General features: G+C 38.7%; 3 protein-coding genes and 1 pseudogene across 11 annotated transcripts; 1 reads left to right on the top strand and 3 right to left on the bottom strand.

Annotated features, from left to right (window-relative positions):
- Nucleotides 1-22,035: 22,035 nt before the first annotated feature.
- On the bottom strand, nucleotides 22,036-25,526 carry LOC306875960 (sialoadhesin-like). Its single transcript, XM_079426793.1, has 5 exons — nucleotides 25,285-25,526; nucleotides 24,733-24,779; nucleotides 24,096-24,422; nucleotides 23,389-23,537; nucleotides 22,036-22,733 (listed from the first exon to the last, which is right to left on the bottom strand). The coding sequence occupies exons 2-5, from the start codon at nucleotides 24,770-24,772 to the stop codon at nucleotides 22,695-22,697; spliced, it is 555 nt and encodes a 184-aa protein (XP_079282919.1). The 5' UTR covers nucleotides 24,773-24,779; nucleotides 25,285-25,526; the 3' UTR covers nucleotides 22,036-22,694.
- A 5,750-nt stretch (nucleotides 25,527-31,276) lies between these two features.
- On the top strand, nucleotides 31,277-52,504 carry LOC306876288 (amyloid-beta A4 protein-like). Of its 4 annotated transcripts, XM_079427346.1 has the most exons (18): nucleotides 31,321-31,497; nucleotides 35,496-35,549; nucleotides 35,899-36,066; nucleotides 37,383-37,512; nucleotides 37,775-37,887; nucleotides 38,207-38,397; nucleotides 38,796-39,040; nucleotides 39,255-39,425; nucleotides 41,879-42,012; nucleotides 46,154-46,228; nucleotides 46,509-46,667; nucleotides 46,853-46,981; nucleotides 47,063-47,162; nucleotides 48,374-48,577; nucleotides 48,850-48,903; nucleotides 48,990-49,060; nucleotides 49,167-49,313; nucleotides 50,672-52,504. In XM_079427346.1, exons 1-18 carry the CDS (start codon nucleotides 31,435-31,437, stop codon nucleotides 50,771-50,773), a joined length of 2,310 nt encoding a protein of 769 aa, XP_079283472.1. In that variant the 5' UTR covers nucleotides 31,321-31,434; the 3' UTR covers nucleotides 50,774-52,504. The 4 variants fall into 4 exon arrangements, with proteins under 4 accessions (XP_079283473.1, XP_079283472.1, XP_079283474.1 ...); XM_079427347.1 differs by lacking the exon at nucleotides 35,496-35,549 and having other exon boundaries at nucleotides 31,277-31,497; XM_079427348.1 differs by lacking the exon at nucleotides 39,255-39,425.
- Nucleotides 52,505-52,594: 90 nt separating this feature from the next.
- Nucleotides 52,595-60,217, bottom strand: LOC306876289 (GA-binding protein alpha chain-like). 5 transcript variants are annotated; one of them, XM_079427351.1, is made up of 10 exons: nucleotides 59,927-60,217; nucleotides 58,354-58,450; nucleotides 58,079-58,223; nucleotides 57,896-57,980; nucleotides 57,235-57,462; nucleotides 54,959-55,153; nucleotides 54,798-54,851; nucleotides 54,456-54,584; nucleotides 53,419-53,611; nucleotides 52,595-53,284 (listed from the first exon to the last, which is right to left on the bottom strand). In XM_079427351.1, the coding sequence occupies exons 2-10, from the start codon at nucleotides 58,428-58,430 to the stop codon at nucleotides 53,023-53,025; spliced, it is 1,368 nt and encodes a 455-aa protein (XP_079283477.1). In that variant the 5' UTR covers nucleotides 58,431-58,450; nucleotides 59,927-60,217; the 3' UTR covers nucleotides 52,595-53,022. The 5 variants fall into 5 exon arrangements, with proteins under 5 accessions (XP_079283477.1, XP_079283478.1, XP_079283479.1 ...); XM_079427352.1 differs by having other exon boundaries at nucleotides 59,737-60,051; XM_079427353.1 differs by having other exon boundaries at nucleotides 59,733-60,009.
- A 1,527-nt stretch (nucleotides 60,218-61,744) lies between these two features.
- On the bottom strand, nucleotides 61,745-64,672 carry LOC306875647 (junctional adhesion molecule 2A-like; annotated as a pseudogene). Its single transcript has 10 exons — nucleotides 64,666-64,672; nucleotides 64,405-64,470; nucleotides 64,194-64,304; nucleotides 63,622-63,771; nucleotides 63,297-63,484; nucleotides 63,008-63,116; nucleotides 62,181-62,297; nucleotides 62,084-62,108; nucleotides 61,956-61,986; nucleotides 61,745-61,854 (listed from the first exon to the last, which is right to left on the bottom strand). The product of its transcript is annotated as a junctional adhesion molecule 2A-like (transcript).
- Nucleotides 64,673-72,089: the final 7,417 nt, after the last annotated feature.

Here is a 72,089-nt window from a genome sequence, read left to right as displayed (position 1 = left end):
GATGTATTTAAGGATTGAGGTATGGAGCTATAACCTGACAGCACGGAGTCCTCGCTGCCCTGAGTGCTCTCAGTAGTGGAGTGACAGAGATGGATGTGGCTGCACTGCAGTGCTAACGTCCTCAGCCTCAGGGTCAGTGCAAAGCAGGGGAACAATCCCATCAACCTCTCCTGCAGGAATAACACTCCCTAAACTGACTGGCATTTGTGAAGCCAAGTGCCATACAAACTGGCCTTTAGCCTAGAAATAAAGAAAAACGAAATGAACAGAATTACAGTCTTCAGCATCATCTCTTTATGCTTTGACCACAGAGATCCTCTCAAAAATTGTAAAGGATTCTTTGGTTTGTTTCTTTAACATATCAGTGCACTTATAAGTGAGATTATAATGGCAATCCAAGTCATTTCCATTGTCCACTGTTTGCACAGGGGTTGTGCTAATGTACAAAAGCATAAACCAAAAACTTACACTATAACGGTTTACTTTTAGTTTGTCAGGTTACAAAAACAATAATCAAATTTAACAACACTTGATAAAGCTTAAAATGATATATGATTTTAACGACTTCAATGGTCAACCCCTGTCTTATTCTTCTAGTTCAGAACTCACACATACGTATTAAGTATAAAATTTACTAAAGTCATACAATACAGTATACATATTTAAAACATACATATATTAATATACAAAAATCTCTGGTAATATCCAGAAAAATATTTCATAATAAACTTTTACATTTGTGTCTCTAACAATAATTTTGGAATAACCAAGATTGAAGTTACTCTATTTGAGAGCTTGGTTATTCCAGAATTATTGTTAAATATTGAGCAAACTAGTGTTAGAGGCATTTTGTTAATTGTATAATAAATAAAAAGAAAACAAATACAAATACAAAAAGATTATAAAAGCTAGTGTTAGTTTTTTTTTTTTTTTTAAGAATAGAATTAGAATAAAGAGTGCTAGAGCTAGAGGGTCAAATAAAGATGGAAGAGATGTGTTTTTAGCCGTTTCTTGAAGATGGCTAAGGACTCAGCTGCTTGGATTGAGTTGGGCAGGTCATTCCACCAGGAGGGAACATTTAATTTAAAAGTCTGTGAAAGTGATTTTTTTTGTTCCTTTTTGGGATGGTACAATAAAGCGACATTCATTTGCAGAACGGAAGCTTCTAGAGGGTACATAAGTCTGAAGTAATTAATTTAGGTAAAGGGGTGCAGAGCCAGTGTTGGTTTTGTAGGCAAACATTAATGCTTTTAATTTTATTCAAGAATATTGGTAGTCAGTGCAAATTGATAAACAGAGGTGTGACGTGCATTCTTTTCAGCTCATTAAAAATTAATCTTGCTGCCACGTTATGGATTAATTGCAAAGGTGTGATAGAACTGGCTGGAAGACCTGCCAAGAAAGCATTGCAGTAGTCCAGCCTGGAAAGAACAAAAGCCTGAGCAAGGAGTTCCGAAAAGAAAGGGCCTGAGATATGAATTATGACAAGTATTATATTTTGTAGTTTTTTTATATATAATATAACCCTAACCTTAACGTATTCCATATATGAAAAATACATTCTGATAGGCTATAAGGTAACTCAATACATTTTTTAAATGACTGAAAAGCTTTCTGCCGTGATGTCTGTGGCAGGAACAATGCCAAATCACACTTCTAAGAAAAAGAGCTGAAAATTAAGGTTTCCAAAAGTATAGTGATCTAGGAAGAAAGATCAAAGACTGCTGCCGTGTTTCCTTAACCATTAAAACACCATTATAAAGCAGTATGCAGTCACAATACATCCTTCTTTTCTTTGCAACTGCAGTTATCTGCCTGGGCTTCACACTTTGGGCTCACAACATGGTAAATTGGTTTCTTATCTGGTATGTCATTGTGGATTCAAGAGTGCTGTTAAATCTAAAATTATGCATGTTGTCGGGGGGGTTGTCTGAGAGCATTTCAGGTACCCCTTTAAATCATGTCCTACTTTTTGTACTGATATACTATATTTTATCTAATGGTATATGATCATCATGCATTGTGGGGACTGTATGTTACAGTCGACAACATTTCCCAAGATTTGTCAAAGAGGATCCACCTATCATCTAAATTTTCATCAAGAGTGTCTCTGGAATAATAAAATATAAAGAAGAACAAGAAAAAAATTATTCACAGTCATTCTCATTTCTTTAGTTTTGTCTTACGTGATATGGAAAAACCCAGATGTACAAGGATATTCCAAATCACATTGTAGTCAGCAGTGGCCAACATCATGCTAGCATGCTTTTAATAACCAATTTGTTTCCCTGTATGCAAATCTATATTTTGCATATAAATAACATTAGAAAACAGTGCTCTTGATCTGTAGCTACATAAGCCAGGTTATCATATTGTAACTTAACAATCTAATTGAGATATGAGGCAAGATGATATACATTTTTTAAACCATGACAAATATTTAGTATCTTCATCCACATAAAAAAACAGCATCAATGAAAAAATAAAACAGTACAACTGGGCAGAACTGAGATTTTTTGAGTGATTCACCACGTGTGCATATAATCGACACTGTTGGATTTATTTCTGAAATAAAACTTGTCTGAACACATTCTGATGCACATGGTAACGTTCTGATGGAAAAAGTGAGATTGGGTTAAACAATTGAGTCACGTTCTTGAGATTCAGATCTCTTGGAGAGATCACAGTTGAGACGCCAATTATACATTATATAAAAAATAACTGTGGTTAAGCAGTTGCAATGATAGATATCTCGCTCCAAAATTCTTTGTCATCCTGACTAATTACCCTCTCAACACTGAAACATAATTAGTGCCTCAGTCATAAACAAACATTTGTGTTTTTAGCCAAAGAACTTCTAAACTTTTAATCTTTTTCTGAGTTTAAACCTCATCTGTCAAGCCTGAGGCATAAATCAATCACTTTTTTGTCATATCCAGTTAGCTCTTATAGTGTTGACACCCTGTGGCACAACACTGGTTTCAACCGGTTGTGTTGAAACCTTTATTGACTGATTTTATGTCGGATCCTTTGAAAATACTCTTTAAGTTCACCCTGTCAAAAATAAAAGGGGCTAAATTGCAGTTAAAGAACAAATCAAATACAAGTGCTGCAAATACAAGATAGAAGAAATAGTCTATAAATCCTAAATCTAGTCTCAAGGGATTATCAAGGGGTCATCTCAGTAATTGTGCTGAAAACTGATGCAAGGTTCATGTCTTATCACGCTTTTGAGGAAAATCACAGATATTAGCTCTGTTCCAAAGCCTTGAACTCCCCAAGTAGGCAGCATTAAAGTCTGTTACAAAAAAGATACCTTCTGTTCCCTATCGATACTCCACTCGTACTGCGTCTTGCTAAAGACGCTATGGGAAAAAGCCTTTTTTCTCCTTTACTGAAGCCTTATTCAATCACGCAGTGAAACTGCACGATCATTGGTTTGTGCAGTGTGATAAAACGAACCAATGTGTCGGCAGCGGAGCTGCACGAGCCTATGGCGACGGAGCCCGCCAGATCCCGCCAGAATGGGCGGGGTTATCTGGCTATATAATCAGCCGTCTCGCCATAGGATCCTCAGATTTCTTCTCCTTCAGCGACGACATCTCGCCTTCGCTGATCCCAAGAAGCCGCCTCGCCGTTGACACGCCTCGCAGCTGAGCCAGAGACCTCCTGCCAGCTGAGACGCCGCTTTCACCGCGCTCCAGCCCCGCAGAAGCCCCGGTCTGTTCGCTGCCGCCATCCGGTGAGTGCTATAAAAATGCATATTTATCGGCGTTGTTGCAAATGCCGCAACAGCGAGTGTGGCTCGTGCAGGGGATCCTGCACGATGCAAAAGAGCAGTGAGCGCGTGCCGCCTGTCTGGGTCTCGCCCACGCACTGACTGCGCGCTTACTGAGACAGCTCGTTCGAGTATGAGTCTCGCTCTTCCCGCTCGCTGTCCGTCTCTGTGGAGGCAGCTCCGCTCTCCCGTTTCCCCTCTCTCAGCAAAGCTCGGAGAATGAAACATCAGAGCCACGGAGCTTCCTGCAGCGCTCGGATCCGCCGGTGTTCACACGTGAGAATCAGAGCTCCTCCTTCATTGGGCGGCTCTATTCTCTTTGGCGGACCGGAGTGGAAAGTTATGTGTGTGCGTCACTGAGACTGCGCTCACACAGGCAGCCTGCTTTCACCGAAAGCCGGGCTTTACTCTGATTTGCTCGCGGTCCTCTATGTAGCAGGCCCCGCCTCCCCCCTTCTCTTCTCCCAGTCACCTCGGAGACAGGAACAGCGAGTGAGGCTGAGCAATCAGGTTGAGTGATTTTTCGCGCCGGCTTAGCCCCGTGTGTTTCACTCTGCATACAGCGCTTTGATCTGCCAGCGCGTGTGGATTAGCGCGCCTCATTACATTGAGTGGCTCAATCCTTCTGCGCGCATTGTAAAATGCTGCGCTGGGCGGCCACCCACTCACGTTTATTTTCTCCCAGTCACCTCGGAGAAAAAGACGGTAAAATCGCATGGCTGGGCGTTCAGGCTTGAGTGATTTTTCGCGCCGGCATAGCCCCGTGTGTTTCACTCTGCATACAGCGCTTTGATCTGCCAGCGCGTGTGGATTAGCGCGCCTCATTACATTGAGTGGCTCAATCCTTCTGTGCACATTGTAACATGCTGCACTGGGCGGCCCCGACTCTCGCGTTTCTCTTCTCCCAGTCACCTCGGAGAAGGAGACGGATAAAAAAAAAAAAAAAAAAAAGGCTTGAGTGATTTTTCGCGCCGGCATAGCCCCGCGTTTTTCACTCTGCATACAGTCTTTGATCTGCCAGTGTGTTTACACTAAGTATTAGCGCCTCTTGCAGCTCTTTGATCTGCCAGCGCTACTTTCATTATGAAAGCTTCAGTCTGTCCCTGCCGCGCTCACGGTCCCTTTCTTCAATGAAGGTGGCCACGCCTCCCCTGCTCTAGTGTTTCTACTCTCCCAGTTATCTCGGGGAAGAAACTGCAAGCTCCAGGGTTCGCGCGATCAAGCTTGAGTGAATTTACGCCAGGGCAGCCCCGCGTTTCACTCTTTGATCTCGGCTCGCCTTCTTCAGTGAAGATGGCCCCTCCCCTCGTCCGCTACGAGCGGATCTGAGAGGATGCGCGCGGCACTTTTGATCTGCTGGTGTGTTTACACAATGGTAATTAATACCCCTCTTCTAAGAGTGGTTGATCCTTTTAGGCAGATCGAAAGCAAGTTGTCACTATGATTATAACTGACAGCTTCAGACTCCTGACGCTTCTGGGCTGTGCCCACGGCCCAAATGGCCTCTGTCATGCCTCCAAACACCCCGTTTAGCTCCGGGTGCCGATGGCAATGAGTTTGTGGTAAATACTGTTGTGAACACTGGGCCCTTTCAAAAAGCGCCCACACAACTGATCGCTGTTATAGCAAGGAAATAAGACACAAACATTTTCAAAAGGGAGCACATTCCTCTCCCTCTTATCACGAGCTTCAGGTCCCCGCTTGGCGGCCTGCCACTCGAGTTTATCCAGCCCCTTGCCACGCGGGCCAAGGCCTGGAGGGCCATCCCCGGAGTGTCAGAATGGGTTATACGGATAATAGAACGAGGTTACTCACTCCAATTCGCTCGCAGACCCCCGCGCTTCAGCGGCGTGGTCTCCTCTTCTGTAGACGGCTAGAACGCTCACGTTCTACGTTCAGAAATGATGATGCTGTTGAAAAAAGGAGCCATAGAAATGGTTCCTCCAGCTCAGAGCGAATCAGGCTTTTACAGCCATTACTTCCTCGTTCCCAAGAAGGATGGCGGCCTCCGGCCCATCCTCGATCTCAGACGCCTGAATCGCGCCCTCGTGAGGAGGTCGTTCAGGATGATCACACTGAAGCAGATCCTCTCGCAAATTCGCTCAGAGGACTGGTTCTGTTCCCTGGACCTGAAAGACGCATACTTTCACGTCCAGATAGCCCCCCCATCACAGACGATTCTTGAGATTCGCCTTTGAGGGAGTGGCTTATCAGTACACGGTCCTTTCCTTTGGACTGTCCCTGGCCCCACGCACTTTTACGAAGTGCATGGACGCGGCTCTTTCCCCTCTCAGGCAGATGGGAATCCGCATTCTCAATTACCTCGACGACTGGCTCATTCTGGCCCAGTCAGAGATACAACTACTCTCACACAGAGCCCTCCTCCTCAGCCACCTAGAATGCCTGGGGCTCAGGGTCAATTTTGCCAAGAGCGCGCTGTTTCCCAGCCGACGGGTGTCGTTCCTACCAGCCTCCCAGAGCGAGTGCTAAATACCATTTCTGAGGCTAGAGCCCCGTCTACGAGACGCCTCTATGCCCTTAAATGGGCGGTTTTCTCCGAATGGTGTCTAAACCGCGGTGAGGACCCCCCTACATCTGAGTTGGCGGTGATTCTGTCCTTCCTGCAGGAACTGCTGGATAAAGGACGCTCTCCCTCCACACTCAGGGTGTTCGTATCGGCTATAGCGGCCTTCCACGCCCCTATCGCGGGCCAATCAGTGGGCAGGGACAATGTTATCGTCCACTTTCTAAGGGGTGCCAAGAGGCTGAATCCGCCTCGGCCCCTTACTGTCCCTACGTGGGACTTACCCACTGTGCTGAGGGCCCTGAGGGGCCCTCCTTTTGAGCCGCTCCAGTCTACGAACCTTCGGTCGCTGTCGCTGAAGACTGCTTTGCTACTAGCACTAGCGTCAGTCAAGCGAGTAGGAGACCTGCAGGCGCTCTCTGTGAGCCCTGCCTGCCTGGAATTTGGGCCAAACGACTCCAAGGTCGTCCTAAAACCAAGGCATGGATACGTACCTAAGGTACTTTCCACTCCGTTCAGAGCTCAGGTCATCACACTCTCCGCGCTTCCTCCCTCTGAGGAGGACCGGGAGTTCATTCTGTTATGCCCTGTTAGAGCCCTACGGATCTACTTTGAGCGTTCCGCCTCCTTCAGGCGCACGGAACAGCTCTTTGTTAGCTTCGGTAACCGCGCCAAGGGGCTTCCGGTCACGAAGCAGAGACTCTCTAAGTGGATAGTGGATGCCGTTACGCTGGCTTACTCTTCCTTGGGCCTTCAATGCCCCATTGGAGTACGAGCCCATTCGACTAGAGGCATTGCCTCGTCGTGGGCCTGGTCTAGCGGTGTGTCCATTACAGACATTTGTGTGGCGGCCGGCTGGGCCTCGCCGTCCACATTTGCAAAGTTTTATAAGTTGGATGTACCGACCTTACAGGCCAAGGTCCTATCTGCTTAGATGAGTATGACTTATGTTGTGGGAACATCCCTAACGGAGATCTCTTGACTGCATGGGCACTCAAGCTCTCTGATGGGTTCCTTACATATCTCAGCCCTGAAAGTGCTGAGTATGCGAGGAATACATGGAATGACCCGGGCCGAGCGTGACCTCTATGAGCTCAGCTCGCTTTAGCCCGAGTATACTATTATACTTCCCTCTGAGCATGTAATGCTTATGGAGATATTTTACACAGTCGTTCCTCTACCATAGCACGGCGTGATTGAATTGTGTTCCCATAGCGTCTTTAGCAAGACGCAGTACGAGTGGAGTATCGATAGGGAACGTACTCGGTTACTATCGTAACCTCGGTTCCCTGAGATACGGAACGAGTACTGCGTACTTTGCCGTGCCAGGTAGCTGCACGACTCAGTCGTCGCTTCAGTCGAAGTAAACCTGAGGATCCTATGGCGAGACGGCTGATTATATAGCCAGATAACCCCGCCCATTCTGGCGGGATCTGGCGGGCTCCGTCGCCATAGGCTCGTGCAGCTCCGCTGCCGACACATTGGTTCGTTTTATCACACTGCACAAACCAATGATCGTGCAGTTTCACTGCGTGATTGAATAAGGCTTCAGTAAAGGAGAAAAAAGGCTTTTTCCCATAGCGTCTTTAGCAAGACGCAGTACTCGTTCCGTATCTCAGGGAACCGAGGTTACGATAGTAACCGAGTACGTTCATCACATTTTAAAGCAGTATTGCATATACAACAGTTGCAGAATTACTTCTAGTTAGTATAATGTCTAAAGTGGACTATGAAAATAAAGTGTTATCTTATATTTACCCAACCTTTCTGAAGATTCTTCTATAATAATACATCAGTATTACGGTCCTTTGAGTTTTAACCTGAGATATTCAAAGCAAACAGTTCTCTGAAAGGCTCCTTTAAGGCCAAGCAGGTTACTATAATGAAAATAATTAGCAAAGAAAAACAAACATGTTAAAACTAGAAGGAATTACATGCTTTTATTATTGCGTTAGTGCAAGTTATTGAATGAAATCATGAAATAAACATTCAAGTTAGCCAAGCTTTGGAAATATTCTGATGCTATATCAGTTTTATCCCTTACAGTTTTACACAAGATGTTTAGATTTAAATAGCTGCAAAAGTTTAAAAATAAACACTATCAGGCCTGGGATATCATAAGTCATATTTAACTGTAAAATGAGAGAACATCAGGCCTAGGATTGAAATGGAAAGTGATGTGATTTCTATTGGTTGTATGCCATATGACGGATGATGTTGCCATGGTTCCTTGAACCTGCCTTTTTGGTTGATCCCCAAACACTAGTAATTACATTCCCATCTGTCCTTCCTCACCATCCACCATTCATCATCACTGCAACAATTTCATTAGTTCCCACTGCATTAGGAGAATGCTTGTGTAATTGGACAGAAGGAGAGAGATGTGAGCAGCCCTGCGCTCTAACTGTGTTTGACAGGGTTAATCTCTCAAAACTTGCAGTTTTTTCTCTTTTTTCCTACTTGTCCTGTTAGACTAGAATCACCACTGGTGATTTTTTTTTCTCCAGGGCTCGTCATCAGGAAACAGAGCTTCTTATTTTCAGTGAAGAGCTGATCCTTTTTCACATCTTTTTCACATACCCCTGCTGAGCAACCATCAGAAGGCCTATAATTACCTTGTGCTTTGACAAACTAAAGCTGGAGCTATGGGAAAAAGACAATGACCCCCCGCTGACAGTTTTGATCTGAAACAAAGGCAATCATTTTGAAGAACTTGACTGACTATGATTTGTAAAATCAATGTGTTGACATTTCAAACCATATCACACTGTGCTAAATTTCACTCTACAGCTGAAAATGTTGTTGAGACCCACATTTTACTGTAAATATAGATGGCGAAACTGAAATGTGTGGTCATATTTGATTGTATTGTGATGATTATAAGGCCTGTGAATGCTTCAGTTATGATGCACTCACTCACTGCAGAGACCAATAACAGGTTTCCACCAATGTTTGTGAACAATACGGTGTTTCACTTTATTCCTGCCCACCATAAACTTATTGCTCCTGTTTGTCCCCATACACACTCAAAAAATGATTTGTGGGCTAAGCTTAATTCAGTTGTGGACAGTGGCTCTATACACAGAAAATATATAGGTTTTCTTGACATTAAATTAACTTGTGAAGTACACTCACCTTCTAGGAGTGGAGTGGGAATCTAACTGAACTGAGTATAACACAATAAAATTAGACACGGCAGTGCAACTCGACTGAATACCTTGCATTTGCAGCTATTAGTGCACTGTATATTACCATGATAAATATGAAAAAAATATATAATTTTACATAACATATGGTGTTAGCAGCAAGAGCAAAGAAGAAAAAACAGATCGCTCAGCAAGGCCAATTCACATGTATCCACACCTTTGTATTGCAGTAAGTTTTGTAAGTGAACTTACAGCTATATACCATTAGCCCACTTTGTAGTTTATGAAAGTGCACTTTGAAATATACTCTAAACAACTACTTATATACATGTTTTTTTATACTGAAAATACATTACAAAAATAATCTCACCATGCAAGAACTGTCATGAAAATTAGCAAAAAAAATTATCTGTCTCTGTAAACTGCAAAAACTCTTCTAAATCCCAAAATAGCACTAACATCTCTCTTCTTTCTCAAGCATGCCGACTGGAAATGCCATGCTGGTTTTACCAATGCTGTACTAATACTAAAAGAAGTAACTCATTTAGTACCAACAAAAATGGATTAAGTAAACATCTATTTTACAAATTTAAATGGATTGCATGCAATAAAATCAAGCTGTGACAAAATGTTTAAGAACTGTGCTGCATTAGCTCATTTTAATTAAGTAAATTGCCTACAGTCTTTTCATTGGGGCTTTCATTCTGCTTTATCCTCTGGGAATGCACTGTGGAGTAATATGTTACATAAGCCATGCTCCAAAATTTAGTTTCAAAAGCTTGCAACATTTCATTAAAGCCAATTTCTAGAGTTCCGGGAGTTCAGTTCATCAAAGTTCATTTCTCAGTGTCACTAGAACTCTAGACAAACCTCCACATTCATTCCTAGACATACAATCATTCTTTCAAAACAGGATGAAACACGAGAAGGCTAATGTGGAAGTCAAATGATGACTTAACTTGTAATGCAATAACAAAAAATAAATCATACTGCCTGGATGCTGTAAACTTATAACAATATTCACTTTGTTTATGAACATGGTGAACTCTTTTCAGCTTGTTATTCTCTTTACATTCACAAGCAGGACTTTCCTCTGAAGTTATTGCTTGTGAGCAGCCGACCTCAGTTCCGAAACCTCAGGTCACATTTCCTATTGTGGACACTTTCGTTGCAATACAAGTCTTGTGAGCGTTGTACACAAAACTCTTACGCAGATCCATGCAGACCAAAGCCACGAGTGTTTCAGCTGACTTTCCATCCTGATTTTAACAATACACAGTGGTTTACATTAGAGAATGCTGTCTGTAGGGAAATGTCTGCTCATTTATAGCACTAACCTTCAGACAATCTGATTAAGTTTACAATAAACTGATATGAAAGTTACATAAGGTTGTCCATCCAAGGCCAAACAGGTGACTATAATGCAAAATAAATAAAACAAAAAAACAAGTTTGAAACACAGAAAGGAATAACGTGTTATGCAATTGAATCAATAGCATGAACAATAAAATAGCCACTGGCGACAGCTCCCTCAAGTTACTTTTTGATGTCTTAACAAAAGAGTGCAAGAGACCTATATCAGTGAAAACAGGTATCTATTCAAACAGTTGTGTGCACTGCTAAGTTTAAAATGGTCCCGACATATATGAAAAAGACCCAAAGATACCATAAAGCTGCTCCACACTTCCATGCTTAAGCCAATTAATATTAAATTATTAATAATTGTAATTTTTCATGGAAATAACCTAGTAGCTCAAATAAATCTTACAGAACTGGGTTATGTAATCAAAACATGATAGGACACATTGAATGGGTGTGGGAAGGTAACATGATGTTCTGTTAACAGTTCATAGAAATAGATGTCATTTAAGACCATTCTTCATTTACATCTATAAAACCAGAATCTTGCTTTTGCATGCAAATAACTTCCAGAGCAAGAAATGATAAACAGATCATGTATTTGTTCAGATCTAAACAGAATGAGACCGCTTGACAAAAAGAAATGCCTTACCCTCACACATAGTCTTTTGTATTCAAATAAAACCTGCTAGAGTGAACTGTGCAAATAAAATTAACTTTTAAAGGGGGATTAATTCGACTTCATTTAAGTTTTATTTGTTTGTTTATTGAGAAGAGTCATAATTTTTTCACATCTTCAATTGAGTTTGTATGAGACTAAGACTTTTATGGCTTAGGGATGAAATAGCAGAGGCCTAACCTAATAAAATATGAAATAAATTTTGTCCAATTTTATGTTTTATCCAGTCTCCAATTCAGATGGCAGGCCAGAGACTGCCCAAGGTTCATTCACTGAGTGTCTAATGCACACAAAACTGGCAGACATTGTCCAAAAACTGCCAGTTTCAATCTGGGGTGCACTACCTGTACAACGACGTAACTCGCTGATTGACCACCATAGTACAATGCATCGTTGTGGAAACGAACTAGCTAGTCACGACTGTTTCCCGAACACTGTTGCATCTCCGTTGTTTGAACCACATTGGGTCAACTATATAAGGCAGTTGTTAATGATGTCACAGGTGGAGGACTAATAACTTATGCTAATTCATTGATTTGAGATCTCCGAAATGCTGCTGTATTGAACATGGCACCTAGTGACTAATTTACCATTGTTCCCTGTCATTTTGCTTTATTTGATGTTTGATTCATCGTGGATTCCCTCTTGCATCATTGCCCATGGTTCCCTTAGGCATTTATGCACATGCGCACTCTTTAAAAATGGTGCTTATTGAGGACGTGCTAAAATATATAGAATAAAATGTAGAATAGAAGATATAGACTGTACTGAATGTTAGCTTGCTTACTGTGCCCAAGAGCCCAAGAGGAAACACCAAATCGTTGAACTAAGTTGGTAACAATGGTACTTGCGACCATAATTGGCTAATGATGCTTTTGGGAAACGCACCCCTGATTGGCTGGCTTCTACTCACCAAACCTTGCCAGCAGGCATATCATCCTGTAACCGGTTTTCCACTGAAGCTAAGCAAGGTTAAGCCTGGTTAGTACCTGGATGGGAGACCTCCTGGGAAATCTAGGTTGCTGCTGGAAGAAGTGTTAGTGAGGCCAGCAGGGGGTGCTCACCCTGTGTCTGTGTGGGTCCTAACACCCCAGTATAGTGACGGGGACACTATACTGTAAAAAGCACCGTCCGTCCGATGAGATGTTAAACCGAGGTCCTGACTCTCGGTGGTCTTTAAAAATCCCCGGCATCCTGGCCAAATTTGCCCATTGGCCTCTGACCATCATGGCCTCCTAATCATCCCCATACACTAATTGACTTCATCTGTCTCCTCTCCACCAGTAAGCTGGTGTGTGGTGGGCGTTCTGGTGCACTATGGCTGCCGTTGCATCATCCAGGTGGATGCTGCACACTGGTGGTGGTTGAGGAGATTCCCCCTTGTATGTAAAGTGCGTTGAGTGCCTTGAAAAGAGCTATATAAATGTAACATATTATTATTATTATTATTATTAAACGCACTACTTGTATAGGGTGAGCCAGTCCACCTGGAAACAAACTTGCTTTTACAAGGTACTCAGGCACAGTGTCTAATAGGAAAAACTACACACTGGGCATCAAAACTCGTCTGACTCTAACCATGAAATATTTTCATGCACTACATCTATACATGTGAAAATACAAACTACCAATATACACCTAGAACTGTTACCAAAAATACACCTGCACACACCTACAGATGGCATATTGCACAATTATCTTTGTGAGTATTAAAGGGATGGTGAGATCACAAAATGATGCAATTTACAGTGTAAGTTAAAAACGTTCCAGTTTCATTTATTTATTTTTTTTCCATTTTGGCAGATACTCTTATCCATTACAATGTCAACACTAAAGAACATAGATATCATAAATATATCAACACCAGCACACCTACTTAGATGGCAGTGATATACTGATTTTAAAAAATGAGGGCAAACTTTCTGAACTGTAACTTCTGATCAAAATCTTAAGTGCATTTTTTACAGATAAGCGCCCAAAAAATGTATTTAAATCATGGGAGCATGGCACAGAACCTGCCAAACACATATTTAGGTCACATTTAAATCCAAAATCAGAAAATAAAATAAAGCCTAAACATTTTATGAATATTTCTCAATCTCATGGTGATTCTCATTGGTTTCTGTATTGATCTCACTGATTACTCTATTACACTAATACAATTATTGTTTATTTAAACTACAATACACTGAAGGCAATATATTTTTTATATTTCAAATAAGGTTGCATTTTATTTTACAGTATGCGTACTTACAGTTTACTTACCTAAGCAAGTACTTGGTAATATAAGGTAATTGTGTGTTAAGGTTAGGTTTAAGTATAGGTTCAGGGTTAGTACCTAGTTTTTAACCCAGTTATTATAATTGTTATAGTATGTACATGTTGAACAGGACTGTAAAATAGAGTGCTGCCAGAAATAATACACTGCAAATTTTACATATTATAGTAATGAGGACAATATGTTTTTATTGTGGTAATGACAATGGGGAGAATGTGCTTAATACAGTTCTTACTACAAAACATAATTTGCAAATTTTATGGTGAAATGTGACCTGGAATTGTTAACGTGGTTTATCAGAGTCATCTAGACATATATTTAGTTTCACATTTGTACACCAACGTTTCATCCAACCTGATGCTTTCAACATGCCGTGCCAAGGACACAATCCTGAGGTCTCACATTTCTATGAAATTCTTCCATGCAAATCATTTACATGCCAACATAATAATAATAATAATACATTTTATTTGTAATGCGCCTTTCTTAAACTCAAAACACTGCAACATGTACAAACAAAATAACAAATCAATCAAAACTACATAATATCAAAATAAAATCACAGTAAATAATCACAAATTAAAAGCTTTACTAAAAAGATGCGTCTTAAGAAGTTTCTTAAAACAATCCAAGGAAGCAGCATTCCTAATGAACACAGGTAATGCGTACCATAGCTTACATCCACACTTGTCAATCATTGCAACTTAAAAAGTACCAGTATGTACCAGTATGTACACCACATGTAAAAAACTGCATAAACTGAAACTGTTTATGAAACTGTTAAAAAACTGTTAAGAAACTGTTAAACTGCATTTCTCAAAACATGTCACACTTAGAGAGGGTCGCTAGGATGTTATCAGTGTTATTATCATAATGATGTTATCAATTTCAAAACAAGCATTTTTACTCCAGTTGAGAGAACAGATCATTTACTCCCTTTTATGTTGACATAACATTTAATGGAAACCAGTTGTTTGAAGGATGATTTTCCATGCTGATGAAGTGTCTAACTTCACTGTAAAAAAAAAAAATTTAGAGAAGAGAACTCAAAAATCTGCTGAAGCTGGTTGCCTTAAAATTTTAAGTTAGCTCAACTTTTTTTTTTTTACAGTGTTGTATAGAAGTCTTTTGTGGCTTGTCATGTGATAATAGCCTAATAGCCTAATATGTAATAGCCTACTGACATACATTCAGTTTTCACCCACCTGTTTAAGCTCACTTAAACTATAACAGACTGTATTTCCGTGAGATACTCTACATGAGAGACATTTGGACTGCTGTGTGTGTATTTGAGCACTGAGAACTGATCGCGCGCTGTATGAGAACTGAAGAAGTGTGCGAGAGAGAGCACTTCTATCAGCGCGTTTCCGCCTAACGCACCTTCACTAACTTTAAGTTAATCGACAATGAATTGTGAATCCCGGGAAAATCGGGACGTCTGGTCATCCACTCCCTTACCCCTTCGGGTGCTGAGGCCATTGTTTCAGATCGCTAGTTCGCGTTTTGGTAGGCTATCCGTCCACTGCGGCTGCCGTACTGAGACTAGATATACAAACGCACCTTATCCAATGACAGAGACGCACATTTTGAAAGACAAGACAGTTAACTTAGCCTATAAGTTGTATTTTGAATGTCCGGTAGTCCTAAAATAACATTTTAGTCCTGTCTCTTCTTGTTAACGAAGACACGCATAAATTTAGTCATAGTTTTTATCATCAGATATTAGTTTTAGCTCGTCAACGTCTAGTCTTAGTCACAGAAAAAAGGTTCGTCAACGAATATTTTTCGTCGTCGTCAACGAAATTAACACTGCTTACCACAAGTATTTGCTGAAAGCAAACTCACAGATGACAGCAAAAGTGACAGAAATGACATTGATACATTGTGTACTCCACACTGACCTAACTGGTTTGCATTAGCACAGTTCCCATCAGGATGAGAAAGCAATTGTCTCTGAAATTTCGAATAGATAAATAAACCAACGCCACTGATTCACATGTTGTATGTCAAGTACTCGAGTAGTGTGGCAAACCAGAAGGTGTGACATGGGCAGCTGGCAGAGGTGCCGCCTCAGCAGACACAATCCAGCCCCTGGTGAGTTCAGTGTGACACAAGGGCAAGCCGGTGCCTGGCTGCTGTGCCAAAGGACGCCATATTCAAACATCCATGTGACACCTCTGCTAATGGGTTAATTTAATTTGCTTCAAACACTAGAAGCTAAAGAGAGAGACGCAATGCTGCTTTTCCAGTGTCTTCCAGGTTCACATTTGGAAGCTATACTCCATGTAATTTATGTTTGTCTTGTAGCTGAAGCATAAAACTACATGTTAACTTGCAGAGGAACATTATTCTGAGCTGTGTTTTGGCTCCGCTATTGTGCACGGATTAATCTGATGGCACCGCGGTGCACATGGATAAAGATCAGCTTATTAGTGCAAATGTCACAAGCCACATCAAAACTTCCAGAATAATTAAAGATATCTGCAAAATTGTCTTATGAACAGGTAGGGAGCTTATGTCATTGTTGTTTTGACTTGGTGAAACCAGTCGTTTGAAAAAAAAATGTTACAGGTTTTTACAATTGCTAGGATAGATTCTCAATACTTGTAGGTCACTTTTTCAAAACTCTACACGGTTCTCCTTATCAATTTTCAGCTTGGCACAGCAGTAAGTTTCACATCTAAAATGCTCTAATACTACACTTATTTGTCTCATATCAACACTAGCAAAGGTTGTCACTGTCACAGTTTGGTTTCTGTTTAGTTTCCTGTTCCTTATTTGGTTTTGTTCCGGTTTTCCTCATTAGTTCCTTGTTAGTTAATTAAGGCTAAGTCCTTTCACCTGTGTGTTTGTCATTATCTCGTTCATTCCTTTGTTTCCATTTGCTTCATAAGCACTCAGTTTGGTTTGAATCCTTGTCCTGCCTAAATGTTAATAAATGGAATAGTGAGTTGATTCATCGTCGGTGTCCTTATCTTTGTTTATCTTACCTACAACCACATATCCCATAACAGTCACCTAACAAACACACATTATCACTCATATCAACTCATAAAACACCTGTATAGGTTGTCAGGTTTTAATTGTTTTGATAGTAATGCACTTCGGGTTATTTAGATTTGGAATTTATATCACACTGTAATGTTGAATTGCAGCCAATTTGTGTCATATTTAGTATTGTATTATGTTAGTTTTTGCACTTAAGTTATGGTATGTAAAATGGTATGCAAACATCTAAGTTGGCCTGTAGGTACATAGAAGTTTGGTGATGGGTGTGTTTGAGTGAGAAAGGAATTTATGTAATTGAATGTATTTTGGGCCAAATCAGTGATAGATGATCCACCGTTTAGCCTGCATAGACTGCTGTTATGCTCACTGTGTAAAGAGTTTTGAAAGTGACCAAAGTATAAGAAAAGATGGGTCCTTGCGATTGTGAAAAACTGTAACTGCAAGGCTATTTTCAATGCTGACATTAGTCAAAACAATTGCTATTTATAGGCTACTGTATCACATCAAATTAAACGGTGTAGTATTACTTGATTAAGCTGTTCATATGCAAATATACAAAGCATTAACTGGTTTAGAGGTTGTTACCAAAATAAATATTGTTTTATTCACCTAGTCAATGCTCATTGTAAGTGATGCTGTGCAAACTATGTTATTATGGTTACTGTCGCTTTCCCTTTCTGCTTGCAAGCTCCTTTCGGTTTGAGATTATTTTGTTGTGGTTTCAAGCAACAACACCTTCCACTGCATATACTGGGATGACCTTTTTTCATTTATTTATGGATATGACGTAAACGCACACAGATGGAGTATGCAGTTTTCAAGTAAATCCATCCCAGCATTTCTACAATATAAATGTTGGGCCTGTCCCAATACCTACTTGAACACTTGAACACTTATACCAAATACAGGAAATAGCCTACGTAACGTAAGTAATCAAGTGCAAAGACAGAAAGTGTGGGCATTGGTACAGGCTGAACTATTACAGGCATACCATAGTGATTTAGAGTAGGTCAAAGTGTTTTAAAGTCGGGGAAGTCGTGGCCTAATGGTTAGAGAGTCGGACTCGTAATCCAAAGGTTGCGGTGCGGGTTCGAGTCTCGGGCCGGCAGGGATTGTAGGTGGGGGGAGTGAATGTCCAGCGCTCTCTCCACCCTCAATACCACGACTGAGGTGCCCTTGAGCAAGGCACCGAACCCCCAACTGCTCCCCGGGCGCTGCAGCATAAATGGCTGCCCACCATTTCATAATTTTGAACATTTTTGAATTAGAATTAGAATTTATTTTGCTTTTCTTTAGAATGAGATATTCATGTGTGTGAGATGATTTTATTGTAATGTATAGTATTCTAATGCTAATACAGTTCTATAGGCAGATGTCAATCAACTATATTGCCATTCCGATTAAAAGCTATTTCAGAGAAAGAATGACAACATCGTTGGATGACAACATCGACTTGGAAGTAGTGATTGCTGTTCAACATGTATAAACAGTCCTGTATCCCATCATACATTTTTTACAGGTGTATATTGAGGGAACATGACTCACATTAAAAAATCATACTACACCCCAACTTGTCAAAAATGACGCAGGAGGTACTTTAACTAACAGGGATCTTGCACAATGGGTTACGGATGGATGATTTTGAAGATCGTTTTTTTTTTTTTTTTTTTAAGACCAGAATACATTTGATGAGCCTTGATTTTGAAACAATTTTCATTTAAATAACTTCAATAAAGTATGATCTTGTTTCTTTGAAGGAAATGGTTAGGCATGTTCTTCTTATGTGGCAGTGAATCTAAACACAAATCAGAATAAGGTTTTTTTTTTTTTTATCAAAACGCATAGTGGCTTGATTTCCCACTTTGCTTCCTTTGAGTGGTGGGTTCAGCCAGACTATTTCAAGGTCTTAGAGAGACCCTTAGAGGCGGAGTGAGGAAGAGGAGAAAGAACATCTCTCACAACAATGATCGCTATATACTTAGGCCCTTTTAGATAACCTATACAGGAAACATAGGTATTGTAGCGAACTAGAAGAGTTGTGCTTATGTTCTGTGTATGTTTTTAAGTGTGAAAGGAGGTTCTGCACCCACAGAATTGTTTTGGAGAGTTTGTGCCAGCAAGTGTATGACAAGGACAGACGCCCACGTTAATGCTTTTTCTGAGCACAGCATGTAAGACACAATACATATGAAATATGAAGCTGGAACTTTATCTCTGTTGAATATTTAAACAAGGCCTGTGTTCAAATTAAAACAGGCCTTATCTGTTTCTTGGGTAAATCTGTATAAATATGCTGCAGTATTCTGAAAATCTGACCTTTCGGGGTGAGCTAACCACACTATGCAAGTGCAATGTTCTTCAGGCTAGATAATCTTGTTTTTGGAAGGCTTCACACTGGATAAACAAAAAGATACTCAAGGCACCATTTCTGTTCCTCGGATTGCTCAACTGACTGAGTTCTTGTTTGCATAAAATGGAACATAATGGTTCCATTTTGTTCTGCTTGTTAGGTTGTAAACGATAGTTTCAGTTAGTTTCAAGAAAAAGTGGCATCTTCATTCTTATTCCTTCACCATGATTTGAGGGATGCAAGTGCCTGTTTACCTAATATGTATCATGGGCATGTAACTTGTACGATCATAATCATGTATCTTAGATCTTGTGAGTCACTTTCAATGAAAATGTCTGATAAATGAATAAATGTAACACTACAATGTGCTGAAAATCAAAGATTCGTATTTGCAATTCAGTTTCATAAATGTTCGTTTTAAAGAGGGGAGGAAGTTTTGAGTTTTGGAATTTAGAGTATGTTTACCTTGTACATAATACTTGATCATTAAAGATTAAGGAAATATGATTCTTAATTCAATTGCTAATGCACTTTAAGTAACGGCACAACAATTATGTTGGTGCCAATATGCTTTGCTTAAAAGTTTCTATAAAATGTTACACAGCTTGTTTCACAGAAACTTCCAAGATCTCAATCTCTCCCACACACATTAACGTTTCTCAAACACAAAACAGGTTAAGTATTTCACTCTGTCCTGTTTTAGCCTTTCCTAACTGGTTCCTTTTCTTATACAGTTAACTTCCTGGAGACTTGGGTATTATGTAAGCTTATGAAAGAAGAAACATTGCCAACTTCTCATTGTTCACCTCACATCATGAAAAGATTGTTTTTCATTTCTTGAAAAAGATGAAACAGAATAGGAGTATCATGTGTTTGTGCACACTTAAGCTTTGAAATTGCAGTCACAGCCATGAAACAGAAAACTCTTTTTTTTCCAGAATATAGAATTCTCATGAGAAGATGGATTAATAACTCGAGCTGCTTTTGATCATTAAAAAAATTGCAACAGCATAAAAATAACCAGGAAGCAGACAGAATATTTACATCTGAAAACATAATAGGTATAATTATAAACTGATCTGGGCAAATATAAAACACATGGGTGAGTTATGTGTAAATAAAAAGCTTGTTGCATTTCACAGCATTTTAGTAATTACATCATCACATGACAATGTCCCATGTGCTGACATCACCGTGGGACTTTCCAAGGTGACAGAGAGGAGAGTGTTTTTCTTTGCTGACTGATTTTCAATTCAGTCGAGACATTCTTCATTCTGTTACTGTGTTCTGTAAACTTAACACAAAATATTTTTACAGCGGAGTCTTATGAAAAAGCTTGTGAAAAGTTTCATTTCACAAATGGTTTCACGTGATGTGCAAATTTCCCATCATCAAAAAAGAAGGGGGGGGGGAGACTTCTAGCGATTATTGCCACAATTTCACGAGGCAGAAATCCAGTGTTAATAATTTAGAGTACATGTACACTCAGCTTTAGCATTGTCAAATATTAACTATTGTTGAATCAAAAGGGCAATACCTTGGTATTTTATGGCTTAAACGAGGGCAAGATACTGAATGGCTTGTTTTTATGTGTGTTTAGATGTGTTTTGTTGTTGTTTCCAAATGCCGTGCCCTCATTTTAGTTTCTCAAAAACCTGCCTGTACTTCCTGGTGTGTGGGAATCTAAATTAAAAGCAAAGTTCACCCACAATTGCAAAACAATAATAAATAAATAAAATAAAATAAATCATTTATATGAGTCATTTATTCAACTTCATAGCATTACAGAATTTCAAGTCCGAAAATTTCAGTCTGATTGTCACACAAATCTAATCTACCAAATGATTTTAAAAGACATGGAATACAGCTCCTGTGGCAATATATGGTGCATTTGGTCATGTTTGGGCACCATTCAGAAATGCAAATCTATTTTTTTGTGGTCCACAGAAGCAAAAAGATCATACAGGTTTGAAATGTCTCTTTAATCTTACCGTCAAGCTTGTGGGAAAACAAGATCTTTTCGTGAAAGTTATCTTGAGGCTGAAAAAGTAACTTTGCACACATCTTCAACCACCTGGCAGCTACTTCCTCTACTAGAAGCTTTTCATCTAAAATCTGCACATTTTTTCAATCAAGCACACCTAGCATGACAAAAACAGTCATTACTCTCTATATAGGTTAGGTTTCTTAACGTGACTAATTTGCATAGTCTGAAAACAGCTTAGTTTGGCAAGAAAATTAAGGAAGAAGCCATTTACCGCAATGATACGGTCCAATAGAGAAAACAGGGTAAATTCTTGACCTCACTACAACCAGGAAGTGCCCATTGATGTCCAATTGTGAACTAGAACAGGTATGTATTTTATCTTTAACATCTCACAAATACTACATTTATTCATTTAGCTGACGCTTTTACTACTGCAGCAGAGTCTCTTACAGGTTGTAAAGCTTCAGTCATGTGAGTTATAAAGAATTGTTTTGAATGATCAGTTTACGACAGCAAAATATATCTAAATGTTTTTATATGTTTATGAATCTCTCAATAAAGATCATATGGTACTAGAAAAGTGTTTCTTCTAGTCGTTGCATTTAGTGCATTCTAACTACTTCATTCGAGACATGGAAATGTCTCAATTATAATAACAAAGTCATAGAGAAACTGAAAGCAAACCAGTGGAAAGAAACCAAAAATTCTGAGACAAGGAACAAAAGATCATTAATTCGTGCTGGCTGAGTTTGGAAATCTGGATGGAAAAAAAAAACCTCACCATTACACAACAGTTGGAAAATTTGACCTAAATCCTGTGTCAGCGAAATAATGCCCTGGTTTATGTTGGAATCCATTCAGAGTGAGCAGCATTATAGTACTAAAACTTAATTCAGTAACATATGAGGCCATACATACAAAGAAAAACTGTATATGTAAAAGGTTTATTGCATCGGCAGGTTTTAAGCACTTTACAGAATTCATTTAAAAGTAAATGAAATTTAGTACAGTAAAAAAAAGGAAACATATCCCATAGGGAGTGCCATATTATTTCTTCCACATAAATGAAATCAGCACAGGCTGAGTAAAACAACCCATTCAAGAGTAAATGTAAAAAAGCTTACATGATGTGTGCTTAGTAAATGATTGCTGTACACATATGAACAATAAAATAATCTGATTTGGAAAGCTTGTTTAGGATTAAGACCACCAATGTGTCTCAAATAGAGAGGAAAAGGCAAAATATAAACTGCACGTCCCCTACCTATTACATCTGTTCTTCAAAGAATGAATAAAAGATAGTTCCTACAAGGAGAATCTTTTCAATTTACAAAACTGAAATGCCTACTGAATATATATTCACAGTGTATTCACAATTCAGTGGTAATTACATGTTACAGCTGAAGACTGCACATTGATCTGTCTCGAAGCGAGACGGATCGGCACGCACCGCTGTGTAATGCCTATATATACGAACACATTGGTTTCAGGCTAAGGCCTCTTATTGTCCATTGATGTTGTGAAGGACCTTGCATTACAACATACTGTAGAAGTTAGTTCATCAAACTGTCAAGCAAGAGCACTTCACACAATCTGTAGCATAGGTTGCTCAGCCGGTAAATCCTATAGCAAAAAAGAAAAAGAATAAATCACAGTCAGGCTTTTTGGAAATGTTTCAGGTACTATGATTAAACATGTGTCAAACACAGGACATTGAGCCCTAAAGCTGTGCTCTGAAAGTGTGTGACTGCAACACACGGTGTAGGTTTAATTTTGCCATGAGCGCTATTCAAGGAATTGGGCCACAACAGGAAAAGGTTTTACTTTACAACTAAAAAAAAGCTTATATGAACAGAAATAATAATATAAAAAATATATATGAAGAGGTCATAAAATCGATTTCTTCAGTGCATCATGGCAAAACTCAAACGTCAGTAAGGGTAATATTCTTGATATTAAAAGACGGACGGAGTGCAACGGACTGAAACAAAAATGCCTGTCAGGTGTTTTGAAGCACATTTTTAAGTTCATCTGTTTGCAACTTAACATGACATCTCAAAAATGTGATGCTTATGCCATGAGATGCTGAATAAACGGTTCATGTTTGCATAGAAAATCAGTTTAAAAATAAAACAGGCATTCGGTGTGAACAACCTCTTAGACTAGTGTATTTTAGATATTTTTAATGTTTGTGGGGTTTTTTTTTTTTGCTATGATGTTTTGTGTCATTTAGTAAATAATAAAAGAAACATTGAAACATATTATATTGACTGTTTACCGTGTTTGTCCGATGTTGTCTTCTGATCAGTAGGATTTTAAGCAGGATAACAGCCAGTATAAGCACTATCACCACAATGGGAACACTAACAGAGACAGCTGTGACAGATTTTTCTTCAATTTGGCCGCCGTTTTCAGGCTCGTTCTCCACTGGTAAAAGAGATATGTTATGAGTTATGAATGTCATCATTATCTGTACACTACCACACATTACAGTTTACAATCCTAATTTGTAATACATAAAAAAAAAATTAAGAAATATAGGCAGAGTTTCTAGAAACTCTCAGCATTTGAAACCCCAGCTCAGTGCCTACATCATTATTTATACTTTAACACAACCCAAGTACTGTTTTTTTGTTCTTTAGTCTCTGATACCATTCAATAGATAAGCTATTTTATCAGATTACGACAGTGATGTTGATTATATTGTCGTAGGCTATTCTCTGGTGGCAATAACTTTCGGTTCTGCTGCAGTAGCAAAAATTCTACTTCCTTTGGTTGTCATGAAAGTTCTGCTTTTTAGAAGCTTTTTTCCAACCTGTGAGTCTCTTACACGTCATTAACTAACCAGTCCTAGTAGACTACAGCTAAGCAGACTTGCACTTTGAAAAGGGAAGCACACTGAAAGTGTGAAACAGGAAGAGGCTTGCTGTTTCCTTTCAAGATATTAACTATTGATCTGCTTAAATTCATAATTAGAAAACTCACCTGTTAAATTAACTTCCGTAGACTTTCTTGACCAGACATTGTTGTCAACACTGACTACGGCATGACAGGTGTACAGTCCTGCATCTGCTCTAGAGATGTTAAGGAGCAGCAGGGAACAGTTTCTCGTCTCCTTGTTTATGAAGAGTTGCGTCCTGTCCATGTAGGAATCATCTATGATGATTTTGTCTTGCGAATGAGCATTCACTACTCTCTCATCTTTCTGCCACACCAGTTCAGAGTCATTAGAACAGTTACATGATAAAAGTACATCCTTTCCAACATAGCCGGTCACATTAGATTTCAACGTTTGTCCCACTGCACAACCACCTACAAGAACAATTAGAGACAGTAATTATCATGACAAAATACTCAAATTCATTTACAAACACTGGAAAGTTTACAAACCTTCCAAGACAGGCAATATGTTTTTATTTGTTTTTGTTTTGTTTTTTAAAAAGGCACTATCAGATAGACCAAAAAGAAGAAAAATATATTGCTCTCTAAAGGAACACCAGAATTTTTTTTTTTTCATATATGGATAAAAAATGTACAAACTTTTTTTAATGTAAATAATATGTATAACAGAATGTGACCAATAAAATGTATGAAAAAGAGTATGTAAAAGAAAAAGACTCACTCATGATGAGCAGAAGTGTCAGCATTGCCAAGGTCTCCATGTTTGTCCTGGAGGAGAGAGGAGCAGGTTTTAAAGTATGCGGGAAATTCCCACGTTCTCAAACAAACCAATAGGCACAAACTAGGCTAAAGGTGCGTAGTTTCATGCGAGTGATACAGAAATACAAACATCTGCGCTTTGTCCTAAGACACACGCTATCATTCGTTAAAAGAATAACACTATCTCCAAGCCTAGCAACTCAATGCATCGATGAAAAGACAGCCTATTTCCCCCCCGGTCACATGAAGAAAGAAAAAAGAGCCAAATAGTTTTTTCCCCAAAGATTTAGTCATCCGATCATGACTATGGAATGTCCTGTAGCATATTAGATTGAAAACAAGAGCTCCGCGAAACAGTCGAAGCAATCGGAATCTCTAACAAGTAAGCTGCAGATGGCTAAAAACGCATTAAATTATTCAGAATACAGTGATACATCAATATCAACAAACAATGGATTCAAATTTGTTCAGTAAAGAAATGTAATAAAAACTAAAAGCGCAATATCCTGCTGACCTTTGGTTTAAATTCCGCTGCAGAGGAAGCACATGTATACGATCTCTAGAGGAAAGCGAAGTGAATGAATCACTCGTCAAGTTTGTGTCGTTGTGACGCGCCTACATTTTCATCCCACAATCCTACCGGCTGTGACTGAGTGCGCAGGGTTATAGGTAATTTAGGCTAGTTGTCAGTTACCTGAACGTGTCCTTAAACTTTATGGGTTTGTGATTGCACCTGGCACTACACACGACTAGTTTAACTTGTTTACTGTTTTGGGAGAAAACTATTCTGACTGAACAAGATGAGCAGCACTATGTGCCATATTACACATTATTGTGTTCTTCCATTAGATGTCGCTACAGTTGCATTTCTAGGACGTTTTTACTTTCACTTTTCACTATCCAGCAAAAAATATTTTATTGATCACGTTGTAACACTATATGAAGTAGCCTACGTTAACAGAAAGGTGTATCTTGCAGCTGCAGTTTCAGCCATATTTCACAAATGATACTGTAATCTGATAGTTTACGCATTTGCATTCATAATCAAACATGATGAGATGGCGCGCCACGCCGGATATTTGACGCCAGGGTTTCCTTTTTGTAGCAGGTGAGGGCTATGTGCCATTTGAAAATGTATGACATGAGTGTCATTATTTGGATTCAGAAGATAAGCCTAGCCTACTACTTTTATGGTCACCATAAACAATATTCAAAAATGTAGTATTTAAAAAGTTGGCCTACAAATAGCTAGGTTTGGATTGGAACTACATGAGTGTCAGTAAATAAGGCCTGAACTTTTAAGTTTCTAGTAAACTAGCATATATGGCATATAAATCCCAAAAGTAGGCTACCTACAGTTTGACTTAGTCAAACAAACTTTTGTTTTTCTTATGTCTTTTTTTTACGTTTTCATCTTTGTGTTGATCTGTGCCATAACAAAACGTGAATACAGAACATAAGAAATTAAATAAAATAAATAAAATGTAAATCTATATATATTATATATTTTTACATGCTGTGCCTTTTCTTTAATCTATAATAGATTCAAAACAAAATTACAGTTTAAATGGAAATGACACATAATAAAAAATATTCTGCTATAACTAGTAGGCCTAGTTACCTTTACACATCACCTGTGTCATATTTGTATATGCAGAATTGTATATGTTGTAAATGTATATGAAATATTACATTTGATGCAACATAAAAGCTAAATGTATCGTTTTATTTGACTGAACATATGTGGAGTCTGTGGACCTCCTTGTCCACTTCTGGAAAAAGTGTTCTGGGGACCCCCAAGCTGTCGAGCAGTGGGAACATACACTCACCTAAAGGATTATTAGGAACACCATACTAATACTGTGTTTGACCCCCTTTCGCCTTCAGAACTGCCTCAATTCTACATGGCATTGATTCAACAAGGTGCTGAAAGCATTCTTTAGAAATGTTGGCCCATATTGGTAGGATAGCATCTTGCAGTTGATGGAGATTTGTGGGACGCACATCCAGGGCACGAAGCTCCCGTTCCACCACATCCCAAAGATGCTCTATTGGGTTGAGATCTGGTGACTGTAGGGGCCATTTTAGTACAGTGAACTCATTGTCATGTTCAAGAAACCACTTTGAAATGATTCGAGCTTTGTGACATGGTGCATTATCCTGCTGGAAGTAGCCATCAGAGGATGGGTACATGGTGGTCATAAAGGGATGGACATGGTCAGAAACAATGCTCAGGTAGGCCGTGGCATTTAAACGATGCCCAATTGGCACTAAGGGGCCTAAAGTGTGCCAAGAAAACATCCCCCACACCATTACACCACCACCACCAGCCTGCACAGTGGTAACAAGGCATGATGGATCCATGTTCTCATTCTGTTTACGCCAAATTCTGACTCTACCATCTGAATGTCTCAACAGAAATCAAGACTCATCAGACCAGGCAACATTTTTCCAGTCTTCAACCGTCCAATTTTGGTGAGCTCGTGCAAATTGTAGCCTCTTTTTCCTATTTGTAGTGGAGATGAGTGGTACCCGGTGGGGTCTTCTGCTGTTGTAGCCCATCCGCCTCAAGGTTGTGCGTGTTGTGGCTTCACAAATGCTTTGCTGCATACCTCGGTTGTAACGAGTGGTTATTTCAGTCAAAGTTGCTCTTCTATCAGCTTGAACCAGTTGGCCCATTCTCCTCTGACCTCTAGCATCAACAAGGCATTTTCGCCCACAGGACTGCCGCATACTGGATGTTTTTCCCTTTTCACACCATTCTTTGTAAACCCTAGAAATGGTTGTGCGTGAAAATCCCAGTAACTGAGCAGATTGTGAAATACCGGCCCGTCTGGCACCAACAACCATGCCACGCTCAAAATTGCCTAAATAACCTTTCTTTCCCATTCTGACATTCAGTTTGGAGTTCAGGAGATTGTCTTGACCAGGACCACACCCCTAAATGCATTGAAGCAACTGCCATGTGATTGGTTGATTAGATAATTGCATTAATGAGAAATTGAACAGGTGTTCCTAATAATCCTTTAGGTGAGTGTAAGTAGACACTGTTGGAAGAAAAGAGCAATTTCATGACTATCTGTCAGCTATCAACAATGTACACTGCCACACATAACAGTTTAAAATGTGTGATATATATATAAAAATAAATAATAAACACAGGCAGCGTTTTAAGATCTAAATAATCTTATGAAGACTTGCATCCTGCCCACGTAGGAATCATCTATGATGATTTTGTCTTGCGAATGAGCATTCACTACTCTGTAATCTTTCTGCCATACCTGTTCTTTAGAGTCATTAGAACAAGAGCAAGGCAAAAGTACATTCTGTCCAATGAATCCAGTCTTCATTTGCACCACTGCAGAACCACCTGCAACTATACAATAAACAAAAGTTACAGAAATATATAAAACAATAGGCCTATTCATCATAACAAATAATACTCAATTTCACTTTGTCTGGAAAATCTTTAGCATATCAAAGATTTTTGTATAGATTTTTTACAAAATAGTTTTATTCAAACAAAATTTATCATAAAGACAGCCTGAGTAAACATATAGTTTTCATTCATTAATTATTGAAGCAACAAAAAAAAAACACCCATGTGAAAAAAATGTCACCACTGTGGAAGACTGCAGTTATCAGAAGTGTCCCCGTTCAGGGACTCCTTATTCCATGTCTGTTTGTGGGAAACTTGTTCAGTTTATGTAGCAATTAGTTTAATCTTTTTGTTCATACAAATATTTACACCTTAAGAAAATAAAAGCAGTTGAATGTGCGAGGATAGGCCTATAGGCTATAGCTTGCCCTGTTGGAGTTGGACTTTTAAAGCTACAAAATGTTTAGACAACTGTAACGTATAGTTTTACATTTTATCTTTCAATTTAAATTAAACGTGCATATATGTATAAAACGACTATTATTGTAAAATAATGTTCTTAATTTATTTCTTATCATATTTCCCATGTATGCAGAAAATAAAGACAGTGCCAAACAGTGAAAGGTCTGACGTTTCTTTATTGAGTGATATCAACACAACGCAGAGTGGATTCCCCTTACCTGGAACCCGTTACATAACGGAGAAGTTTACGGTTCTATGATTTTCAGTTACCTGAAAGAGACCTAGACCTTTATAAAGAACCTATAACTTTTACATAAAATGCATGGATTTGCACCTGACTAGCCTGACATGTTTACTGTTTTTAAGTAACTTTTGTAAAAACAAAATCTCCAGATTGGACAAATATCTAGGCTAAATCTAAAATCTTCAATGAATTGTTGCGTTAATTCCATAAGATGGCGCTGGAGGACTTTTAGTTCCCTTTCCATGCATTTTTTTTTTTTTTTTCTAGTCCTTTTGTCTGTAATTGAACAACGAGTTTTGACCCTGTTGTCATATGTTGTCACAGCCACAAGACCACACTTTGGAAGCCTGAAATGGCTCCGTCTTTACCTAGATATATGGGGCAAAGATACACTATTGCCAAAAGTATTGGGTCACCCCCTTCTACTGAACATGTTTGACTACTTAAGTAATTTCTATGAGTACAAATCTTAATGTTAAAGCATATAATGATATTCTAGGGAATTGTGTGCTTCTAATTTTATAGCAACAGTTTAGAAAGGACCCTTTTCTATTCGAACAGGACAGTGTCTCTATATAATGTATAAGGCATGGTTCAAAAAGACATGATATGACTTGTACATAAGGGTGCTGTCATTTTAGACACGTCCAAAACTGTTGCAACAGAGATGGAAATACAATTTATAAATACATGAATTATGTTTCCATCCTTGTTGCCACAGTTTTGTTAGTGCCTTTTTCTGTTCTAAAGAAGGGGGTGTCCCAACACTTTTTCCCTTATAGTGTCTATACAAGTCATTGGTGTTTGGTGATGAGTTTTTGGCTCAAGGTCTGCATTTAAAGTCACACCAGAGGAGTTCAGCTGGGATCAGGACTTGGCTTTCTGCAGACCAGTCAAGTTCTTTTCACATTTGGCTCCCAAACTCTGGAATAGCCTTCCTGATAACGTTCGGGGTTCAGACATACTCTCTCTGTTTAAATCTAGATTAAAGACACATCTCTTTAGCCAAGCATTCACATAATGCATATTATAATCTTGTACTGCAGTTATATCTGATCAAATGTACATTATTATTATTCTTTAGCTTGGGTTGAACAAATCATTTTTGCTTAGATGTAAACAGCAGCTACGCTAATTATGTCTCTATTTGTTTCTCTGTTTCTGCCACGGGATTAACATGATTAACATCCCGTGGTAACTAGGAATTACAGAAGCTTCAGTCTGGATCCAACCCTTAAATGATCTGAGATGACCGAACACCTGAGAAAGATAATGCCAACCCCTCAGAGGACCTTAGAGGATGCCAATGTTCAGACAACATACAGAATTACCAAATTTTGCCATAAGTTTTAAATATATTAAGGTTCTGCAATATATAAATATATTTTGGAAACTTATTTTCCTGTAGAGCTGCTTTGCAACGATTTGTATCGTAAAAAGCGCTATACAAATAAACTTGAACTTGAACTTCTTCCACACTGACTGAATCAATCATGTCTTTTTGAACCGTGCCTTATACACAGGGGCACTGTCCTGTTAGAATAGAAAAGGGTCCTTTCTAAACTGTTGCTATAAAATTAGAAGCACACAATTCCCTAGAATATCATTACATGCTTTAACATTAAGATTTGTACTCATAGAAATTACTAAAGTAGTCAAACATGATCATTAGAAGATGGTGACCCAATACTTTTGGCAATATAAAGTCTGAAATTTTCATCATGCAAATACTTTTAATAAGATTGAGAAAGGTTAATCGTGTATTAATAACCACTTGAGTGCGTACCATTTCCTATTGCTTCAATAATTCATGCATGTAGCCAATTTTTTTCCATTACAAAAATTAATCATGGTTTTACTGTAGTAAAAGTGTGGTAACCATGTTTTTTTTTTTTTTTGCGTATTGATTACCATTTTTTGTATAATCACAGTTTTACTATAAATTATCATGGTTAAACTATGGTTAGAGTAGCAAAACCATGGTTAATTTGTGGTACCATAGTAACCATGTTTTGTTTTGTTTTTGGTGGTGGTGGTGGGGTTGTAGTAAAACCATAGTTGATTTCCGTAAGAGTTGGATCTTGAGTTTTAGCTTGACAATTATTGCATATGAATTTCTGTAGTATTTGGAGTAATGTGGCCACTTTGACCTAATAGGAGAGAAGTTATTATGAAGCAACAAAAACTTAATAAACTCCCAATGGTCACATGGCTTTGGTTATTTCTGTGTAATTATTATTTCTATATCTATAAATAGGTGTTACAATAAAATAATGCTGTAGTTTAAATTGAACAGAGATTCAAAACTTTGCTTGCTTCTCATTCATTCCAGTGTTTTGATGTATCGGTTAAATTCTGCGGTTTCCTCACTGACCACCTTCGATCCACTCTCTTGCACACTCTCCAGACGTGTGGTCAGCTGACTTTCACTGGAGCAGCTGTGTGCAGTCGCGCATTCTCACAAAGCACAACCAGCACACAGACGATAGGGGAACACCGAGCTGAAAATCGCCACAGAAAAAAACTGATCCGCTCAGGACGTTCATCCATCAGGACGTGCTACATTTGGGAACACGGCCATGGGTATGGACCGTACGGTATTCCTGCTGTTAATGCTGACGACTCTGTCGCTCGCCATCGAGGTAAGAATAGTGATTGTGTAATGGAGAGGGAGCTTGATTCTCCTCCATATTTTAAAGGACGGACTGGGAGCGAAGGTGGAAAAACGCAAAGCGAGAGCATGACACGGATGCAGACAGACATTTTGAGCGCTGCGGGATTGTCAGTGGCGTATTCCAGCAGGATCATGGTTCTTTCTAATGCGATGGGTTTTCTTTGCCATCATTGTTTTAAATCAATTAAAAAGTGTAGGGTGGAGGCTACTGGTGCAGCGGGGTCGCTGGGTTTAACGTTCACAAATATTAGGCATAACGGGCGAACTGTAGCTTGAGAAAGTCATACATATCATTGAGAAAAGACGTGCATCATTCTGACAACTTTATAGGAAAGCATTAACTTGTTTTTATATTTGGGAGTCATCTGCTCACCTTCATAAGAATACATCAGATTCACATTCGAAGGACGTGCTGATACAGAATTGCACGGTGGAAAATGCTGATATGGCGGTTTTATCTTGCTGTACCCGTGATGTTTTTATGTTTGAGCAAAGAAATATGGATCAGAGGAACATGAACTCGTGCCATGCAGATGCGGCTGGTGAAATCTGACAGCTCTTTGTCAAGGAGGCATGTATTAAAGAACGCAGTCCCTCATCACTTGCAATATATAGGCTACACAAAATAAAGAACCATAAACCATACGGCTGGTTTGCAAGATTGCAGTGCTCCATTTTGGGTGAATAAATGCTGTGGCAGCAATCCGGCGGCCCTCCTTAACCACTCGCGCATCAGAGGAAAATCATTCCTCTGCGGCGCCTTTGTGCATCTAATATTCACGAGTGTTTTATGAAGGGATTTGTTTTGCTGTGTGGGGATGATTGTTCAAATGCGTAAATACTGTGGGACTGGTTCATGGTAGAGAGATCTTTTAAGGAATATTACAAAATGATGTTAGTTGACAGAAGCAAGATGGCGTCAGTGAACTGCGGCGTTTCATTTTTTTATCCAAACGGCGTAAAGATCTGCTCTGGACGGATTTAACCTGTTTCTCGCGCGGTTTATGCTTTGCATGGACAGATTATTTTATGTTGGTACTTGCGTGTTAAAGTCTTTATTGACACCTGGTACGTTTAAACACATAATAGAGATATTTAATTCTATGCTACATTTCCATAAAGGCCTACACCTATGGTGTTATTGTTCTCTTAATATATGGCATGATATCAGGGTGCAAATACGAATCAGGGCGTTTAGGTGTGCCACCCCCCATATTGAATGCCTTTAAGGAAAAAAGTGTGTGTGAAGGAGGGAATATATTTAAGTCTGTAAAATATAGATCAATATTAGAATCATTTCAACATTATTGTTTCAGTTATGAAAGTTCCAATGCCAATCTGTGTGTATTTTTTACATTGTATCAAACAGGCCCTCACAAAGAAAATGAGGTTACTATTTTGTTTTATGACGTTACCTGATCTTAGCATATGATTCCCCTCTGGCTATTTTGTGGGCAACCAATTTGTAACATTATAGGAAAGTTCTTCTTAGGTTTCATTTTTAACAACCATAAAATAATGTTCCCAGAACATTCTTGGGACAATTGGGACACTGCTCAAGCTTTGTATCCTCAGATCAGTATTAGATAATGTATCATTAAAAATAGGGTCACACTTTAGAATAGGTAACACTTGTTAACTATTAACTACGACTTTTCCCTCAATAAATTCTTAATTTGCTGCTTATTAATAGTTAGTAAGGTAGTTGTTAAGTTTAGGTATTGGGTAGGATTAGGGATGTAGAATAAGGCATTAATATGTGCTTAATTAGCACTAATACATGGCTAATGTTCTAATAATATGCATGCTAATAAGCAACTAATAGATGTAACCGTAAAATAAAGTGTGACCAAAAATAGGTACTGTCATTGTTTTTCACATTATTATTAACATGTCAATAATATAAAAACAACTGTATGAAATCATATACTGTATGTGGGTCTGTCCATGTGGGTTAGCTTTGAGGTCATCTGCTACTTAACTCCAACACATTGACTAAATTCATGTCAATTATACTGAAGGGATCATCAAAAGTGAGTAAAAAAGTGTGGCTTATTGTGGTAGGCAACATCTGAGTTTCCTAAAAATTGACCCTTTGTAAGTCACTGTAGAATTTTACACACTGACTGCTGCAAGAAAAAAGACCCTCAAGATTTTTGCAATAAAGGTGTCACTTGTATTTAGTGTGCCAAAACAAGCTTTGAGAGTTTGTGTTGTCACCTCTTTACTGATCACCATAACCATGAACAAGCTGTTTTGCCTGAAAGCTCCCTTGCTTAGTTTGCTTATAATTAGTAAATCTGTTTTCAGTCAGCCTCCATCTAAAAAAGGGCTTCCTTTGTTTGACTGGGAAATGTCAGTGGAACATGTAAACATGGTCGGTTTTAAATTATGTCTTCGAGTGCAAGTACAAAAACCAGCTCATTGATTTTGACAACCTTAAAGATGAAGCCAGAGCTGAATGGCTCTTGAAAGCTGCACATTTCATTTTGATAGATGCACTAATGTGGAGCTGCTATGAAAACCTGGCTGAGACACTATTTTGGGAGATTAATATTCACAGATGATTAGCTTTCACAAATGGTTCAGTGGTTGTGTCAATATTAAAGCATTTCATACATCACACATTGACAGCAAAATGGTAATAATCCCATCTAAACAGCACATGGAAACTGATCTATAGCTGATATGCATTGCAGAAGTTAAGACAATTTAGTGTCTGACACATGGTTTTCCTAAAGAGCTAACTACTGTACTGCGGCCAGCATAATTACAGTATTCTGTTTTAAATCGCCCTACAGCAGAGGGATGTTTTATTGCACTGTAACCACCAAAGCATTTGTTACAGTTTAAAAAGATAAAACATCCCTAGACAGAATCTATCTATCTATCTATCTATCTATCTATCTATCTATCTATCTATCTATCTATCTATCTATCTATCTATCTATCTATCTATCTATCTGTCTATCTGTCTGTCTGTCTGTCTGTCTGTCTGTCTATCAGTCTAATGGGACAGATGCATATTTTAGACAGCTGGCTGTAGCAGCACTTCCACTGTTTGTTATTCAGGACAAAAGGGGGAAAACGCAACAGTCCCATAATTCCTCACGCTCAGCTGAACAGACTGGGTGTGTCTGGTTGTAAGGAACCTTTGTGACACACTGGGTCGAGGCCAGGTCAAAGGCATACAAAAGAGGACAGCCATTATTCTTCCTGTCTCTCTCTCACTCTCTCTCTCTTTCTCACTGACTTAGTTTATGAATTGAATGTCTTCTAAATATGTTTTTCTTTAGTCTTCCACTAATTTTCAGGACCTCAAAAACTCTTTTACCCCCAAACTCGTATTTCTTTCTCATATATTTATCTCTTTCTTTCTTATATTTAAATATCTTCCATTCCACTTCAAGAGATTAGATTGTATTTAAGGCTTTTAATTCTGAAGTGAAGAGAGCTGGTGTTTTAAATTGTATGTTATGTAACTGGCACCGTGGCTCTAAAACAGATTAATATTTGTTTACAAGCATTTGTCAGATATAGAGTTTTTTACCAGTTGAGTTGTTTCCCATTTTATATTGAGGTCTCAGCATGTAGTTTTATATTTTAGTCAAAAAGAATGAAATTAGTTTGATAATTCGCTTTTTAGTAAGACCCTCACACTTAACACATAAACCTCAGTGATCAAATTATTGTGCAAGACCATTTCACATTGTGTGATACACTGGGGGTGTGGCTTAGTATGGAGGTAAACAAACCCTGCTTAGTTACCATAGTTATGTATTTCTGTGTGGGAAATGGAGAGAAATGGATAGCCTACCATTCAACATTTTGGGGTTAGTTTTTAAAGAAATTAATACTTTTATTCAGCAAACATGCATTAAATTGATCAAAAGTGACAGTAAAAATGTTTACATTGTTACAAAAAATGCCTATTCCAAATAAATGCTATACTTTTGATCTTTCTAGTTAACAAAGAATCCAGAAAAAATGTATCAAGGTTTCCACAACATTGTTCAATATGTAAGTGTTTATCTAATCGACTCTCTGTTTAGCTAGTTGGGACAACATTTGGTGCAAAATTGAATCATATTTGTTGAATCCCTGTTCTTCCAAACACAGTTGCTGTTTTTCCTCTTTATGTTGTCATCCTTTCTCTGTCTGCAAGTCAGACTGTAATTAGGACAGTCAATCAATAAAAAATGTGATCTGATTACTTCAATGATCAGCTGATGAACTAATCAAGTTAATGACAGTTGATCGTATATATCAATATTTGCTGAGAAAAGCTTCCCGCATGAAGACAGCTGAAGATCATATAGGCTTATGTGATAATGGTTCCTCATGTTACCGCTGATTGTGCTGTTGGCAGGTGCCATCGGATGACTCAGTGGGCTTGTTGGCGGAGCCCCAGGTGGCCATGTTCTGTGGGAAACTCAACATGTATATCAACATCCAGAGTGGCAAGTGGGAGCCAGATCCAACTGGCACCAAGAGCTGCATCGGCACCAAAGAGGGCATCCTTCAGTACTGCCAAGAGGTAATGAGAGAGAAAAGAGAATGAGTTCTTCTACAGTGTCTGTGTTACTTGTCACAAGTTACACAGATTGTAAAACATTATTGTATCGTGACTACTTTAGTAATTAAAGTCAATTATATAATGACAATCTAAGTAATTAATAGCCAAGGGCCTTCTGAGTATTACATAAGCACGTCAAGTGCTATTAAGTGGTTGACTCATATGAGTTTTTCAATGGCTGATTATGTTATTTAGATAGCAGTGTGGATGATAGCCAATACAATGCCAATATACTCTACCATTCAGGGGTTTGGGGTCAGTAAGAATTTTTTAAATAAATGAATACTTCTATTCAGCTATGGTATGATCAAAAGTGATAATAAAGACATTTATAATGTTACAAAAGATTTCTGTTTTTAAATAAATGCTGTTTTTTGAATGGAGAGTCTTGAAAATATTTCAACAGATATCATAAAAAATATTAAGTAAGGAACAAAATTGTTTTCCACAATAATAATAATAAAGAGGAAATGTTTCTTGAGCACCAAATCAGCAAATTAGTATGAATTCTGACAGAAATAAATTACATTTAAAAATGTATTTAAATCAAATTAGAAAACACTTCTGTAATAATATTTTTTAAAATGACTATTTTAGCTATATTGAATTCAGTCAAATTACACAGTCCTCCTCTTTATACATTCCTTGTCTTACTGTGCAAAGAGAAATGTACGGCCACAAAGTTGTGAGAGAAAACAGACTGAAAATGTTATTTTTAGGATTAATTGGAATTCATGGAATTTATAGGGATTCTCTATATTAACAATTCTCACTATTAACTTATTCACATGCCTATTATTAACATATTTGCTGTTTATTAGTACTTATAAAGCACATATTGTGCATGACCGTATTCTACATCGCAAATCCTACCCAATTCTCAGACTTAACAACTACCTTACTAACTATTAATAAGCAGCAAATTAGGAGTTTATTGAGGCAAAAGTCATAGTTGATGGTTTGTTAATGGGGAGAATTGGACCTTAAAATAAAGTGTGACCAAATTTATTAATGTTGACTGGTGATGGGGAAAAGAAGTAGCTTAAAAATTAGTTTTCAGCCACAAATTTTCATTTCAGCACATCACTGTTATTTATATTTTCCACATTCTGATATGTATTCTGACTTCCCAATGAATAAAAATAAAGGGATCTTTTTTCTCATCTTATATAACCTGTTTTACTTGTAAATAGGTCAGATTATGAAAGTAAAATTGTTTGCCAATGGCTTTTCTGTTCAACATCATCTGGTAATTTACCCCATCTTGACTACCACAGGTATACCCAGACCTCCAGATCACTAACGTAGTGGAGGCCAACCAGCCCGTCAGCGTCCAGAACTGGTGCAAAATGGGTCGTCACCAGTGCCGCAGTCACACGCGCATTGTGGTCCCCTACCGCTGCCTGGGTACGTATGCGTGTTTACATAAAGACTATCCTTCAACGTGACACTTATATCAGAGTTCTCTGCCACTCCTAGGGTATTAACCTGGATTTGTGGGACATTAAACTAATGCTTTTAACGTGGCTGTTGTGTGATTTCCTATCATCCTTCAGCATCAGATAAGATGAGATTCATCAAAACACAACCTTTGCTCAGGACAATTAACCCTCCGAGGTACATATCAGAAGAAATCTATCTGAGCAAATGTTTGCTTTTTTTTTATTAGTTGGGGAGTTTGTCAGCGATGCCCTCCTCGTCCCAGATAAATGCAAGTTCCTGCACCAGGAGCGAATGGACATGTGCGAGAGTCACCTACACTGGCACACAGTGGCCAAAGAGGTCAGAGGTCACACCACAAGCGTTTTAAATCCACACAGAGCTGTAATTTGTGCCAGAACAAGCCAGATCCAGCACCTATTTTAGTGGATACCCATCTTATATGCTTCTGATAAGACATTTATGTTAACCAGAAACATCCAAATATATCATTCTTATTTGCATGTTAAATAATGGCACTGGCAGATTATGATTGAATAGGATGTATAATTCATCTCTAGACACAAGAGTGTTCTACTTATAGCTGTATGATGACTCAGCACCTTATACCTCTCTCGCTTTCGTTCTCGCTCGCTCGTTCCCTGTGGCTGGCCCTCTGCAGTCCTGCGGTGATCGTTCCATGAATCTCCATGACTACGGCATGCTGCTGCCGTGCGGCATCGACCGTTTCCGTGGTGTAGAGTTTGTGTGCTGCCCTGTGGAGGAGCAGAAGGAGTTAGACAGTGAGGAGCAGGAGGAGGCCAACTCAGATGTGTGGTGGGGCGGCGCAGAGGCCGAGTATACTGACGGCAGGTACACAAACACAAGCAGTTCTTCAAAACTCTCTTACTGACACGGACTTTCACTGACTTTTTGTTACAAATGATATTATCAAGAGATATACAAATTATAAAAATAAATAAAACATTTAAAACATAACTTGTGCAATTTACTGTGTCCCCCCTTTGCTTTAATAACTGCAGCATTTGAGCTGCATGAACTCATTTACACTGATGATTATGTTCTCTAGCCTGATTTGGGATATGATGGTATGATGGGATATTTCACGTTCATATTTAATGTTTTTCACATTTAAAATTTATCACACTCCTATGAATCTATTCATTTTCTGGTTTAAATTATATTGTGAATCTTCAGTGTGTAGTTTTTGAATGTATTTGTCATCATCTTCATATATTTTTGCATCACAGCATACTGAGAGAACAGGCCCCAACCAAACCTGAGCCTGCTATGACTGAGGATGATGAGGATATCAACAATGAGGAAGAGGAAGTCTGGGATAACGATGAAGATGGTGATGGTGAAGATGATGACGATGAGGAAGATGACGATGAAGACACAACTGATGAACAAGACACCAGTGAGCAGACCTCCAATGTTGCCATGACAACCACCACCACTACCACAACAGAGTCTATAGAGGAGGTTGTGCGAGGTGAGATTTCTGTATGCATATATGTCCATATGTTGACATTATACATTTCAGTGGTACATTTCCAAACATTATAACTATGATTAATGAGCTCATATGGCATTTCAGGACATAAAGTTTGAATCATCATTGTGTAGTTCCTTAAATGGGCAAAACTTGAGCAAAACCTTACATATGAACACTTAAACAAATCCACTGAGTGTCTCTTCCCCATCAGCGGTATGCTGGGCCCCTCCTCGGTCAGGGCCGTGCCATGACAAGCTATCCCGCTGGTATTTTGTGGTGCAGACGGGCCGATGCTCCCCCTTCATGTTTGGGGGCTGCGGGGGTAACCGCAATAACTTTGAATCTGAGGAGTACTGCATGGCTGTCTGCAGCAGCAGCGAGTGTAAGTCCAGACGTCTACTGAGAAGAAGTTCATCTCTCCGCTAACCAGCACATCGTCTCTTTCTCGCTTTCTTTGCTTCATTCGTGCCAAACTGACAAGCTCAGCAGATGGCTGGATGCTTTAGCTCGCATGGATTACAGGTCTCTGTGAGGTGACTGTATAGGCAGAGCATCTTGTTCTTTTAGTTTAACCTCCTGTTGACTTTTCTGAGCTCACTGAGCACTCAAACTTTTCTTTAACTCTCCATCTGTGTCTCTTGAATCTACAGAGCCATGGTTAAAGAAAAATGATATTATTGTGATCTACAAATCAGGATTTAAAATAAGTTACAACACTGGTTATAGGGCTGAGTGGTGTGAGAGTAGTTAGTTTTAATGTTTTGATGCTGTTCTGACTTGTAACAAGTGTTAGATAATGGGGAAACTGTCTGGGCGCTGATGCTGGATTTAATATATTTTAATATATATATATTTGTGTGTGTGTGTATATACTGTATGTGTGTATATATATATATATATATATATATATATATATATACACACACACAGATGGATAGATTCCAAATTACATGACAAAAATTGTAGTCAGTACGTTATTAATTCATTACATTACACATTGTAGGTAATATAATCGGACTGCTATTTGATTACTTTTAGATTCATTTTGACCTGTTTAAATGTAAAAAAATATATATAAATAAATAATTTATAATAAATTAATAATTAAATATATTATATATTATAGAAATAATATATACATATATATATATATATATATATATATATAAACGTTCAAATGAGATTGAATTATAAAAAAACAGGCAAAAAAGCATAGTTATAATAATATGTAAATACACTATGAAACAAATTTTTATAAAGGGCTTGTTTCACTTTTATTTTTAATGTTTGTTTATAACGTTTTTTAAGAGTGCTCAAAACTAAAACATATGTTGACAGCTTATACAAGCTAATCTTATATTACTCATGCATGAAATTACATGGTACATAATACTGCATAATACTGAGCTAAGAACAGTTTAACATAAACAATTACCAAAAGTGAGTCATCCAAAACATGTCTTTTATTAATAGTCCCACAAAGGACAAGAATATTACAGAATGTTACAGAAACTTCTAGAATGATCCTATCCTTGCAAAAGCAGAATATCTTAGATGGATGGATGGATGGATGGACGGACGGACGGACGGACGGACGGACGGACAGACGGACAGACAGACAGATAGACAGATAGACAGATAGACAGATAGATAGATAGATAGATAGATAGATAGATAGATAGATAGATAGATAGATAGATAGATAGATAGATAGATAGATTCAAAAGTCTTTAACTACTAGTATTTTTATTTAGATTTTTTTATCTAGATGAAAATGCTCTCAATACTGTAGTTTAGAGTGCTTTTTTGTGTGTGTCAGCCTCCAGAGGTTTCAAGTAGATGTTTATAAATTTGATAGCGTGAATGTTTGTTTGTGCTTTTGTCTGCTTTGAGAACACCTGCATCTCAATGAGTGTATTTCTTAACCTGCTGAACGTTGCATTTCTGTACGTCCCTCCCCCATTCTCTCTCTCCGTTTGCATTTATCTCTGTGTGGGCCAGTGATGGAGCTGTATTCGGCCTCTGGTCAGACCAGTCTGTGGCAGCAGTTCAGTGGGGCGGTTTCCACTCGGTTAGGCACAATGCTGGACTCTGTGGGAAAGTGAGAGCGGAGCAGCCCTCATCCTGACAGGGCATATTCCTCTCAGCCGGTCTAGCTGTTCCCGCATGCTCGCTGTCAGAAAGTGTCACAGCAGCTTCACAGGAGCTGCTACAGAACACGCACATGAAATACAGCTCTCACATGCTCCACACACACACACACACACACAGCAGCACAAAAAAAGTATTTGGACACTTATGCAACACTTAAAATTGTCACCTTGCATTTATTTTGTCAGGTTTAAAATAGTAAAACAGTAAATATACTTTTTAAAATTAAGACATTTTACTTTTACTGGAACATACTTTTACTGCATGTCTTTTTAAAATAAAACTGAAAACTCCTTACTTTTTGAATACTTTTAAATTGTTGATGCACATTATTATAATTTAGGTTCCGCATATTTATATATTAAATGCAGTCATATTCATATATTATTAAGTGTCAAAACACTTTTTGTGGTCACTGTATGTACACAGATGTACCATACTGGATGATTTTCCTGCATTACAGCTCATTTAACTCTCTGAGCACACTTAAAATATGCAATATAGTAACCTTTGGCAAAAGCAATTTCACAAATGTTGTCTCTGCTAACCAATTTTAACCTGCACTTGAACTATCTGTTCTTTCCCAGGAGTCTTTGCTCTCTTTGCTGTAAGGAAGATTCTCTGGCTCATATATATCTGGGGGGGGTTTGGCTTTCACTGAACAAGACTTCTCACTTTCTCTAGTGCCAACCATGGCCCCGAGCCCTGCTGATGCTGTGGATCGTTACCTGGAAGCTCCAGGAGATGTGAATGAGCACACCCGCTTCCAGAAGGCAAAGGAGAGCCTGGAGGCCAAACACAGAGAGAAAATGTCAGAGGTGGGAACCTGAGTAGAGTGATATGTTTGCAGTGGAACAAAGTTATTTTACAAAAACAGGGTGGTGGTAGTAAAGCTGGACAATAGCGCTAAAAACATATATCGATATATAGCATTCGATATGTATGTTTATGTATATGAGTGTGTTTCAATGGTGACTTGTTTTCAATCATAGGAACCATCATTTCAGCCCAAAACTCAATCTTGAGATGGCGCCGCGTATGGCTGCTGTGGTGTGGAACGCTCCCGTTCTTTTAATGTTTTTGTTTGTTTGTTCTGTGTTTAGTCATTCTCTTACGGTCAGTTTTACCAGAGACTACTGGACATAAGGCAACACACTACGGACAATTTTTTTCCGGTTTTTGATTATTCAGTCGCTTTGTTGGATGTTTTGGTCGGAGGGGCAGCGGTCCTAGTCAAACGCGAGCTCAGACGGAAAAGAGGGAAGCGCGCCGGCGAGCTGGTTAAGCTCCGCGAACACGGCTTCCGAACTGCGCTCCCAAGCATTCATCTAGCGAATCTCCGATCCCTTCCTAACAAAATGGATGAACTACTTCTCCTCACCCGCACAAATAAGGACTTTTCAAACTCTGCTGCATTGTGCTTCACTGAAACCTGGCTGAGTGAAACCATCCCGGATAACATGCTTCATTTGCCGAGATATCAGCTGTTTAGAGCAGATCGCATCACGGAGCTAACGGGGAAAACGAGAGGTGGTGGACTATGTTTCTACATAAATGAAGGTTGGTGTTCAGATGTAACAACTCTGAAGAAGATGTGTTCTCCTAATTTGGAGGCCTTCTTCATAAACTGTAAACCGTTCTATTCGCCCCAAGAGTTTTCCTCCTTCATTCTCGTGAATGTGTATGTGTCTCCGGACGTGTGAGTGAGCGCCGTGATGCAACAGCTGGCTGAACAAATATCTGAAACAGAGCAAAGGTACCCGGACTCTCTTTTAATCATTCTTGTAGATTTTAATAAAGCAAATCTCTCCCACGAACTGCCAAAATACAGACAGCACGTTACATGTCCCACCAGAGACCATAATATATTGGATCATTGTTACACAATAATTAAAGATGCATATCACTCTGTCCCACGGGCAGCTCTGGGGCTCTCTGATCACTGTATGGTTCATCTCATACCGACCTATAGGCAAAAACTTAAATCTTCTAAACCTGTATTAAGAACTGTTAAAAGATGGACTAATGAAGCAGAGCAAGATTTAAAAGCTTGTTTTGACCTCACTGATTGGAGTGTTTTTGAAGCTGCTGCCACCGATCTGGACGAGCTCACAGAGACTGTAACATCATATATCAGTTTCTGTGAGGATATATGCATCCCCACCAGGACATTCTTATCATTCAATAATGATAAACCGTGGTTTACTGGGAAACTCAAACAGCTTTGTCAGGCCAAAGAGGACGCTTACAGAAATGGGGATAAAATCTTGTATAACCAGGCCAGGAACAGACTAACAAAGGAGATCAGAGTGGCTAAAAAGAACTACTCTAAGAAGTTGAAAAAAGAACTTTCAGCAAAAAAACGATCCAGCGTCAGTATGGACTGGTCTGAGGAACATCACCATGTACAAGACGCCACCCCCACTGTGGAGAATCAACAACTGGCTGACAATCTCAATTTGTTTTACTGACGATTTGAAAAGGCCAGACTGACACCCAGCACCCGCTCTGATCTGCACTTTACACATTCACCTTCCCCCCCTGCAATCCCCCTTACTCCCTCCCCCACCATTCTACCTGCGTTTAAAGTCTGTGTAGAGGATGTGAACCGGGTCTTCAGAAAACAGAAATCTAGGAAAGCTTCAGGATAAGACGGTATTTCACCTGCCTGTCTAAAAGTCTGTGCTGACCAATTGGCCCCCATCTTTACACAGATCTTCAACAGATCTCTGGAGCTGTGCGAAGTTCCCTGCTGTTTCAAACGCTCCACCATCATTCCCGTCCCCAAAAAGCCCAAAATTACTGGACTTAATGACTACAGACCTGTCGCACTCACGTCTGTGGTCATGAAGTCACTTGACAGACTGGTCCTGGCCTACCTGAAGGACATCACTAGACCCTTGCTGGATCTTCTTCAGTTTGCCTACAGAGCAAACAGGTCTGTGGATGACGCTGTCAATATAGGACTGCATTACATCCTGCAACACCTCGACAAACCTGGGAATTATGCAAGGATCTTATTTGTGGACTTCAGCTCGGCCTTCAATACATCATACCTGACCTTCTCTCAGACAAACTGAGACAGCTCTCTGTGCCCTCCTCCATCTGTCAGTGGATCACCAGCTTCCTGACAGACAGGCAGCAGCTAGGGAGGCTGGGCGAACTCACATCCAGGACTCTCACCATCAGCACTGGCGCCCCTCAGGGTTGCGTTCTCTCTCCACTGCTCTTCTCCCTCTACACGAATGACTGGACCCCTCTGTCAAGCTCCTGAAGTTTGCAGACGACACTACAGTCATAGGCCTCATCAAGGACGGTGACGAGTCTGCTTACAGACAGGAGGTTGAGCAGCTGGCTGTCTGGTGCAGTCTTAACAACCTGGAGCTTAACACGCTCAAAACTGTGGAGATGATAGTGGACTTCAGGAGAAACCCCCCTGCTCTCCCCCCACTCACCATCATGAACAGCACTGTGACTTCAGTAGAGTCATTCAGATTCCTGGGCACCACCATCTCCCAGGACCTGAAGTGGGACAATCACATTGACTCTATTGCGAAAAAGGCCCAGCAGAGGCTGTATTTCCTCCGCCAGCTAAGGAAGTTCAACCTGCCTCAGGAGCTGCTGAAACAGTTCTACTCTGCCATCATCGAGTCTGTCCTATGTTCTTCTATAACTGTTTGGTTTGGTTCAGTTACCAAAACAGACGTCAGAAGACTACAATGGACAGTTAGGACTGCTGAGAGGATTATCGGTGCCTCTCTGCCCAGCCTTCAAGAACTTTACACCTCCAGAGTGAGGAAAAGGGCTAAGAAAGTCACTCTGGACCCCTCACACCCAGCTCACTCTCTCTTTGTACTGTTCCCCTCTGGCCGGCGCTACAGATCACTGAGCACCAGAACAGCCAGAAACAAGAACAGTTTTTTCCCCCAGGCCGTATCCCACCTGAACAACACATAACACACCCCGGTACTGTACATCTGTAAATAACTCCTCAAACCTTCATCTGTACATAGGACACATGCACATTCACAGTTCTGTCTATGGTCATGTCTCTTTTCTCTATATTTTTATTCTTTATTACTATTGTTATTCTTAATTATTGTCTATTCTCTTCATTATTAGTGTTCTTTATCACCTTAATTATATGTTGTCTGCACTATGTTTGTACTTTCTGTACTGGAAGCTCCTAACACCAAGACAAATTCCTTGTGTGTGCAAACACACTTGGCAATAAAGCTCTTTCTGATTCTGATTCTGATTCTGATTCTGAAGTTGCAGATTTAAAAGGGTTATTGCAGGAAATAACGAAGTTCAGTTAAAATAATCAATGCTAGTTTTCCACACCATTTTTTACTAAATTAACAAGAGAAAGGAATATATTTAATCATTTTTATTAATATGCACAGTAATAACAGTTTTTGTAATAAATAGCTATCTTTATCTACATATGTATTTTAGGAAAATATTTAAAGCATAAAAATAAAACATGGATTCCCGTGACCAGTTTTAGTAATGTTGCTATCTAAATAAAAAGCTAAATCAGAGTTTGAGTTTTTGAGTTTGGCCATTTAAAACATAATACAAACAACAAATAAATTGCTAAATCAGAGTTTTGAATCTGTTCAGTGAAACTGACAGTTTGAAGCGATTCATTAAAATGTATCAACCATTTATTTGGAATTGACTGCATTTTTGTAATTTTATTTTGTTTAAAAAAAACTGTAAAATACTGTATTTCAAAATATAGTATTAAAGTAGCATTATCAATAAATTAATATGTAGTTTGGAACAATTATTTATTAATACATTCGTTTTTAATGATTGTATTATGTTATATTGTGTATTACCATTGTACATGTCCAAAAAGTACCATGGTAGTACCATGATTTTAGTTTACACCATAAGTGTTCTGAATTCATTTGATGATTCTGTCCTTCGTTTTCTCTTATCTCTGTTCAGGTGATGAGAGAATGGGAGGAGGCAGAGAGACAAGCGAAGAATCTTCCTCGTGCTGATAAGAAGACCATAATTCAGGTAGCCTCTCAGCTCTTAATAATTGTGAATGAGATATGTTGGCTGATGATTCAGAAACAGTGAACAGTGGAGAGTAAACAACATTTATTGTTCATATAATATAGCGATTTGTGAATCTGTTATATAAAGCACTTAGCGGGGTTGCGGTTCAAGTGCAGATTTAGCAGTACAGCATACATTAAAATGGAGGGTGGATTTTCAAGGGGATTGAAAGGCTTGCGGTTTTTTATACTTCAGAATTACATGGCTGCTGGCTTTGTGTTCATTCGTGTTTCTATAGCGCTTCCAGGAGAAGGTGGAGGCGTTGGAGAAGGAAGCGGCCGGGGAGAGACAGCAGCTAGTAGAAACCCACATGGCACGAGTGGAAGCTCTGCTGAACGACCGTCGCCGTCAGGCTCTGGAAAGCTACCTTAGCGCCCTGCAGTCTGACCCGCCTCGGGTATTCACACACAGCCATTGTGCTGAACTACAAACAAAATGCCATATGTTGCACAAATGTGTTTACAGTAGTGATTAGTTTCATTTGTTTGCCACAATGTCTCTCATCTGCTAATCTAATTTCTGTGTCATGGATAAATGGCAACCGCTAACCAAGAAAAACCTGTTGTGTCCCATGTCATACAGCCTCGACAGGTCCTCAATCTGTTGAAGAAGTACATACGAGCGGAGCAGAAGGACAGGCAGCACACTCTCAAACACTTTGAGCATGTGCGGGAGGTGGATCCCAAGAAGGCATCTCAGATTCGGCCCTTTGTAAGGATGTAAAGCTGTTCTTTCCTACTTCATAAAATGTGTTGACACTTCAAACTTCATTTTGACCGCTTGTGCCCATAGGTGATGACCCACCTGCGTGTGATTGAAGAACGCATGAACCAATCCTTGGGGTACCTCTACAAGGTGCCACAAGTGGCTACTGAAATCCAGGATCAAGTGGGTGAGTGTGAGGTGGTTTATTTAGTCATGTATGAAATGTGTTTTCAAACTGGGAACCACTAAATGTTTGGGGGAGAATTCAAAAAAAAAAAAAGAAGAAAAAAATAATCCTTCATAAATCATTCTAATATGCTGATTTTGGGGCTCAAGAAATATTTATTATTATCATTTTTGAAAACATTAGTGATGTTTAATATTTTTATGAGAAACCTGATACTTTTTTCAAGATTCTTTAATGAATATAATGTTCAAAAGAACAGAATTGTTTTAAAATTGAAATCTTTACAATAGAATGTTTAAAATTGATAAAACTTTAATGCATCCTTGAATTTCGAAAATGTGAATTTTGGGGCATTTTCTGTAAATGTAAGTGCGTGGAAATTATATTTACTATAAAACATGCTATTAAAATTGGTGCTATCAAATGATTAATCACATCCAAAATAAAAGTTTTTATTTACATAATATATGTGTGTGTATGGTGTATATTTATTATGTAACTATAAATACACACAAATGCATGAATATATTTAAGAAAAATATGTTATGTTTATATATTAAATATATTTATATATATATGATATAATTTATATGAATATAAATATATACATGTAAATATTTTCAAAATATATGCTGGATGTGTACTACACAGTACACACACATATGTGACCCTGGGCCATAAAACCAGTCTTAAGTCGCTGGGGTATATTTGGAGCAGTAGCCAAAAATACATTGTATGGGTCAAAATGATCGATCTTTCTTTTATGCCAAAAATCATTAGGACATTAAGTAAAGATCATGTTCCATGAAGATACGTAGTAAATTTCTTACTGTAAATATATCAAAACTTTATTTTTGATTAGTAATGCTAAGAATTTCATTTGGACAACTTTAAATTTTAAATTTTTTTGCACCCTCAGATTCCAGATTTTCCAATAGTTGCATCTCGGCCAAATATTGTCCTATCCTAACAAACCACACATCAATGTAAATCGTTATTTATTCAGCTTTCAGATTATGTATATAAGTCTCAAATTCGAAAAATTGACACTTAAGACTGGTTTTGTGATCTAGGGTCACATATATTATGTAAACAAAAACTTTTATTTTGGATGCGATTAATCATTTAACAGCACTAATTCAAATGTTTGAACCTGTTTTAACAAGTGTTGAAAAGCCTTGATTAAGGTCTCTCATCCTTTCTTTCTCCAGCTTTGCTGATTCAGCGTGACCAGGCTGAAGTCACCCAACAGTTGTCATCTCTCCAGAGTAAGATGAGGGTGAGCTATGGGAACGACGCCCTGATGCCTGACCTGCCTGACAGCACCACACCCCTGGACACCCTGCCACCAGAGCAGGACGGCCTGGGCTTCATCCACCCCGAAAGCTTTAACCAGGCCAACACTGACAACCATGGTAAACATTTGCACTCTGAATGCTGTAACTGAACTGCCAACTTTTAAAAGGCCCATTTTCATGATCACCATAAACAGATATAGAGTAACCAGTAACATACAACTATACACTGCTGTTCAAAAGTTCAGGGTCATTGAGATTTTTCTTTAAGAATCATGAAAAAAGGAACACAAAGGTGCATAATAATGATAATTATTAGAAATGTATCTAAAGCTTACATTGTTTTACACCTTAAATTGTTTCTGAAAAGCTTTTTTTTTTGTCTTGTTTAGTTGAACCCGTAGATGCCCGTCCAATTCCAGATAGGGGTCTGCCTACGAGACCCGGTAAGTGTGTATATGTTATTTTCACCCATTGCTTTGTTTAATATCATATGTCTAATTGTTATGTTCGTATGTGTGGTTGGTTTTAGAGATTCCAAAAATTCGGCTGGACATTGAGGAAAGGCACAATGCTGGTTATGATGTTCGTGACAAGAGACTGGTACAATAGTTTATGCAGATATTTAGCTAAAAATATATAGAGCTAAAATATACATATCTAATATTTCATATTATAAAAAGTAATAATTGTGTTTGTGTTGAATCAGATGTTCCTTGCAGAAGACATGGGCTCTAATAAGGGGGCAATCATTGGGCTGATGGTGGGTGGAGTTGTCATCGCTACTGTGATTGTAATCACTCTTGTTATGCTAAGGAAGAAGCAGTACACTTCCATTCACCATGGAGTTATTGAGGTGAGAGACAACATATTATAAACATATGAAGGCTTCAGGTGCAAAAACTGTCAGCCATGCACTCATTAACTGACTAATAACCTTTTCTTTGCCATTAAAGTGAAATTACTGAATCAAACATAGGTGCCTTATAAAAATGTTCATTTAAAAGAAAAAGTCTTCAGACAGACTTTTTAGCATATGAAATCTTCATGTCTTTCCATGGCCATGAGAGTAATAAAAAATATTACCGGTATATTATATTAAAAATATTAAAAGAAATATCTGCCGCCAGCTCTAAAATATTTAATCAGCTAGAAATTGCTCTTTCTGGGTTCAGCGTTTATGAAATTATTTAAAACTCATTACCCATATGGAACAAAATATACAAACAATATATTAATGTAAATATATTCTCTACCAATAGATTTTTATCCATTTTAAATATATAAGTATATTTTTTAAAACCATTTAAAAATATATTTTTACCTCCATATATTTCAATCCAAGGAAATACATTCATGTTAAGTTTGAAAAAAAAAATGTTGTCTATAACAAGTGAATAAAAATCTATACTATACAATACAATATTACACTATAAAAAAATTACAAAATAAATCTAGTTTTGATCTCTAGTAGGTTATTCCAGCCACATTTGCATTTAGCTTAAATGTAGGATACTCTAAGATTATTAAGATATTGATGCTCAAAATATATATTTATTTGCTGTGTCTCCATTAATCATGGCGGTCTGAAAAAAGGTCATGGAAATTCTTCAATCTAGAGCAGGGGTGCCCAACCCTGTTCCTGGCAATCGACTGTCCTGCAAAGTTTAGCTCCAACTCTAATCAAACACACCTGCCTTTAATTTTCAAGCGATCCTGAAGACTTTAATTAGTTGCTTCAGGTGTGTTTCATTAGAGTTGGAGCTAAACTTTGCAGGACAGTCGATCGCCAGGAACAGGGTTGGGCACCCCTGATCTAATTGCATAAAACTATTAAAAATCATTTTCACGTAGTTAAATAAAGCTGAAATAAAATATAGTTTTTCACGTAGTTAAATAAAGCTGAAATAAAATATAGTTAGATGAAAAGATGAAAAACTTTTTTTTTCAGTCGGTTAGGCAACATTTCTAGTTTTCATTTAAGCTGAAATACTAAAATGACTAAATCTAAACCTGAAATAAAAACTAAATGGAAAACTTACAATAATAATAATAATAAAAAGCACATCAAATTACTGAAACTTTAACAATGAAATAAAAAACAGAACTATAAAAGTAAAGGATCAAATTAGTGTATAAAAATAAACACTGCTGGGAATCTTAGTCTAGGTCTGAGTTGTAACTTTTAATCACAACCTATTTTTTCTGTGTCAGGTGGATGCAGCGGTGACCCCTGAGGAACGTCATCTCACTAAGATGCAGCAGAACGGCTATGAGAACCCCACCTACAAGTTCTTCGAGCAGATGCAGAACTAAAGAACCACTTCAGATCCCCACACTCCCCATCCCCACCAACCATCACCACCATCACCCCACTGCATCAGGACAGAGAATGCAGACTGATCCCCCATGCACACTATCGCTCAGCTCTGTCACCATGAAGACGAGAGTGGCTTCCATCACCTGACCATTTCATCCAATTGAACGAGCGCTCACTCAGTTTGCACAGAAGAGTGATGTGTCATTGCCGCCCATCCTGCCATCTGTCAGTACGATGGTCCATCTGTGCTCTCCCATGCCTGTCCGTCACAGCACTGTGTGGTGAATGACCCGTTCTCTTTGCCCGTGCTTTCCTTCTTACCCATGATCCTCTAAACCATCTAGTTTTTTTTTTCTCTCCGCTCTCTCTCGACCATTTTTGTTCCCCTCCAGAACTTCTTTAAGCACTTACATCTCCTCTTTTGTTTGCACGTTTCCTTCCTCCTCCTCCTTCCTTTTTCCTGGGCACTCAGATGATGCAGTGCTGTGTTTGGCTACATGAGGCTCCAATCGCAAACAACCAGATGCCGAATAATGTACTCATTGTTTAACGTTCCATTCAGGGGGTTTTTTTTCTGGAAAAAAAAATGCAAAAAAATATATATTAAAAAATCCATACGTTAAAAAAAATGTAAAAACAAACAAAAAAACATACAGAGATTAGAAATGAATGTTTGTTTTTATTTTGTGTGTAATATGTATTGAATTAAGGCAGAAACTAGCTGTATCTATATAGTGCATGGCAATTTTAACAGAGAGATGGTTTCTGGATCCAGGCGCAGACTTTGACCTCTCTCTCATGTAGAGATTTTAGCTGGATTGTACATTTTGTCTTCTTGTGATCACATTTTAAATAAGTGAAAAATATCTGCTTGGCTACATCGTCACAGGGACATGCTTTAATCGAAGTGTGCTTTTTCTTTCTTTTGGACCATGCCACGCACACTTAAATGGTTGCATGGGGCTGGAAAAAGATGTATTGTATTATGAAGTGTAATATTAGCCCACGTTTTGGTTTGTTAACATTCTACACACTCTGCTTTTTTTATTTTTGGGAAGGGTCTAGGCCCTTTTTGCCTCATGAAGTTTTATTCCATGTCAGGATTTGGTATGGGGCCGGGATTAGGGAAGGGAGGTATGGAGTGGTGGTGGGATTTTGCTTCAGAAATAGCCACCATTTTCAGATTGTGTGATTTTTGTCCCACTTTCCCCTTTGTATTCCCCCAGTGTCTGTGATATTCACGAACACATTTTGGGACAGAAACACCTCACCTTCTCCCCCACTTTTGTTTCACTGAAGTATCTCATAGCACCTTACGGGCCAGAGCAGGTAGGAAGGAACGGGTAGATATGAAATATTAATGTTACGTGGTCTTTTGAAGTGACCTCTCAAGAGTTATTTTAAAAGTGTCACGACGTTGAAGGAAATTGTGAATTGTTGTAAAATACATTGTATGAGACACACAGCCATTAAACGAGTCAAACATTGTGCAGTTATGTCACAGTGCACACTGCTCATTACGTTCCTGTATAGAATTACCTTAGCTCTAAAATCTGGTGTTGTGCTGATTAGTGGATACTCTGAGGTGAGTGTCTGTGGTCAGTAGGGAACAAAGAAAGCTCTTTCTGTGACTTTTCCCTTCAGTATCTATTCAAACCATTGGCTTAGAAGGGAAAAAGCTTTCTACAACACTGTAACCCATGAATAAAGTTTTGAATGTACATACAAACTCCTTGTGATGTGTTGCTTGCTGCACAAAACAATATAGAAACAAAGGGTGTGTTTGATTGCTGCTGCATTATGCAAGACTCTGGCAATTCAAAAACCAACTGTCTGTTTATTGCCCTCTGGTGGACAGTAAAAATACCTCACCTTGAGGGAATTGGACACTCAAAAATAAAAAAGAAAAGATCGTTTACAAATGGAAAATATCAAAATACACTGCCCACATGGCTATCAAAAACAGAGTATATACAATGGAAATATAGCCGATGCTACCCTGCAGTCAGAGAACAAGCGTACAAAAACTGAAAGCTCATACGTGATCCGTCTCTCACATCCACACATACACTCGCTCTCTAAGCATCTTAGGGACACACAGACATACATACACACTCGTAACAAAGCGCACATCTGCTTACAAACCCACTGTTTCCCACCCTGCCCAAAGTCAAATGTTTAACCCGGATTCCTCCCATCTTAAACTTGTCTCCTGATTGGCTGGAAGTAACAAGCCACTCCCTCCTCAACTGTTTTTCTGTAAAGCTGCTGCAGCCAGAGTGACTGTGGTGACAGGCTGGCCTGTGGCAGTGGACAGCGTGACTGTGTTGACGGGGTGGCCGAGGCCATGCAGCTGCACCCGGGCAAGTTTCTTCTGTTCGCACTCCGTCACCAGGCTGTTGAGATCTGCGGCGCTGTATCCGATCAGAGTCCTCAGGTCGCACACAAACTTGTAGACAAAACGCTTGCCCTGCACTTTGCTGATCATGTCTCCGTCATAGTAGTACCTGTTTAGATGAGACAAGATTGATGGAGTTAATTTTCTTGTTGAAGTGTTATGCAAACATCAAATGATTCCCGATTACTAGCTACATCCCTCCAAAAGCACCTAAACTAGAGAAGGGAAATTATGCACTCGCACCTGAGAGCTCTGCTTAGCTTCTCGTAGTTCATGGTGGGCTTGTTCTTGCGCTGGCCCCATTTCTGAGCTACCAGCTCAGGCTGATTGAGTTTGAACTCGCCCTCCTCTCCCACCCAGGAAATGCAGTCCCGAGAGTCCTTATCCGTCAGCAGCTCCAGGAGAAACTGCCACAGCTGAATCTGACCGTTGTTACCTGAGAGGACATACAGCACAATCATAAACAACTCTACAATCATTGATCATATCATATGCAAAACAGTAATAATTCTTGTTTTTCTTAGTATGGGGTTTTTGGCTAAATTAAGAATTTAAGGAATGACTCCCAATTAATTCATGGGAACCACCACAGTATGACAAGAAGAGGTAAATACTGTTCCACCATATGCCATAAAATGAAAGACAACATTAGATTTCCAATCTGTGTAGAGTGTACCAATATGTACACTACCATTAAAACGTTGAAGGGTTGATAAGATTTTTTTTTCTTAATGTATGCTCAACAAGGCTGCATTCATTTGATCAAAAACACAGTAAAAACAGAAGTATTGTGAAATATTACAATTTAAAATAAATGTGTTTTAATTTAATATATTTTCAAATGTATTTTTGTCATAGCAAAGCTGCATTTTCAGCAGGCTTCAGTTTCATATGATCTTTCTGAAATCATTCTAATGTGATACTTTGGTGCTCAAAAACATTTTTTTTTTTTATTAATGATGACAACAGCTGTGTTACTCATTCTGTGATACATTTCTTGATTGGAAAAAAATTTTAATAGAACAACTTGAAATACAATTTTGTTCTGTATATAATTGTTCTATATATAATAATTTTAATGTGCCCTTTTCTGAATAGAAGTATTCACGTCCCATTATACTGGCCCCATACTTTAGAACAGTCATTTAAAATTGTATATATTGAAAATAAATGTAATTTATACTGATTATTAAAAACTACATTTACATGAACTTATTTCAAATAAACATGATACTATTGATAAACCAGGGCTTTTACACATGACATTTGTTTGCATGTACCTGTGCGGTTGCCAGGGGAGCTGCGCTCCTCTCCTGAGATACGGGGGGCTCGGGATGTTTTGTTGTGCTTCATCACCTTAATGGCTGTGGGTGTGGCCTGCTGCACAGGGGCAGGAATAATCTGCACAGCTGGAGAATATCAAGAAACTGTGTTACCCAGAAGACCAACACATGCTCCATCAAAAAGCTTAAGTGTTGCCTAGAGACTGCCCTTTAAGCAAGTCATGAGCAGGTAATACAAAACGTGTTATTCAAGAAGGTACTCAAAAGGTGCTTTTGTTGATAAAATGGAGCAGAAGCAACTGCAAAAACAAATAAGATTCAGGATCTACTGATACTCACGTTGATCAATGGTGACTGTTGCTTCCTGACCCTGATCCTGACTTGCAAGTACATCTGCACAGAGCATTAAAGAGATTGAAAACAAGCTAAAGATATTGTGACAGAGAAGGTTTTGTGGGAGAACACACACCACACGCACTTTCTTTCCTTTGGAAACTTACACTTGCGTAGAAGCTCCAGGTGGCTCCACAGGATCTCTCCGCTGGGCACTCTCTGGAGGAACTCCTCCTGGCTGAAACCACAGAGCTGGCGGCCGGGAATGTGAATGCCACCCACCTCCATTTCCTCAATGCCGAACTCTTTCATAACCCAAACTGCCCAGTGGATCACCTGATCTGCTGTCCACTGCACCGGGTCTGACAAACAGACACACATTGCTCATTAAGTGAAGTGGCATACTGCCAAGTATGGTGACCCATACTCGGAATTCGTGCTCTGCATTTAACCCATCCAACGTGCACACACACAGCAGTGAACACACACACAGCAGTGAACACACACACAGCAGTGAACACACACACAGCAGTGAACACACACACAGCAGTGAACACACACTCGGAGCAGTGGGCAGCCATTTATGCTGCGGCGCCCGGGGAGCAGTTGGGGGTTCGGTGCCTTGCTCAAGGGCACCTCAGTCGTGGTATTGAGGGTGGAGAGAGAGCGTTGGACATTCACTCCCCCCACCTACAATCCCTGCCGGCCCGAGACTCAAACCCGCAACCTTTGGATTACGAGTCCAACTCTCTAACCATTAGGCCACGACTTCCAGGGATACTGCTACAGACAATGGAAGTAAAAATGCACAGATCTGACAATGAAAATCTATTGCAGCATTTACTGAATTTAATATTTTAAATACAATAATTCAAAGTGTATTACATGTTCATTTCTTTACCCAAAAAAACAAACAAACTATTCCTGACTTCTTGCAGATGTGAACGATGCGAGTTGTAACAAAATAAATAAATTGTAAGTTCTTTTACAATTCATTGTCATTTCAGGTTTCATGATACATGAAATTATGTAGTAGAATACACTACTGTACAAAAGTTTGGGGTCTGTAAGATTTTTTTTAAAGAAATTCAGCAATTCAGACACATTAAATTGATCAAAAGGGTCATCGGATGCCCATTTTCCACAAGTTGATATGATTCTTTAGGGTCTTAATGAAAAGTCTATAAAATACTTTGGTTTTCTTAATGGTAGTGTAAAACAACACCCTTGTTACCTTGTCAAAATCAGCTCTGCAGACATTAACCTGTTTTGTTCCATGTTGCCTTAAATGCAAATGAGCTCTGCTGACCCCACCCCTCTCTTCTGTGGGGTGACGAGCCATGCTCTAAAAGACTGTTTACTTTAGCCACCAAACTTGCTAACTAGCACGTTATTAGGAAAGGCGACTGCAAAGATTCATAAAAAAAAACCTTATACTCACTCTGCGGTAGGTGAAGGTGGATCATGAATGATTTGCGTGAACATACATGCATTTAGGTAAATTGGTTAGGCGCATTCCCTTCACAAACAAAAGTAATCCACTGCGTCTTCAGAGGCTCAGATGTCAGGAGTAAATGACGACTACTATGTTCATTATTACATCCAACAACAAAACACCTCAATTGCTTAGGAGCCATTCTTGTCTACATCTGCTCCAGCGTCGAAAAACAATGGCGGCGGGACTGTTAAAGCTCACTCAGGGCAGGTCTATGGTAAGACAGCCTTGTCAATCAAGTTCAACTATCGTTGGAGTGGCCTTGGTCCGTGTGACTATACACAGACAAGAAGCTGAGAATGGCTTGATTTGAAACAGGGGATATTATTTATAGTGATTAAATAAAAACCACTGCGTGGATTTTTATCATTATAGGGTGGATGTGTACACACACTGCCAACACACATTTCTGTTCAAACAACATGTAAAACTGAATTTTGCATCCGATGACCCTTTTAAGGTGACAGTAAAAACACTCACAATGTAACAAAAGATTTATATTCCATACAAATGCTGTTCTTTTGAACCTTCTATTAAAAAAAAAAAAAATATATATAATAATGATAATAATAAGAAATGTTTCTTGAACGCCAAATGAGCATATTAGAATGACGTATGAAAGATCATGTGACACTGAAGACTGGAGTAATGATACTGAAAATTCAGTTTTGCCATCACAGGAATAAATTACATTTGAAAATACAATGAAATAGAAAACAGTTATTTTTAACAATATTTCACAGTACTGATTTACAGTATTTGTGTTTAAATAAATGCAGCCTTGATGAGCATAAGATACTTTCAAAACCTCTTACCGACTGCAAACTTCTGAACAGTAGTGTATTTGTGATAATATAGTACTCATCATATGTGCCTACACTCTACTACAAAATCCATCAAATATTTAGATTTAACTCTGAAACATGTTAATATCAATGGAACGCTCACCATAGGGAATGTTCAGTCGAACCTGCTCCTTGCGGTATCCTTCCAATGCAGCCGCCCAGCGGGTCACCTGCTCTGAAGTCTCATCAGGAATGGCGGCTCGCTCCACCTCAATCACGTGTCCATCCTCCACCAGATGGGCTTCGTCGCCAGCAGCCGCGTCTGGATCAATCACCACCTCCACAGTCTCCACTGGCTTCACAATCTCCAGAATATTCAATTTCTCTTCACCTAAAACAGACCACAAATGTACAAGCAAGTCAAGTTTGCTGTAAATTGGTAGTTGTAACATAACTTTTTAATGAGGATTTATCTTATTATTTACTTTATATAAGTATATAAGGGAAACTATCTTTTATCTAGCTGCTAATTTCATTTGAAGTTTTTCCACTATTTTTAATCATGTTTTTGCCATTCCTAATTCATTTTAAATGGTCCTTCCTTGGTGTGATTATTTTTGAAAGTGCAAATAATCATGTAGTCTCTCAATTATTATGAGCTCGTAAGAGCTGCATGCATAATTACAAAAGAATTTGCAAAGTGCTGTTTAAAACAGCACATCACCAGGACACGTCAACTACCCAAATATTTTCATTTGTCTGAAGGGCATGTTGACAAGTTGAGATTTGTCCAACAACAATATGCAATCATTGTAAACTGTTACCCTGTTTCATGACAATCTGCACACTGAGCTGTACTGTGCCATCTGTCTTCACTCCTTGATCGAACAGGCTGTGATCAGGATGCAACTATATGAGGAAAAGAACAGAGACATGGAGTGAAGAGCTTAGCCCATGAATACGATGAGTGCCCTCAAATAAGATTACATTAATACAGAAGCACATACTAGGATGTCCTGCAGACAAATGTCATATCCATCCAGCGGGACCTGAAGACGAGGCTCCAGTAACTTCTTCAGGTTACCGATCGGCTCATTGATGTCAATGTCTTGAGTAATCAGTTCAGCTGCTGTGATGGTTTGCTCCTCAATCCTGACATTTGGTCACATGAAACAGATCATTTTGTACGCACAAGATACACGTTGCTCAATGAGATGATTCCTCTAAACACATCAAACAGAGAAGGAAAAAAAAGGAAGTGAAATACAGAAAAAGCACTTACCCTTCCTCTAGACACTCCTGTTTCTCCCTACCATCAATCTCAATTTCAATCATCTCCTCTGTCTCACTTTTTGACATCCCTTCAACTCCTTGTCCAACTATAAAGCAAATACATACAAATATATATATATATTGCAATTACTCTTAAGAAAGTGTACAATAATTATCAGTAACACTTTAATTATAAGTCTCATTTGTTAGCATTGGTTGAAGCATTAGCTAACATTAAGCAACAAAGACCATTTGTTACATTTGAATTGTTAAAGCATTTATTAATATTTGTTAGTTTATATAAATACAACTGTTCATTGTTTGTACATGTAAGTTCACAGTGCAACAGATTTGATTTTTAAAATGTATTAGTAAATGTTGAACAGTAACTAAGATTAATAAATGCTGCAGTAGTATTGTTCATTGTTACTTCATAGTAACAAATACCCTATTGCAAAGTGTTACCTAATTATATACTTAAAATAAAAAAATAAGACTATTTAATTTTACATTATTTTTAGCATTTTGATGAACACAAAGTTATACAAAACATATAAATGTGCTTCCAAGTCACTAAATGTTCAGATTGACGCACTCTTGCGGTGTAAGAAGTCTCTGAAGTCCAATAAACTCTCACGCAACACCGAGGCTTTGCTTGAGTGCAGGCCCACCATGGCATTTTCCCCACATTAGCACTCTTATTAAATACAGGATACGTATTATTCAATAAATATGCCCTCCACTTGGTCAATCCATTTATTATTTTCGAGTGTGGGTTTGAACGCAACATTTTATTAATATAATTTCCACCGGCGACTGGGTGGGAAGACGACGCGCGAATCCATACAAACGCAGTTGCCATGTTGGAGTGCTTTTGGGTTTCGTAATATAAGCGCAAATTTGAGCGTAAAAGACGACTTTTTAAAACTTCTGAAACTTTCAGGGGTAGCTACACATCAAGACTTTTGATTCTGGAAAGTTAAAACGGAAATGGAAGAAACGGAAACAAAACAAGAGAAGGGCAGATGTAAAAGCAGCCGGAAATCCTGGCCGAAGTCACGGCGGCTGACAGACTTCCGAAAACAGCCGTGCGCCTGAAGAAACGGACGGAAACACCACGGTGTTTAATTATGCGCTTCGTGCGGAATATAATGTCTACTACTGGTACAATCACGGATGGAATATGTATGTATACCTGGCCTCTTTGTTAGCTGCTTAGCTTATGCTGACGAAAGACACGCCTGGTTGAACTGAATATCTGCTCGCGCTGACAGCTTGCGCTAACTTTTACGAAAAGTCGCGCATTGTTTTTCACGACGGAGTTATAAGCGTCGACAACATATTTCGATGGAAACTGATATATTTTAAATTATACAGAATAAAGTTTACCTACTGCTTGTCGGACGTGAGAGGGCAGGCTTACAGTCAGTTCTGTTAGCACTCCTCCAGCTAGCTCAGTTTACCCTTAGGATGCTAACAGTTAGCTGACGCAGAAAGCGGGAAAACTGTCTCGCTTATAACCTCACACATATGCAATATTCTCATTTGTGTCCTCGTTTATCTAGTGTTGCGGCCAAACGTACCTCTTTACCCCGTTCAGTAAGTGCTGTGTTGGCGTTTTTGCGCACTCAAGCTGGCTGTCAGAGGCTATAGTTTAGTGTGTGCTAATAAGTTGAGTGTTCATGCTGGTTTTGGTCAACAGTGCATTGGGGGCGGGGATGAGCAGGAGGCCCACTGACAGCAACATACTCCCCACTCTGTGCAGTTTTAAACTATATATCATAATCTATAAAGGCATTTATTTTGTTATTTGTGCTAAATAATAGCCAACAGCACATAACGGAAGGCGTTGTCTTTAACAGTACCTTAAGTGTGAAAATCGACGCATTATTTGATACTTATGTAAATACATATTTATACGTCGTCTTTTATTCAGTATACGTTTATTTAAATTTGTATTTTTATGTTTATTATCTTGCGTTACATATGTATGTATGTACCCCATAGCTCATGGAAACCACAACAAATGTTGTGTTTGTGCGCTTAATAAAGCACATTTTATTTTTGAGTGTTTTTTCTTCTTCTTTCTAATGGACATTACAGTGCTGTGAATTTTCAAGTAATTTTATGTTTCAAGAAATTTCTCACTGTTTTTGGATGTGACCTTTAACTGCCTTGAAGCCAATTAATAAATAAAATTGGAAAATGAAACTGATTTGGACATTATTTAACATTGAAAGTATATGCTACAGTCACTTAATCTGCATAAAAAGAGGAATCAGTATTGCAGTGTGGATTTTGCATTTACTTTATTTTACATGTCTATTAATGTAACAGAAGACCAAAACATTTATTCTTTTAGACACTGTTGGTTGATTTGAGCCACATATGAGCTAAACCAAATAGTTAAATAAGCCCAGACACATTGTTGTAAAAGGAATGGTTCGCTCAAAAATAAAAAATTGTCATTAACACACCTAAATGTTGTTCCATACCTGTAAAGATTTGTTTCTTCTTTGGAACATAAAATATATTTTCATAAATGTCATAGAACATCAAATCTTTTTGGGTGAACTATTAATTTAGTAAACAAATCCAATTTCATTGAGAAATACCCATAATTAGACAACAGATGATACTTCTGAATGAAACGTGTAGAAACAAGTCAAGGTTCTTGTGATTCATTTCTACTAAACATTGATTGTATGATGACTAAAAGACTTTCTGAGAGACATCCTGAGACAAGTCAAGCATGTTTCTGCTGAAATCAAGTGGACCATCACATTTGTAGTTGGGCCTCTATGCTCAGTGGCTTGATGATTGAAATAAAATCATCAAGCATAATAAAAGAAATAGTGCAACATTTACGATCTCTACTCTAGGTAGGGAGAAGTCAAACAGATATGAGACTATTAGAATACTACGCGGTATCTAAAAATAAATGAATACGCTTGAATCGAAAAATAAAAATCTTTTTACAGTAGTACAAAAGAAACAGCAGTTGTAGATGGACCTCAACACAAGGGGGTGTGTTTTCTGCTCTGATAGGCCATCAGAGCAAACCAGACATGAAGTGAAGTGACATACGGCCAAGTATGGTGACCCATACTCGGAATTTGTGCTCTGCATTTAACCCATCCAACGTGCACACACACAGCAGTGAACACACACCGTGAGCAGTGGGCAGCCATTTATGCTGCTGCGCCATGTGCCTTGTTCAAGGGCACCTCAGTCGTGGTATTGAGGGTGGAGAGAGCGCTGGACATTCACTCCCTACAATCCCTGCCGGCCCAAGACTCGAACCCGCAACCTTTGGATTACGAGTCCGACTCTCTAATCATTAGGCCACGACTTCCCCTAGTTGACATCCCCTATATACAAGTGCACTTGATGTAAGATATGGTTCTCGAGTCTTTGAGGTCACTTAAATTCACTTCTTTTAGCACATTACTATCCAGTATGTGCACGCTCTTCATAGCACAAAGGATTGTGTATGTTTGTAGTGTCTCGGCTGAGGAGAGAGATGAACAATGGGATGAAGACAAGCCATTATTATAAGAGTGCCATTACTATAATGTTTGACTAGTGAGTTATCAATAGGAAACGACTTACGTCTGGAGGGTTATAGCTGGTCTTTGTTCTGCTGAAAAGTGAAAAGAAAGAACCGTTTTGTTCCTAATGGTCTGTTACGTATTATTCTTATAGGTTAGAGTGCATTAAAAATACTGCATAAGACGTACCTTTGTTTAGTCTCTGTTTTATTCTCTGTTTGGTAAATTTGAGATTAATGTTAGTGTTCAAAGTTAAATAGGCTATTTAGATTGTGTTTGAGTAAATGGATTCTGTCTGTGGTGCACCCTCTTCTGCACCACAGACAGATGGCAACACAGCATGAGAGGAGGAACAGGAACGCTCCCACTTCTATGGCTATAACTATTGTCATGTTCGGCTCAACTGCAACAGAGCAAGTCAAACAGATATTCATTTACACTCTGTCCACTTATTATGTTACTTAAGGGTGTTGAAGCAAATCTAATTCAGTTTTCCAACATCGCTCTTTTGACTCAAACCTCATGTTTTGTTTGGCATCTAAACAACTATGACTAATGTGTTTTTGCTGTGGTCAAAATAACCCCAAATTGAAACATCATACTAGAATACCATTCAAAGGTTTGAGGTTGATACATTTTGTTGAAGGAAGAACTGTAATATTGTGAAATATTACAATTTACAATAACTGTTGAAAGCAGCTTTGCTGCATAATATTTTTATGGAAACAGTGATACATTTATGCAATAATCTCACTTTTTGATCATTTTATCCTCGCTGAATAAAAGTATTAATTTCTTTCCCCCAAAAAAATCCAACTGGAACCAGATCGCAGTCACACATTTTTGAAAGGCACAAATCTACTTTGTGGTAAAACAGAAGAACTTGTAAGGAAACATAATTGCCATTCATTTTTAACTCTTGGTCCCCAAACAAAAACAGTACAGTCAACCTCAACAGAACGTAAGGGTTTTTCTGCTAGTGTACCTTAAAGACATTTTTTTAAGTACATTTTCATGTTACATTCAACTCTGTTACAGTATTTCAAAACATCATTTAAAATTAATTTCTCATTATGTGGACTTTTTAAAATGACCAAACTGAACTAAACTTACATTCAGTTATCTTCATATGCTGTCCTGCACAACTTTTGGGTGCCCCCACCCCATTGGAGGCCTCACATCGATACTGACCCTCATCAGATTTTGACACCGCCTTGAACTTCTGCTCAAAGGAAAAGAAACAGTCTATATAAATAATACTTGCATGTCATGAATGCATCAAAACCAAACAAACATAAGCAGCATTTCTTAGCTATCAGGGGGAAGGCTAAAATGATTAGCTAATTTGAAGGAAAATACAAGTTTGTCCGTGTGAAAAAAGAGACTATAGCACTGCACCAACCAGAGTCCCTGTTTTGGGGTCCAGGGTGTAGTTGATTTCAGGGAGACTGGCAGTGTGAAGTGGTTTGTTGTCTTTGTACCAGCTATAGATGGCAGCAGGAACACTCAAATTGTCTTTGCAGCGGAGCTCCGCAGAAAATCCTCTCATGACTGTTGCTGGGACCTCACATGACGGCTCATATGGCGGCACTGTCCATGTAAGACAGAGTTGCATTACATTATACTTACATGACATTATCATATTGCATATTGTTGGTGCAATTGCACATGTAAATAATGAAAATGAAATTACAAGATTGAATAATTAAGAAGATTTTCATTCCCACCAAGCACATTGAGGGAGACAGGGACCTCCCCTAGCTTGATTTTGTCCTGGCGGGCTGTGACTTCGCAATGATACACTCCTGAGTCTTTCTGTGTAACACCACGGAGGGTCATTGTTGCCCCATCGATGGATGCACGGCCCTTAAATGAACCTGGTAATGATGAGAGTAAGTCAGAACATTTCAAAGAAAAATATATGTAATGGAAGTACAAAACAAATATTCATTGAAAGACGTAAGGTGCAATCAAATTTACTGGGCGAATCAGTTATTTCAAATAGAAATCCATGCAATCTGGAATTTCTTGTGAGGGCAAAAGATTTCCTGATGCAGCTTGGTTTTAAAGTGACTTCTGTGTGAGCTGTGCCTTATGCATTGTTACACTATTGACAATTCTGACCCCAAGTTTAGGCAAAATAGACTAATGTGTAATTTGCTCCTAAAAGTCATGTAAATGACACACTTCCTCTTTTAAAATGACAAAATATCTAAAGCAATATACAAATGTTAAGATGAAGGACATGTTTAGGGACAAGGTTGCAGTAAATATGGAAATGGGCAAAACAACAACCTACCTGTAAAATCCCCATCAAAATAAACATACGAAACATCTTTGCCTCTCTTCTTCCATTCAACACGAGGGTTCGTTTCTTTCTCTGTCCTGAACTCACAGGACAGGACAGCATCTTTTGCAAAGAAAAGACAGAAGTGTCAAATCAGTGTGGTCTGAAAGCTTTTATATATCTAAACACATCCTGCTGATTATCTGAAGACTAATGAACTTACTTGTGTTTTAATGCACCTCCACTTTGGCTTTGCTTGTCGTCACAGTAACAGGATCTGAGCTGGGAACTGGAGGAGAGGGAAGATTCAAATTAACACTTAAAAGTTGTAACACTCTCCCACAGCATTTTTACCCCACAGAGTTTTTGAAAAGGATGAACTGAAATTCTCACACATATGCTGTTGATATAAGCTTAATTTAACCCAGAATATTTGTTTAAATGAGACTGATATGTTAGATTTTTTCTGTATTATGCCTCTTACATTGCATAATATTTCGGCAGATATGAGGAGTACAGTAAAGCAGATTTCAGAGTGAACAGACGAGTTTCTCCTCAAATGTGAAACCTAACATTCACTCCCCGCTATGGTGGTGCCAGGAACAGGGATGTGTAGGAATTTAAGTAATGGATGGATGTTCTCACACAGTCCGTCTGTGTTTAGTGGGGGGTGGCAGTCCAAACCAAGCCTGATAACCGCCTCACTCAGTGAGAAACGCGCACTTCTGTGAGGGAAAACACTTTCCTTTATCTGTATAAGTCCTTTTCTATAGTCCCCTGGATGTGTTGACACTAGAAAACAGCTGAGGTTCATATGAGAATAGTGAGAGAAAGGCTGCAGAGGCTCTTTTTACCCAGAGATACAAAGACCTACTATGCTGCTGTAACTTAAATCCTCTTCAGCTGGAAGAGGACAGGAGTTAAAATCACAGCCCACCCCCCACAAGGTATTTAACAACCCTAACTAGCACTTGGTGGCCTGAAACAGGAAATGTATCCAAATAAAACTAATTAGTGATGTTAAAGTCAATATTTTATAGCTATATTCATATTTTTTAATATCCATTCTTATATAAAAATGACGTTATATAATTTGCAAAACATCATTTAAACATCATTATATTTGGATCTTTAGACTGGGCGGGATCAAGAATTTCTCATGGTATGTTGGGTAAACATAATCTTAGTGATAATGACCAATACACATTGAATGAAAGGGTCCCTGCCACATCAGAGTAAAGTTCAGATCTGGACAACTTGTTCATGGACATTTTATCACCCTCAGGATCTCATGTGTTCAAATGCTGTTTGAGGAGTTTGTGTAAACAAAGTGTTTTACAAGACCCCCACCCAACCTATCCAGACCCTCAAAGCATCCATCTCTCTTTGAAAGAGCACACACACACACACACACACACACACACAGTTATTAGAACCACATCTATTCTCAAAGCTGGTGGTGTCGAGAGACAAATAAAATAAAACAAAACATGTCGTTAAAATGTACAAATTATAAAAACATAAAACATTTAATTATATTTTATTAGAATATTTTATCATATAAATAATTGATTATATATATTTATAATTATATATAATATAATTATAATAACTTTTAAACATTATGCTATTTTGTCTATGTTAGCAGCACTTTTTTAACAATGTAGAGTAGAATTTCAATTAAATTAAAAGTATGAAAAAGTATAATTCATGAAAGTTTTGAACTGTATTTTCCAACTCACTCCGCAGAATCCTCAAACCATGTCAATTAGAGTAAGAAAGTTCCATTTTTCTTTTAAAATGTCCAGAACACAGACTAACGTCAGATAAGACATGCAATCATCATACACTTACAGTAGAGCAGCATGAGAAGAGCGGGGAAGGTTATTATGTGTGTTGTGCTCATCTTCAGATTGTCCTGCTGCAGGAGCGCGTGGAGAGTCTGATGTGCTTCTTTCTCTTCGGATGTTCTTCAAGATAGTATTGCGCGCTCTCGTCGGAATGCTGCGCGAGCACGGCGCAAAAACTCAGATATGTGTCGATGATTTGCATATGAGCGACGTTTGTATAAGATAAATGGTTTCTTATCATGTTTTTTAATTTTTTTTGGTAAAACATAAATATACCTTTCTTTCTCACCTCTTTCTACAGGCCTATTTACTTTTTATGACAATTGTGGATAACATAACATTACTTTTGTTGCACTGTAAAAATATTTTGTCTATAAGTAAAAAAAATTATAATAATTATTAGTGTGGAAACCAAATGTATTGTTTTTATTCAAATAAAAGGTCAATTAATATGAGGGACTGTAGAATGCTTGAATCTGATTGGTTGACGAACGTTCTATAAGGAAGATCCGCTGAAATATTTCCACCAATTTTGAATTCTCTTTTCTGACTGTTTGTTTACCTGCTCTATTTGAGAGTAGAACCAAAGTCCCTGTCTACGCTAAAAATAAACACTTTTAAGGCAGGTATTGCGCCTTTTTTTCTGATATGGTATTGTCTGTCGTCTCATTTAATGTTAGAGGGTTAAGAAACCTTACCAAACGTAGGCTACAGCATTTTTTATTTCAACACATTCCGTGCCACCACCACGTATATCGGGGTTAAGGGTTCGTGTTCATTTCACGCATTTCTATGAGATCAGGTTGCAACCCCCACCTACAATCCCTGCCGGCCCGAGACTCGAACCTGCAACCTTTGGATTACGAGTCCGACTCTCTAACCATTAGGCCACGACTTCCGCAGAATGATGATTTAACCCTTAAATTCTGTTGGTGTAACCTAAACTATTTTGCTTGATTCAGTGATGTTAAATAATAAAGTTTAAGTTAATATAAATAACATTTTCTTTCAGAGTAGTCCAGTTCCCTCTTAAATGAAGAGGGATTTTATGAATTACAGTCAATAAAAAACTTAATTAAGTGAAAATTAACATAATTGATTGATGTTAATTTTATTACCAAATCATCTCCTTGCAGAAAGTAATTGGAGATTTTTGACAAGATGAGAAACTTACTCTTGCTGGTTCTCACCATAACAGGTATGATCTGTGCTCTAGTTATATATCATTCAGACATACAGTTAATATTAACTGTGTTACTTTAATATTTAATAATGTGTCCTATTTTCTATACTCTTGTTCTAGCATTTAGTGCTGCTTTATGTTAACACTGTTATAAGTGTTTTTATATTTTACTTGCTTATTTATGTAAAATCTTAGTCTTTTACGAGTGGAATATAACAAGAGTATAGAAAATAGTGCATCCTTATTTTTAAAACTTGGAGGGTATACTTTGAACTACTAATTTTTTTATCATGCATCTTTAACAAAATATCTTCTTTTTTTTAAGTAGTCATTATTGGTCAAAGCTTACAATATCTAACAAGATAAATGTTAAATAAAATCTTACAAATAATTACATTTAATCTCTAGATTGATTAACGTTATTACTTTCTGATCATTAGCTTCTGTAGCTTTTGCCAGTCCGCCAGTTCAGGATGAGAAGCTTCCTGATCCAGCAGTGAAGGTGCCAGTGGTTGAAAATGAACCTACAGTAGAGCACACAGAAGCAGAAGCAGGTCCTCTGGTGCAGCATGAAGCTGTTGTAGAATCACGTCTGGTGGAGCCTGATTCAGAGCACACAGAAGCAGATCCTCAGGTGCAGGATGAAGCTGTTGCAGATTTACGTCTGGTGGAGCCTGATTCAGAGCACACAGAAGCAGAAGCAGGTCCTCTGGTGCAGCATGAAGCTGTTGTAGAAACCACGTCTGGTGGAGCCTGATTCAGAGCACACAGAAGCAGAAGCAGGTCCTCTGGTGCAGCATGAAGCTGTTGTAGAAACCACGTCTGGTGGAGCCTGATTCAGAGCACACAGAAGCAGATCCTCAGGTGCAGGATGAAGCTGTTGCAGATTTACGTCTGGTGGAGCCTGATTCAGAGCACACAGAAGCAGAAGCAGGTCCTCTGGTGCAGCATGAAGCTGTTGTAGAAACCACGTCTGGTGGAGCCTGATTCAGAGCACACAGAAGCAGAAGCAGGTCCTCTGGTGCAGCATGAAGCTGTTGTAGAATCACGTCTGGTGGAGCCTGATTCAGAGCACACAGAAGCAGAAGCAGGTCCTCTGATGCAGCATGAAGTTGTTGCAGATTCACGTCTGGTGGAGCCTGATTCAGAGCACACAGAAGCAGAAGCAGGTCCTCTGGTGCAGGATGAAGCTGTTGCAGATTCACGTCTGGTGGAGCCTGATTCAGTGCTGCTGGAGCCAGAAACAACAGAGGAACAAACAGTACCAGAAGAGACACAAGTGATGTTGGAGAAGCCTGTGCTAGAGCCAGATTACCTGACTGAAGAGACACCAGAGACAGAACTAGAGCCTGAGCCGGAAATAACCGCCATTCAGACAGACAGAAACGTCGTACCTGTGGAGGAAGCTATAGCAGAGTTAGAGTCTGAAAATAATCCAGAAGTGAAAGATGAAAAAGAAGAAAATGTATTAAAGGAGGAGCCTACACTTGAGGCTGACTAACGGCTGAAGATCCAGAAATACAAATGGAACCTGGGAGGGAAAGATGAAGGACACGTATTGGTAAGCCACCTCAGATGATATTAGTTTTGCCACTGTGTACAAATAGCAATCAAGTCTGATACTAGCATACTTGGCCTAATGCATTGAATACTGCAGTGTTTAGGGTCATTGTGAACAGTTGCCTTTATCAAGCAGGTGTGAGGTGTAATGTAAGATATGGAATGATGATTGTAGTGTGGTGATATGTCCACAGGGTGGTGGACTTGTAGAGGAGTTGTCCTACAGGACAAATGTTACCAGTTCTTCAAAAGACACCTCAATGACTATCAAGCTGAGGTATTAATGTCATATAAAACATATCAGTATGTTTTAATATATTTACTATATTATAATTTATTTACATAATAATAATAACTGGTTAACTAATGACTTATTGACTTATTAATGACACTATATTTCTCTTTTTTTACTTTATAACAACTATGGTTCTCCTTAGTTCCTCTGTCAGTCCATCTGCCATAATGGCCACCTGGCCACCTGGCAAGCATGGTTTATTTATTTCGCCACCATATCTGTCCCTCTATTAAATCACTTTCCTGTTTTAACAGACACGTAATTTCATTTAGTTGGATGGAATGCCGTGGAGCTATAACAGCTGGGCTGCTAGACAACCCAATAATGCTGGTGGGCAGGATAACTGTGTTGAGACGTGGTGTAAGTGTTGCTACTGAACAACAATTCACAAAAAGTTGCATCACAGATGATCTAAAGGAATAACATAATCCTTTAACTCTTTCACCTCTGTTCTTCTTTTATAGAGATGCTTTCCTCTTTTTCATGATCTATCTTTACCAGTTTAACAAAGCTTTGTCTATTTTCAGATAATCTGGCGTTCAATGACGCACCATGCACAATACCCAAACCGTTCATCTGTTCCTGTCTGCTTTAAACAGCCAGGAGGTTAACCTAACCTGCTATACAGTAACTTTGATGAAAGGTGTAAATAATACTTATTGCAATTTTTAAAGTTTAATTTATAAGTTATCAACTGATGTTTTATTAAATTTGCCTTGCATTTAAAAAAAACAAAAACATTTACTGTATATACCACAACTTTCACTTAGTTTGGATAATATATCATTAAATTGTTGTAAGCAATTTAATTGTTTACTTGCTAAAACCATCCTTTTGAACACGTCTGCTTTATGCTTAAATCAAGCTGTAAACGCATAATCAATAAAAGTGACTTTTGTTATATTTTATTACTGTATCTAAGGCTGTAATTTTCCATGCCAGTAGTGTCAGGGACCTGCAAGAAATGGGACCCAGATGCAAATGAGCGGACAATGGTAATTTATTGACAAGACGTTGACTAGAAACAGCAGGGAGAGTGAGAAGTGAATCAATCCAAACAGAGAGGTAGGGCAGACAACACAATACAGGCAGGAGGGATGACCACTGAGCCCGTCCAAGGTGGCAGTGGACTCAAGCACGGAGGCAGCAGCTCCAGAGGAAGGCAGGAAGACAGGGACCCCGTAGCTTGAAGTGAATCTCAGAAGTCGCACCAGTCTAGCTGCCAGGTAGTGACTCGCAGAACCAAAGGCCTGACTCGTGAGAGTGGCGGGCTGCTTCCAGGTAATAGGGGTCAGAGGCCAGGGAATCTGGTAAAGGACAGGACTGGGCAAAACAAACAAGACAAGACCCAAGGCAACACAACGACAAGACAGACAAAAACAATCTAAATCAAAAGAGAAAACAAAACTAGAACAGAATGCACAATCAAAAAAAACAAGAACTAGACAAAACAAAAAGGAACCGAGAATATAAAATATCAAGATAAGAGATCAAAAAAATCACTTGAGCAAGATCAAAGGATATCTTTAGGACCAAGAAACAGGTAAACACCAAAACGAACGAGACACAAGGGAAAGGAACACAATAAAGCAGCAGAGCACACGAGGTTCAGGTGAACACAATCAAGCAAACAAGGACTAGACAAGGACTAAACAAGGGGGCGTGACCATGGGAAACAGGGAGGTTGGACAAGAGGAGCATGTGGCAAACACAAACAGAGACAGAGCTATGTGCTCAGACACAAAACAAACAAAGAAACATTGAACAGGGACAAGACAGACAAGACTGTCAGGGTAGGATCCTGACAAGTAGTTGACTCATTTAGCTGTTAACTGAAAGGTCACTCAATGTTAAATTCTCGCAGAGCTTTTCACTAAAGCTTCACAAAGGCTTTAGGCAGGCGCTGGTACGCTAATAGCTCTCATCACCATGAGCCATGCAGGCTGTTTTCCATCCCATCATCTGGCCAGGAATGCCAGGATTCCCATGTTTCTATGCATCATCTATGGGATAAAGAGAGAGCCACTTGGTCTGTCACACGCATTTGTTGTGAAGCCAGCGGTGGACTCTGCATGATAGTCATAATGTTAAAAATGAACTTTAGTGCAAAAGGTAAAGTGTGTCATTTTTGTGCCACTAGCATCACCAAACTGACTTTTACATTTAAAAAGAGAATAAAATATTTGCAAATGTATTCTGATTCCTGGACTCAAGACCATAGAGACCAGGGGCCCGTTTCAGAAAGGAGGTTAAGTGAAAACTCTGAGTATGTTAACCCTGAAATGAGGGAAACTCTGGGTTTTCGGTTTCAGAATGGGAGGTATGTTAAACCTGAGAAAGCAGAGTAAGTCAAGCCCGTTTCTGAAAGAGAGGTAACTTATACTCAGAGTCAGTTACCATGGCAACTTACTCTGTGAACCTAACCTGGTCGGGAGCAGGTTTTCTTTGGTAAACCCAGAGTTTCTTTCGGTCTCCTCCCCCTTTTTAAAGTGTAAGCGATGTTTTAATATCTCATTCATTCATTCACGCCGCAAAATTGCTTTTCTTACTGAGTATGTTTGTCTTATTTCAAGTACAAACATTTAAAATTTAAGTTAAGATGCATTTTCTATACATGAAAAAATTTTTTTTAGATATTTAGTCTTGTTAAAATATAAAATTGTTCTACAGAGTGTAAGAAAAATAATCTTAATGCAAACGGAAACAAGAATAGGCTAATTTTAATTTCTTACCCCATTGCCAGATAATTTGGAAAATAAAATAATATTTTAATTTTTTTTTCCTTCATGGAAACAAGACTAAATACCTTATAGCCTATTATTTATGTTATTATATGTTTTTTTTACACCGTATTCATGTGCATATTTATTTGAGCGGGACCATTTTAAATGGTAGTTTTCTTTTAAACATCAGAGATGCAGAGCACATTATAAGATATGCAGATTTTAAGTAAAGTGTGCATCGCTCTCACGCTCTTTCTGGGAATTTTTTCCTGGGCACAAATCCGTCAAAGAGGAGTA

Source organism: Barbus barbus (genome assembly GCF_936440315.1).
Source record: "Barbus barbus genome assembly, chromosome: 10".
NCBI lineage: Eukaryota > Metazoa > Chordata > Actinopteri > Cypriniformes > Cyprinidae > Barbus > Barbus barbus.
The sequence above is the reverse complement of the archived record's forward strand: the minus strand, read 5'-3'. Positions and strand labels throughout refer to the sequence as shown.

Excerpts from the sequence above, each read along its gene's own strand:
- LOC306875960 (XM_079426793.1), bottom strand. The coding sequence starts at position 24,772 with ATGGAGACCTTGGCAATGCTGACACTTCTGCTCATCATGA. Across the intron at positions 24,423-24,732 it reads GACACTTCTGCTCATCATGA|GTGGTTGTGCAGTGGGACAA; the intron begins GTGAGTCTTTTT and ends TTGTTCTTGTAG. Across the intron at positions 22,734-23,388 it reads GACAACATCGGACAAACACG|GATTTACCGGCTGAGCAACC; the intron begins GTAAACAGTCAA and ends TTTTTGCTATAG.
- LOC306876288 (XM_079427346.1), top strand. The coding sequence starts at position 31,435 with ATGGGTATGGACCGTACGGTATTCCTGCTGTTAATGCTGACGACTCTG. Across the intron at positions 37,513-37,774 it reads GGTCCCCTACCGCTGCCTGG|TTGGGGAGTTTGTCAGCGAT; the intron begins GTACGTATGCGT and ends TTTTTTTATTAG. Across the intron at positions 47,163-48,373 it reads TGAAATCCAGGATCAAGTGG|CTTTGCTGATTCAGCGTGAC; the intron begins GTGAGTGTGAGG and ends TTCTTTCTCCAG.
- LOC306876289 (XM_079427350.1), bottom strand. The coding sequence starts at position 59,017 with ATGGTGGGCCTGCACTCAAGCAAAGCCTCGGTGTTGCGTGAGAGTTTA. Across the intron at positions 58,451-58,938 it reads AGACTTCTTACACCGCAAGA|TTGGACAAGGAGTTGAAGGG; the intron begins GTGCGTCAATCT and ends TTTGCTTTATAG. Across the intron at positions 54,585-54,797 it reads AACAGTCACCATTGATCAAC|CTGTGCAGATTATTCCTGCC; the intron begins GTGAGTATCAGT and ends GATATTCTCCAG.